Source organism: Buteo buteo, chromosome 3, assembly GCF_964188355.1.
Source record: "Buteo buteo chromosome 3, bButBut1.hap1.1, whole genome shotgun sequence".
NCBI lineage: Eukaryota > Metazoa > Chordata > Aves > Accipitriformes > Accipitridae > Buteo > Buteo buteo.
Window position 1 is genome coordinate 46,853,118 of NC_134173.1, and position 72,089 is coordinate 46,925,206.

General features: G+C 41.0%; 1 protein-coding gene across 1 annotated transcript; it reads left to right on the forward strand.

Annotated features, from left to right (window-relative positions):
* The first annotated feature begins 21,817 nt into the window (after positions 1-21,817).
* Positions 21,818-52,575, forward strand: ZBTB10 (zinc finger and BTB domain containing 10). Its single transcript, XM_075023489.1, has 5 exons — positions 21,818-23,010; positions 30,281-31,178; positions 44,547-44,720; positions 46,848-47,023; positions 49,833-52,575. The coding sequence occupies exons 1-5, from the start codon at positions 22,057-22,059 to the stop codon at positions 50,136-50,138; spliced, it is 2,508 nt and encodes an 835-aa protein (XP_074879590.1). The 5' UTR covers positions 21,818-22,056; the 3' UTR covers positions 50,139-52,575.
* The last annotated feature ends 19,514 nt before the right edge of the window (positions 52,576-72,089 follow it).

The window sequence follows — 72,089 nt, forward strand, 5'->3', positions numbered from 1 at the left end:
CTTTCAGATGGCAGATAGCGAGGAGAAAGGATAGACCCCACACGCAGATGTAGGGAGAGAAGATCCTGACATGACACAGCCTCAAATATACTGCAGTCCTACAAAGACTGAACTTGGGACAAAAACATATACATATATATATATATATAACACTTCTATAACATACATATATATAAACACACAAGAGGCAAACACTTTCAGGTCATTTACAACAGATAAGCTACATCCTGGCTCAGTGGCTTCAGAAGATCTATGTCATCGGTAGCAATAGGAAGGAGAGAATCAAGACAACAAAAAAGCTCCTGACTTAAACTTGGATTTTATTCTTCCCACCACAAAATAGGCATGTGTGTTCTGCACCCTGGCAAAAGACCAACAGCAAATTCTGGAGGACAAAGGAGATAAACAAACGGCAGTTTAAATTAGCAAACCACAGATTGATACACAGCATACACAGCTAGAGCAAAAGTGAAAGCTTAGGGAGAGGCTTCAAAAGGCAAGAAGACTGTTTTGCCAGAAGCAGGATAAAGACTTGCCTGCAGCCTGGAAACAAGCTCAGATCAGGAGCACCCAGCTCCCCACAGCTGCTATATTTGCAAGACTAAAATTATTTTCTGCAAAAACTTCAGACAGGTTGTGATATCTGCAGTTACAGTCCAGACTTTGCAAAGAAAATCTAGGTGCACTGAATATAGACTAGTAATACCTTTCAGAGTGGGGAAAAACCAGTTATTTGGGGAAAAAAATGTTTGTAGTCATTTCAGCTAGTGGGAAGGGTTGAAAAACATGAGTTCAGTAATAGGGACTCAATTCAGTTGCCTACATAAGTCGTTTACTGCCCTAGAGATTCCTGTCTGACCCCATCTCCTGCTCCAGTAGGGCATGGGTGTCCTGTAGGCCCCATGCTTTACCCATCAGTGTACGTGGATGTCTCACATGCCAGTCAGGACACTCTGGGGTACCAGCTACCAGTGTCCACCACAATGACCCTGATCCCTCGGTGTCATTAGCAGAGCACTCATGATAGTCAGACAGGCCCATGACGATGAAAGAAAACAACACTAAATACAAGTATAGAAATTACACGGGAAAAAACCCCAAATTTACAAAAAAGTAGATGAATAGCAAATGGATAAAATTTTGCTACTACTAAGTATAACTTGAAAAAGTTTGCGCAAAGACCAGAATCCAATGTTGTGTACGCTAATGTACTACAAAAAGTATTTGCACTGATGGATGCAGATTTGTCCCTTGGTCACAACCTGGGCTCAGAGGGCTGTGATGGGAGGCACAAATCCCAGCTGGAGTCCGCTCGCTGGGGTGTACCCCAGGAGTCCTGGGCAACCTGCTTTAGCTGACCCCGCTTTGGGCAGGGGCTCGGACCACACAATTTGCAGAGGGGCCTTCTGTTCTGTGATTGCATGTGGAAAAAAGTTACATGCTGTCTCTAAGTTATGATTTCTTCTATCCAGAAATATATGACACAGCTGATGAGCATATAATCGATGTCATAGTCAAGGTCTTTGCCAGAAATAGCATACTGATAACGGCAGTGGTAGACAGTGGACCACAGCTTGATTCTTACAAGTTTAAAAATCAAAGCCTTTGCAAATCATGCAAACATTTTACTTCAAGTGCAGGATATTCACAATATAAATGTATTGTGGATAGTGGTGCTACAACAGCTAATCATCTAAGGACATTATAGCATGCAGATTTTAGAGAAGCCAGATGTTTTGTGAAAAGTAACTAAAAAGATGTAGAACTCATATGAATGATAGAAAAGAAAGGAATACTCAAGTGCCAGCAGCTTATAAAATAGCCTAAGGAAAATCTGGAGTGAGTTATACCAGAGGAATGTCTGTAAAGGGAGGAAAAGAGAGGGAACATAACCACACAGAGAAAACTTTGCCAGTGCAGGCCATTCAGAAGGACTAGTCAGAAATGTAAGATGGGATCTATGAAAAAAAGATATTATCCAGCTAAGGAAAAGGTGGACATAAGCAGCGCATGACAGATAGTAGCAGCTGAAAGATTGAGAAGGATATGAATAAATGGGAAAGTTAAGGAAGAACTAAGGAAGAAGCAATCACATCTTCAGCAAAATGTTTTGAAGAAGTCTTGCTCAAGGGGATCTCCAAGAGGAAATGGCACAGAAGAAAGATTGAAAACTGAAGCCTCTAACCTGAAAAGGAAGGAAGGAAGATTAGGCAATGCTTGTTCAGCCTATGATAGATTCTTGGAGAATGAAGAGCTCAGTATCCCACTGTGTGAATGTATTGACTTTGTGTGGCAAGGTTTTGGTAGCAGGGGGGGTTACAGGGGTGGCTTCTGTGAGAAGCTGCTGGAGGCTTCCCCTGTGTCCGACAGTGCCCATACCAGCGGCTCTAAGATGGACCTGCCGCCGGCCAAGATCGAGCCCATCAGCGATAGTGGTAGTGCCTCTGGGAGAACAGATTTAAGAAGGGAAAAAAGTTGCTGGGAGAGACAAAAACAGCAGCTGGAGAGAGGAGTGAGAACAAGTGAGAGAAACAGCCCTGCAGACCCCCAGGTCAGTGAAGAAGGAGGGGGAGGAGATGCTCCAGGCGCCGGAGCAGAGATTCCCCTGCAGCCCATGGTCAAGACCATGGTGAGGCAGGCTGTCCCCCTGCAGCCCGTGGAGGTCCACGGTGGAGCAGATCTCCACCTGCAGCCCGGGGAGGACCCCACACCGGAGCAGGTGGATGCCCAAAGGAGGCTGTGACCCCATGGGAAGCCCATGCTGGAGCAGGCTCCTGGCAGGACCTGCGGATCTGTGGAGAGAGGAGCCCACGGAGCAGGTTTTCTGGCAGGACTTGTGACCCCGTGGGGGACCCACGCTGGAGCAGTCTGTGCCTGAAGGACTGCACCCCATGGAAGGGACCCACACTGGAGCAGTTGTGAAGAACTGCAGCCCATGGGAAGGACCCACCTTGGAGAAGTTTGTGAAGGACTGTCTCCCGTGGGAGGGACCCCACGCTGGAGCAGGGCAAGAGTGTGAGGAGTCCTCCCCCTGAGGAGGATGAAGCAGCAGAAATAACGTGCGATGAACTGACTGTAAAGCCCATTCCCTGTCCCCCTATGCTGCTGGTGGGGTTAGGTAGAGAATCCGGGAGTGAAGTTGTGCCTGGGGAGAATGGAGGGGTGGAGGGAAGGTGTTTTAAGATCTGGGTTTTTTTCTCATTACCCTACTCTGGTTGATTGGTAATAAATCAGTTAATTTTCCCCAAGCTGAGTCTGTTTTGCCTGTGACAGTAATTGGTGAGTGATCTCTCCTGTCCTTATCTCGACCCACGAGCCCTTTGTTATATTTTTTTCTCTCCCCTGTCCAGCTGAGGAGAGGGGAGTGATAGAACAGCTTTGGTGGGCACCTGGCATTCAGCCAGGGTCAAGCCACCACAGTGAGGAAGATAAAGACAAGGCAGAAAATATTCAGATGCACATACAAAATAAAGTTTAAATTTTGTAAAGGGCAAGAGTCCAAAAAAAGGAAAGGTGTAAAAGCATTTGTTGTCCATGAAGTAGAAAAACTGCCACAGGACACATGGCCAGGTTCATCTTTGCATTTGAACTGAGCTGGCCACAAAAACGAGAAGGTGTCTGGGGAGGCTCTCAACTGTTCAAGCAGCTGGGGATGCAGGAACACTTCCTGACAAAGGTCTTTGTGCCAGGATCCCTTGCAAGGGACAGACTGTTAGTGAGACCATTACACTGATTCTGCCTGCTGAAGGTTTAGAAGAATTTCTCAGGCAACTGTAGGTGGTTTATGATTACTTTATTCACACAGTAACACTGGATATGGGACCAGGACAACCCAGTAAAATACGAAGGACAAATTCTGTGGCATAGGCCATAAACAGGACAAGAGATCAGGCAGTGAAGGATGAATAACAGTTAAAAATGCAGCAAAATTGGTGGACCCACACCCTACCACCCCTGAGGCAGAGGCAGCAGATGGGGGCTCCACAAGAAGTGGAGGTTCCCCTGCCCTCTTGCCACCAGGCAGGAGGCGACCTAAGAGATGGAGGGGAATGGATACAAGTCCCTGCTCAGGGAGGCAGGAAAATCCCCTCCCAGCCTCCCTCACCTTCCCAGTTGCCCCTACACAACAGGTATGGGGCTCTGGAACTTGAGGACCAGGTCAATGAAGATCAGGGTGTAGATGAAGCTCTATCTAGGGAGGTGCCTAGGCTGAGTCAGTCAGCCCCGCGCATTCTCACATCCTCTGAAAAAAGAAAAAGGAGAGTAATTGTCGTAGGCGACTCCCTTCTGAGGGGGACAGAGGGCCCAATATGCAGACCTGACCCATCCCACAGGGAAGTCTGCTGCCTCCCTGGGGCCTGGGTAAAAGACATTACCAGGGAACTCCCTGGTCTGGTTTGGACCTCTGATTATTACCCATTGCTGGTTGTGCAGGCTGGCAGTGATGAGATTGGGGAGAGAAATCCAAAGGCAATCAAAAGGTACTTCAGGGCACTGGGGCGATTAGTGGAAGGATCGGAAGCATAGGTAGTGTTTTCCTCAATCCCTTCAGTGGCAGGGAAATATACTGAAAGGAACAGGAAAACACACCTGGTTAATACGTGGCTCAGAGGCTGGTGCCATCGGTGGAATTTTGGGGGTTTTGATCACAGGGAGGTTTACACGGCACTGGGCTTGCTAGCAACAGATGGAGTCCAGCTATCTCAAAGGGGTAAAAGAATCCTCACTCGTGAGATGGCGGGGCTCATAGAGAGGGCTTTAAACTAGGTTTGAAGGGGGTAAGGGATAAAATGAGGTGCACCAGAGTTGAGCCTGGGGGCAGCGTGCCAATGTTAGGGGTGGATTTGATAGCCCAGCTCAAGTGTATCTATGCCAATGCATGCAGCATGGGCAATTAGCAGGAGGAGCTGGAAGCCATTGTGCAGCAGGATAGCTATGACTTGGTCGCTATCACAGTAACATGGTGGGACGACTCCCATGACTGGAGTGCTGCAATGGATGGCTATAAGCTCTTCAGAAGGGATAGGCAAGGAAGGAGAGGTGGTGGGGTGGCTCTCTATGTTAGGGAGTGTTTTGACTGTACAGAGCTACATGATAGTGATGACAAGGTGGAGTGCTTATGGGTGAGGATGAGAGGGAAAGACAATAAGGCAGATGTTGTGCTGGGAGTCTGTTATAGACCACCCGACCAGGTTGAAGAGATAGAATCATAGAATCATTTAGGTTGGAAAAGACCTTCAAGATCATCGAGTCCAACCATTAACCATGCCCACTAAACCAGGTCCTGAAGTGCCCTGTCCACTCTCTTTTTGAATATCTCCAGGGATGGTGACTCAACCACTTCCCTGGGCAGCCCATTCCAATGTTTGACAACCCTCTCAGTAAAAAAATGGATGAATCATTCTAGAAGCGGCTGGCAGTAGTCTCAGAATCGTGTGCCCTTGTTCTTGTGGGGGACTTTAACTTTCCAGACGTCTGCTGGAAATACAACACAGCAGTGAGTAAACAGTCTAGGAAGTTCCTGGAGTGTGTGGAAGATAACTTCTTGACACAGCTGGTGGGGGAGCCAACCAGGGGAGGAGCCTTGCTAGATCTGTTGTTTACGAACAGGGAAGGACTGGTGGGAGGTGTGATGGTCGGAGGCCGTCTTGGGTTTAGCGACCATGAAATGATACAATTCTCAATTCTCAGTGAGGCAAGGAAGGTGGTCAGCAAAACCACCGCTATGGACTTCCGGAGGGCTCACTTTGGCCTCTTTGAGGCACTGGTTGAGAGAGTCCCTTGGGAGACGGTCCTGAAGGGCAAAGGGGTCTAGGAGGGATGGACATTCTTTAAGAAGGAAATCTTAATGGCTCAGGACCAGGCTATTCCCATGTGCCGCAAGTTGAACCGCCAAGGAAAATGACCAGCCTGGCTGAATGGGGAGCTTTTGCTAGGAGTCAAGAAAAAACAGGAGAGCTTATCATATCTGGAAGAAAGGGCAGGCAACTTGGGATGAGTACAGGGATCTTGCTAGGTCATGCAGAGAGGAAATTAGAAAGGCAAAATCTCAGCTAGAACTCAATCTGGCCACTGTCATAAGAGACAACAAAAAATGTTTTTACAAATATGTTAACAGTAAAAAGAAACCCAAGGAGAATATCTATCCTTGAGAGCACTCACATGGCAAGTCCAGGACAAGCAGGGGATCTCTGAGACTGACAGAGATCAGTCAGCGTGAGTTTACGAAAGGCAGGTCCTGCTTTGGTTGTCAAGCTTTGGAACAGGCTGCCCAGGGAAGTGGTTGAATCACCATCCCTGGAGGTATTCAAAAAGTGTGTAGACAAGGTACTCCAGAACCTGGTTTAGTGGGCATGGATGATGGTTGGATTTGATGATCTTGAAGGTCTTTTCCAACCTAAATGATTCTATGATTCTATGATTCTAAAATCTATCTGCACGACAGGAGACTTAAAACAAAAGAAAGACCTTGGAAAAGCGTGGAAGAAAGGTAGAAAAAAAAATTGTGAAGATAAAAAGTATCACCGTTATCAATGCTGGTATCACTACCTTCATTAGCCAAAAATAAAAGCCAAAATCAAACCTGCTAAGACAGATTTGATTTGAAGAATTAAGCACTCGAGAGAAGCCTGGACTTTCTCCAGCTCCATTCAACAGCTGAAAGTGTGAGCAAGATGAAAAGCAGAAACCAGTCAATGCAGGAGTGTCACAGATGCCAGAATGTGAAACAAGAAGACTGAAGACAAAGAATTACAGTGGTGAGACACACAAAGTCCACAACCAGCTCAGGGGAAATGCTTCCTATCTGAGGTCACCATGTTATTTGCAGGAAATGCTAGGACAATGGGGTTGATGGAGAATCTCATATGGAAGTTTTTCCAGTCTGTGGTATCACCTAAAAGGAGCTGAACCAAACGTGGTCTGAGTCAGTGGCCAAAACTCTTCTTGAAGAGATGTGGTATTTTGTTTGTGACTCTGCAGGCCACACATCCCCAGTGAAGACCAGAAGCTGAATGCCACAGATAAAACATAATTTGCCAACTTTGCTGAAGACATTTTGCAAAAGCCCACAGTGAAAAAAAGAAAGCTGAGCTCCTGCCTCCTTCCTACACAAAATTACTCCTTTCCATACTTCTCTAAAGAAGATGTGACTGTGGAAACCTCCTCTTCGCAGAGTTTACCAGGTTAGGCTAACAAGCATCTACCCTAACTGAACTGTACAACAGCTACTGTCTGCTGCAAGTCACCGTATCTACTGGGACTTCTGGAGAAAACATCCATGCTCACTCGCACTAAGCTAGTGCATATTAGGCGTTGTGAGAGACCTTGTCTACCCTTGCTGATGCCAGGGCAGAAGGCTCCTAGTCCACCAGTGTTTGCTGACATGCTCTGCAGACTCACCACACCTCTCTCTTCTCCCTGCTGCCCCACATGGATCCAGAAAGGAAGCTGATCTATTCCTGCATTTAGCTACCCTGGTAACTTGCAAGGATTTAGACCAGACATACAGGACATGAAGAGGACATGCCAGCAATGATACGTGATCTCTGAAGGCAAGTTTTGATGATGCAGTCACGTGGGTTTGCTGGTGGTGTGACAGACTGAAGACATCTGATGCAGGTTGTGAGATTTTTGTCCACACTAATTCCCAACTTTTGTGCAGGGTCATAACCTCAGAGAAGAGCAGCTCCACTGTCCTGAAACTTTGAAAGAGTTAACAGCATCTCCAGAACCTACTGGTGAACCATGTAACCCAATCATCCAACATTGGAGGAGGCTATGAGGAACACCCTCCCAACTCAGATGCAGCTTGCTAACCTAAAGGGCCACAGCTCAGTGGCTAGCCAGCCCGTGTTGGCAAGTCAGCTGCGGATACTATGGTGGAACATCATGGTCACTTTTTAAAGACACAGACTTGAAAACTCGATGTAAACAGCACCATGTGTGCTTTATCCTATGATTACAGACTGGGACATTGAGTAAGAACATCACAGTAACTTTGTGAGTCCACACACTAAGTGATGAAGGTGCTTCACATTCACCACAGGGTAAGAACACCCACACAGGGATCAAAGTGCAGCTGAGGCATCCCCCGTTTGTATCTTAGCTTGTTTGCAGTAACATGAACATCTGCCTATACTTCATGCCGTTGAATGTATCATTGGAACAGGACACCCAAATTTGCAATTTTATTTCTCCTGAACATGATGGTAGGTCCATATTAATAACATTATTTAGTATCAACATCATCTTCAACAACAACAACATCCAGGGATATATGTATTTGGAAGGGAAGGGGAGCAGGGAGTAGCTAAAGGGTCAGTAGTCCTCTTCTCCCCATTAGCAGCACTACCTGGTTTAACATGCACTCCAGGCCATGTAATACTAGAATGTTCTTGTGCCTGTGCTTCCAGCTCCGACAGCAGCTGCATTTAGCCACCGTTCAAAGGACTGAGTCTGCATCTGTGTTTGTTGGGTTGCAGACGTTGGCCAAAAGCCTTCTGGTAATAAGTGTGAAACCACCTTTGCTGGTAGGTGAGGGAGCAAGAGTAGGAAACTTTGTATGTTTTTAATTTCCTATACAACTTGACAACATGATTTTTTTTTAAGATGAGGGTAAAACCAAAATTATACTAGATTTGCAGGAACATTCAGCAATGATTCTTTTCAAGAAGTCTGAAGTAAAATTTGCACTCTGTAAAATCCTACTACTATTGAGTGTCATTTACAGATTAGTTATGCCAAATATAATTTTGATTAGATTTTCAGGAGCAGTCATGGATTACTGTAGTTCACAGTAGGTAGTTCTGTCCTGAAAACACTGCAGAAGCTTGAATGAATTAATTCACTTGAAAGAGTAGAAAAATTCATCAAGTGCATTTGTTAATTTAGAAATATAACTGAAGAAGGCTAGTGGTGATGTTTTGGCCAAAAATTTCAGAAAAAAAGACATATTTCTGTAACAGCCATTTGAGCAATATGGTAACTCTCAATAATATTCACTAATTTCTTTAGACACACTTCTAGAAATACTAGAAAGTCATACTTCTAGTCACAAATCTTTCAGTCTACTTGCCATCACACCATATCTTACTTTTTACTTTAACCTTTTACTTTCAAAGTTAACAGTTGTTCAGAAATAAGGTTTAATATATTCAAGATTCAAATAGTTCATACTAACAGAATTAATCCTGCATTTTTGTTTTTCCTACATGAACTTTTTTTTGTGATTTTTATGGCTGTTGTAGATTTAAAATATTGGCTTCAATACAAACATGCATTATTCATGAAAGACTGGACAAGAGGCAAGTTGCCAGTATACTTACTGAGCTATTACACAAAATGTTATGGAAATGTTACTAAAATGCCCTGCTTCATACTCAGATCAGCTTCAGAAGAAGCATTTAATAGCTGAGAAAAGTCAAATGATAGGTTTATGCAAAACCTGTCAAGGAAGATCTTGTTTTACATCAAGCTAAATTCAGAATCCCCTTCCCTCGGGAAAGTAGGAAGTGTCAGTATCCGTTTTCATCCTGTTTTATGATCCCAAAGAAAGCTGACATTTCAACATTTCCTACATGAAACCAGCACTTAGTCATCACCAAGAATCCGACTTCAGCAATAGGCAAGACATGAACTTGTTAAAGCGAGTCCAGAGGAGGGCCATGAAGATGATCGGGGGCTGGAGCACCTCCCCTATGAAGACAGGCTGAGAGAGTTGGGGTTGTTCAGCCTGGAGAAGAGAAGGCTCCAGGGAGACCTTAGAGCAGCCTCCCAGTACCTAAAGGGGGCCTAATAAAGAAGGTGGTGAGAGACTTTTTACCAGGGCCTGTTAGTGACAGGACAAGGGGCAACATTTTTAAACTGAAAGAGTGTAGATTAGGATTGGATATAAGGAAACAATTTTTTACTGTGAGGGTGGTGAGGCACTGGAACAGGTTGCCCAGAGAGGTTGTGGCTGGCCCATCCCTGGAAGTGTTCAAGGCCAGGTTGGATGGGGCTTTGAGCAACCTGGTCTAGTGGAAGGTGTCCCTGCCCATGGTGGGGGGGTTGGAACTAGATGATCTTTGAAGGTCCCTTCAAACCCAAACCGTTCTGTGATCCTCTGAATCTATTAATAGATGCAAATTCTGCTGCAGTTTTATTTATTGTTATATTAGTCAACCAAGTTGTTTGTATTTTTCACCAATGGTTACTCTCCCACACTCAAAGATATCAATAGCTGCATTTGACTGTTCAAAGGTACTATTTCAGGGTACATACTAGAGAAGCACAGAATACAAATTCCAAAGCTTTTGATTAGGATACATCATGGTAGAGAATCATGTTGAAACAAGGCTAAAAATCTTTGCTTCGAGTCATCTCAATGTTAAACTTTAATTTCCCATTGTGGTATAGCTCCATAGCTTGAAAGAGCTTGTTCTTTCAAGTAAAGATGTCCCATTCTTTCCCACAGGCACAGTAAGCTGGTCAGACTACATCTTCCATAACATATCAGTCAGGGCAGTCAGAGGGAAAGCACTGTGCTAGAGAGAGAGATGTGATTTCTCAGGAAATCAGCCAAACAGAGATATCGTGACAACATAAAAAATTGCCTATAAGAATTCCGATTTTTTTCAGAAAGTACATTTTCCAATGTAAAACACAAGTTTCTAGCCAGCCCTAATCACTTCTAAAACCTAGACTGCTTTCTTGTCATAATCAGGAAAGTGGTGAATGAAGTATGAGGTTAGTCTCTTCCCATTCCTACACGCATCTGGAAACTAGATCCTGGGCGAATAACTTCCTGTAAATGAGGTGGGAGTGTGCGGCCTGTCTTTTCTAGTACTTTCCCTTGTGCAAAGGACACAGAGGCAGAGAAAGTCTTGACTCCAGGTTCGTCCCAACTGATGTAATGAGTAGGAGAGTTAGCCAGACACCAAGGATGAAATAAACTTCACCCTTCAGGTGAAACAGTAGTGTACGTCCAGGTAGGTTGGGATTCACTGTCCTGTGTATTAACTGTATTTCTATCGCAGAATACTTCTTTGAACCAATTTTGGAAGAAAGTAATTCAAAGGTTGATCTGTATTTAGAGTTGTGCCAACAAAGCAATCCAGCTTTACTGAAATATGACCCAAGAAAGCCTCTTGAAGTGAGCTCAAGAAATTAGCTTATTTTACAGCCAGACGCAGCTGGAGTCAATGATTTAAAGTAATTTACTCACGGTTCCACAGTCAGGATGCCACTGTGGAAGGAAGAAAAAAATAGAAGAATCCTAAACAAGTAGTATCCAATTAAAAAATGAATATATAATGTCTGTTGACCTGAAATGAACATTTAATTCACACTGGTGCAGATTTTAATTGAGTAGAAACAGTAACAAATACAGTTTTCTATCACACGCTAGTCTATTCACGTTCTCACCCCATTGCAGCAATACCCAATTGCTTTTCAGTAGTGCATTAAGCAACAGGTCGTTTGTTCTCCCTTCCTCTGCCCCGGGGGAGAGGTTTGTAGAATGATTTGCTTTGATAATTTGGGTGCTTTTCTTTAATGTATATGTTGCAATGTATTTATGTCATAAAGGCAGGTTAAAGAAATCTTGTTTACATTTGGATGATGAAGTTTGTGATAGTCTTAGCTCCTGAGGGAATTCATTCCATAGTCTTAGACCAGACTTTGAAAGTCTTTAACCTCCTGCACAGAGTACATTAAGGCCAAAGAGTAAATTTTTTTTTCTTGATTTTTGTCTTGTTTTTTTGCCTTGAGCTTTAGCCCATCTTCTAGATCACTGGTTTTGAAAGTGAGGTGTGCACACCCAAGGGAATTGCAAGACAATCCATTGGGGTGCAGCAAGAAAACGCATTTTGTATCATTAACAATAAATAAATAAAATGTAAAAAGTGTTTATTTTATCTTTATCTTATCCTTTTTTAATTTCTATTTTGTGTATGTTTTATAAGGTACATAATATATTAGGACAGCAGTACATGTATATAATTTGTAAATTAAAAATATATATATATTGGGTGTGCGTGCTCAAAATTTTTTTAGTGATAGGGGTACACTATCAAAAATTTTGGAGACCACTGTTCTAGATAGCAGTTCCCTGATGATGGTGCACCCTAATGACACAGACTGAGATTCTGAGTTTCAATCAGTATTCATAAGTCAATGCAAAAAAAACCCTGAAAATATCTGTCAAGCATACTTAAAAGAACCACTGCTGTTGTGGAGAGTTGTTACAACCTTCCCAGACCGCATGGATTTCCCTGGTGCCAAGATTCTCCTGCAGAAATAGAGTGTAGCTGCTGTCTAACCAAGAGGTGGAAGGAATATGAGAATAGGGCATGACAGATCTGCTGATGCAGAAGTCTCCCAGCCAGAGATGATTAAACATTGCTGGCTTTATGAGCTCCTATTTGGATATCAGCAAGAAACCCAGAATTGCTCCCAAACTGTGGACTGAACGGACTGTGGGTTTGTGCATTTGCACAAAGGAAACTATAGTGGACACGTAAATTCTTCAAAAAAATTTCTGTGAGCACCTCTTCTGTCTTGCTGAGATTCCTGACCCAAGAGCTGATACCATTATGTTGTGTCCTTGAAAACTCAATCGAACTGCTGAAATGAATCCATTGATATAGTTGGGTGACCGGCGCTAAGTGCTTTAGCATTAGCACCTGGTTTTGCAAATGTAGCCTCCCTAGATTAAATCAAAGTATTACAAAGGTGCCAACTGTAATTTTTAAAATCCATGTGCATAGTTGTGTCTGCAGGGCTTTTTTTTGTTTACGCTACTTTAACATAATTAACTCAATTATGATGTATGCCTGATTTCTAGGAGCGCTTACAGAACACACTGACAGAAAGTCAAGTAGCCACTTTGATTTAATGTCAATAGTACTATACCTTCATCCATCCTCTCACACACAAAAACAGTTAAATGTTTTCCAGTTTACTTACAACTTCCAGAAAAGCCTGAGTAGTTACACTGAGGTAAGCCTGAAGTTTTCCTGACTAAATCAGGATTTCACAAAGCATTAAGAGTTCACATTTTAACAATGCTATAAAAACGTGGGGTTTTTTCCTAGTGAAAATAGACATGCCTTTCTGAAACACCCATTTGGCAACAACAATGTTCCCCACAGCAACATAAGGCTGTTAAGATTCAGTAGATTAGGACAACAGCCTGTCCATACCACAAAGAGGAGGAAGAGGAGGAAAATAAAGGACGTTGAGCAAGAATACTTCAGACAGGCACCAGAGGTCCTGATGCTTCTGGGACATGCTCCAGGTCCATGCCATAGCGAAGGCAACAGCCACCAATGTTTAGTTAACACTTTCCCAGGCCCTAAACAGGGTATCCAAGATGATCATGGGTATTACTACTATTATAATAATTTGGACAGCGGAATGCAATAGGCATAAGGCCATTGAAACTGAATGCGGGAATCCATGCAGCACTCTGTGTGGATGAGGAGCATGTTGGCACGGCTGAGGGCTTTGATGGTTTGGGGAAATGTGCATTAGGGAGACGGATGGCACGAGGGCAGTGCAAAGGCAGTCAGCATTGCTGTGGATGCCTTCTCTTGCTTGCACTAGCCTGCTTTGGGAAAAGAAAAAAGGGAGCATTAGGTCAGGGAATAGCTGGTGAAGTGGGCAGGGGACTTCAGTAAGGACAAAATGGAGTGCCAAGGCCCTGAGCCCACTCCCATCCTCCCGGGGGGTTTGGCTGTCTGGGCTCCAGGCCAACTCAGAGATAGTGCAGCTGGTGACCTTGGGGACAGCTCTTCCCAAAAGCAACGAAGGGAGGCTTCAGCCAGGGCTGCCCCTCCTTCCCTTGGGACCTGCTTTGAAGCTGAGTCTCTTCCCCTTGGTCCCTGCCTGAGCTACACTGCAGCTGCACTGCAGCCATGCCTGTGCATTGCCTGCCAAAGACTCCCAGAAGAGAAGATTTGCATGACCATGTCTGGCATTGGCAACAGCATAAACTGCAACATCCTGTAAGGAGTACATCAGTAATAACGTTTGTGAGCGCTAACCCTATTCCTTACTGACCTGGCATTAGCATCTTTGCCAGCAGATTTCACTCAATTTAAGGAATTTTGGTTTAATTTTGATTTTCTGAGTGATTAAAGATATCCTGTAAAAATGTTTTTAGGTATCACTTGAATTCCCTCCAGCAAATATATTTACAATATATAGAATTGCAGGATTAGCAAAGTGTGCCACAATAAATCAGTCTGTATTGTTTCCTTATCTCCTCCCAAGACAGGGATTCACAAACGTTGTCCTACAAGGAGGACATTTTAATAAGCAAAACTTTCAAGTTTCAGTCCTGTTCACCACTGCGTAGTCTAACTCCACTCAGTTGAGATTCTGCAGCCCATGATATCTGTAATAACTGCTTGGTAATTAATATGAGGAAGGTTTAATGTAGATAGATGCTTTCTATGAACTTTGGTAACTTAAGACAAAGAGAATACCACTGGCCCACTGGCAGACTTAGAAGTAAGAAAAATTTATAAGATCATCTAGAAAAACAAGAGATGGAAAGTAGGCTAAAAAGAGAAAGCTAAATTGGATTACCTGAACTCAGCAGTCAGATCGTTAGAAGGAGGCACTGATCAGTCACAGGGAAAGTGCAGTTGTTTAAATACCCAGAAGAAGAGCTTCATTCCCTTCCTGATCAGAGTGTATCTTTCACAGGTTGTTCATTCCCTGATAAGGCACACTTGTCCTAGCTGCAGACTGAAAAATATAGGACTACTATGGAGGACCATCAAAGCAACGAACGACATGAAATACCAAGAATTTGGTATTTCATGCAACTATTTTGTTAGGTAGAAATTGATATCGAGAGGCTTTCAGAGCTGACCTCCATTCAGAATAGACGTGTAAGCCAAAGTCAGACAAAAGGATCAGAAAGACATGAATAAGAAAGACTAACAAATCTTAGGTAGAAACAGGCTATGTTACTTTAAAAGAAGGCTGGAACTAAGAGGAAATGCCTTGTATTTGTAAGGCTAAACTGACCATTTCTGTAGCCATAGGGATACGGAAAAAATTCCCTCCATTGCCTGAGCACTTGGCCCCAAGGAGTGAGCAGATTTCCACCTCCTGTAGCATGCTTCAGATCAGCTCTTCCAGTCCTACTTCAGAAAAAAAATCTCTTTAGCAAAATCCTATGTCCTTTCTTCATGCAAGCACATGAAAACACACTTATCTAGAGGTAATCACATGCTCAAGTACTTTGCTGGAAAAATAAAATATTTTTCATTTAGGCTGCAGGTGACTGACTAAAACAAATAGCAGTGCTGTCCATGTGTAGAATAAAAAAAGGGAAAAAAAAGAAACAACAAAAAACAACCATGCAAAGCTAGATTAAGAAGATCAGACTAAGCAGAACTTTCCAAAAGAAGCAATATAGTTAGTAGTCATAATAGCAACAACAGCAGTGGATAAAGCACAATCTCTTGGTAAGGTTGTCTAGAAGCCCGAACCTGATAATACAAGAAAATACAAGCTAAAGAGATAAGGAAAATACTGAAAAGGAGAAGAAAACAGAAAGCGGAAGATACTCTGCAATGAATCTGCCACACAGCAACAGTTTGCCAAAGACAGCCGGGGCGATCCGTGAAAGGAGGGAAGCCACTACACATCCCATGGGCCTTTCCAGCAAGGCGATGGTGCAGCCAGAGGAGGGAGAAGGCTCTACAACAGGAAGGACACACCTGCAGAGAGGGTGACAAGGACATCTGTCACATCCAGGCAGACAAAACTCTTCTCAGAGGCCTGTGTGCAACCGGACCCCTCTAGGTTTAAGAGTAACGGGAGCCAGGCACATGGCGACCATGAGAAAATGTGCAAACTGGGAATGAAGGCTGGACCCCACTCGGCGATGTGAGCTTCCCGCAGCAGTGTAAAAACCAGTGCAACACAGCCCCGAGTCGGACCGTCCCTCTGCTGAGGGGCAGCAGTGCCACCCCACATCCAGGGCTCCCCGTGCATCTGGCACCCTTTAAAGGAATAGCTCAGGTTCTGGACAAGAAAACTGGAGATTTAATTCTGCACGACTAGTCATTGATATTCACCTGTTAAACATTTTCACACCGTTTTGCCAAATACGAAGGCTTTAACACCTCTGGATGCTTCCAAATTGTTTTGTATTGCCAGAGCGATATAAAAGTACTTGGTATAAAAGAGAATTAAGCCAGGAATGTGTAACAGAAAAGGCACAGACATGTTTGGAAGAGCTGTAATACCCACAGCGCGTGCAGGACTAAGTCATGCGCTGGCACTCAGCTCGCAGACAGGTGTGCCAGTTGGTGACATTATCATTCTTTCAGTTGTTTCTTACCACTCCTCTGCTGAGAGCTTCCACCCCCGCAGCTCTGTTGGCAGAAGGAACTAAGCAAGCGCTCCCTTGTGTGCTTCCAACAAGTCAGATGGATTAGTCGACGAAGAGGGTTTAAACCAACCTGCTCGCTTTGCCTGAAGCAAATGAAAGCGCTCTTAAACAAACCCTTTTACCAGCAGAGCTATGGCAGTAGTTAACTACAGCATTGAAGGGGTAGCGTGTAGGTGCAAACTGGCAAAATCTTCAAATGGCACAGTTAGATCTGGAACACACTGTCTGGCCGTAGCTTTACAAGCACGCACAAGCTATAGCATCTTACATGGACAACACCCATCCACATGTGTATTTTATTCTGCAGCAAATACAAAGTTTAATACAATTACACTGAAAATTCTTCCGCCGTGGGCTAGGTTAAGGCACATTATCTCATACTGACTGTGTGCTAAGAATGTGCAAGGAAACAGTTATCAGACAGTGGATGGTAAGTTTTAATTCATGGTACCTTCCTAACCTGTCTAAGGTCACAAGGTGTGGTTGTGCAAAATTAAGTAGTTGTCCTGAGAAAGGTTGTGATTTACCTTTCCATGTATCACTTACAAAGTATTCCAAGAGGAATAACTGCACAAACTCAATTTGAATTCAGTTTGCTACAGAAACAGCTACGGATTGTAGTGCAAACATTCTCCTGACACTTTGCAAATGTGTGAGTTTCTATTATTGGGAATTACACTTTCAAAAGTCTTCTCTAATTGTAATCTGGAAGCAAGGATTGCAACATGAACAGATGTGCCTGTGCCAGGCTGGGCAGCAATGAAATCTCAGCACACAAGCCTTCCCAAGGCACTCAGGGCTCCCTAGGCAGCTGAACCTGTGCCACCAAAATCTACTTGGGTACGTCTACTTCAGTGGCACCTGAGCACACAGCATAAGCATAACCTCAGACTAGGGATGGCACTGAGGTTTCCGAGTCCTTCCTCATGAGCTTCGATCATTGCATTTTCTTCTTGGTACTTGTTCCATGGAGCAGCACAGTTCATACTACAAAGTGACAGTTTATACTATTCATTTTCTGCTATGATCTGTTTTTCCACTCATGGCTTTATCAGGACAAATGTGCGCTTGTTCCTGTCCCAGTAATAAGGCTCCAATTCCGACACACTCACTTTCCTGTGTGATCCCCACAGCAGATCAGCCTGTTCTGCAGAGTAATGCTTTTGCTTGAGAGACAAAAGAGCCTCCTCTCCTATCAGTGAACTTCTAGCTTCCAAAATCCCTCAATATGCAGGAGTATTTGAACTGAAACTTTCATATGCCCAGGAATATAGATTTCCAATAACATAAAAACCACATTATTGAAACTTGAACTCTCTTTGCAAAAAAAAATCTTGACTCTTCCTTACTGTATGAACGTCCATTGCAGAGATGTGCTCTAGGGATAGGACAACAACCCATTGGTTTCAGAAGCTATCATCTTGGAAGAGTCAGCCTCATTGTGAAAGTGTTTCTTAGGTCACAGGAGGAATTTTGGGACACAAAACTTTCCAGATATAATGTGCTCTTAGTATCAGTAGTATTTTGCTGAAAATGCTATGATTGGTACACACTGGAATTGCACGATGTCTCTCATGGCATGATCTCTCACTCATTTCTGTAAGAGTTTGATCGACTTTCCTTAGCTGCAACAAAAGGTGACACTGGATGTGTGTAACGAGCTCGCTACCCCTATCATAACACACTGTCCTTAATCAACAGGGTACTCTACATCAGGCATCATACAAGTATGAGAATTTAATCTTTGCAGTCTTGCACAAGGGGTTTTATCATCTAAAAGCAAAAGATCCTGTTCTTTGTGTAGGAGCTTGCAGTTTGTTCATTGAAACCCTAATTCAGCAGAATATACCAACACATGTTTAAATGTTTTGGTAGAAAGGGCTTTAAGTAGTATTAAATATGGAATTGATTAGTGATAATATTCAGTCACAAAAGATTTTTATAAACCATTCTCCCCAGATACATATACAGCTGGAGTGATAAACAGGAGTTTATGCAACGTCCACCCCCCTTCACAGCATTCTGCCCATTTAGTTATTTTTAAATATCAGACCTTTAGATCCTGGAAAACAAAAAAAAGTGACAAGTGATGCCTTCCTAGGATGTGTCCCCTGCACAAAGTACTACCAGTGACTGGCAACTGCATGGTTTAGATTCGGATTATTCTCAATTTAGAGCAAAATGCCACACTGCAGCAGCATACATATCATGATGTATTGATTACTAATTCTGCTCTCTCGTGTGAGGCACTAGCTTTTCATTTGCAGGAAGCCCAGTTAGTTTATGATTCTTTCCCAATGAAGAGTGGGAGATTTTTATGTCTTTCTGTAACACAGGAGAAAGAAGCAGAAAGAACCAAAGGACTATCAGAGACGTAAGGAAGCTGCATGTTGTATCTGGAGAATTAGATTTCAGACTGAATAAAACAGCATTTGCTATCTACAGGACTAGGACAGTTAACCACTAAAGATTTCTTTCCTATACTGTCCCATCAAAGAATGGAAAAGGAAAGAGATTCTAGCTGTTGTTCAAAGGTATGAACTTCAGCAGTAAACACTACTGACTCTCAAGAGACTATGGGTGAGAAAGGTATGTTAAAAAAATACCATCAGGTGTACATCAATGATTATTTTTTAATTACGAACCTTAGTAGCATGTGGGTTTGACAGAGGAACTGAAAACCAGTTGATAAAGAAACAGCAAATTATTGTTTCTACAAAATAAATGCATTTTTGCTGCAGCATCTCAGGAAGCTTTTTGAAGTACTTAGTCCCATCATGAATATAACATAAAACGTCATTTGCAACAAAGCAGTCTGAAAACTAGAATTTCTGCAGTGAAGATCAAGTGGTTTGAAAATTTTTGCAAATTACTAGGTGACAAAAAAGTGTTATGTAAAAGTTAAGATCACCTGGGACGACCTGCGTCCATGAAGACACTCACTAAAATGGAATTATCAAATAGACCAATACAACCTCAATTCAGGTGGAACAGAGCCATTACAGACCAATTAAATTAGCCACAATGATTCAGTCAAGCTCCCTTTCTTGCGTGCGCTGCACTGCACAGCAGTGGAATCCCTTGTAGCAAGCTGAGAAAGCAGAAGTGTGATGAGACGATTTGGGAGGAGCTGTTACCAAAGGTCTTCTCAGCAAACAGTCCAGGAGAGCCTGAGACGTTGTCTCTGAGCAACCTGCTGTAACTTCGAGGTTGGCCCTGCTTTGAACTGAGTGAACTCTGGAGGCTTCCTCCAATCTAAATTATTTTATGATTCTGTATCGATTTGTTAGCACTCTAGATTACCTGCTGCAATCAAATAACACTTATTGCACTCCAAAAGAGAGACCCTGTAGTTCCTCCTACGTATCTTATCCCAGCTCATTCCTGGACGTCCGCTGGATAGGCTTTAAACGTAGCAGTCCTGGGTGCAGCTTTTGTTCCCCGAGATCACAAGTAGTCTGCTCCGTAAATGCGAATTCCAGCAGGGATTCTTAATGTAAACTTTCTGTATACACTCAGTGCAATCACATATAGTGAGAAGTAATCCACAACACCAAACATTTCTTTAAAACCAATATAAAATGGGTAAGAAATTCTAATGCCGGTAAGTGCTGAGGCACTAGTCAGCTGACGGGCAAGGATCAAGCGCCACAGGAATGCAAAAACATCTATACATCACAAAGCCTAAAACTTTATGAAATACGGGTCTGTTTTTTATTTTATGGATGCTGTATCACGGGAACCCTTTGCTTCGACGGGCCCAGATCTGAATCGCTATCTCCACCCTGTGCCCCAGTGAGGCACAGCAAATCTCAAAATTCTCTATCTCCCACCACTCCTCTGCTCCCTTGCCTAAATTTAGACCATCTCTGCTCCTCTCCTGTAAATCTGATACTGCCTTTCACAGTTTCTCTGTTTCTCCATGACCAACTCTCCCCTCCTCTCCCCCCCACAGCATTTTAGAAAGATTTTCTTAATCTTTCCAGAATAAAAATTAATTTTCTACCAAAGGTCTCCTTTTCCCAAGTAGCTCTCTGGCAGGAGGAAAGCATTCTGGTTTATGGCAGTATGTACAGCATTTACAGTATTCTTGCAAAGTCTTCTCCAAGGTTTAAGTCCAAGTCAGCTCTCCCAGACCCCTGCATACTCCCGGGCCAAGACGCAGAGGCGTGATCTTTTTTTACTACTGAATGTATATATCTGCATTACATGACAGCGACGACTCCACAGCCCTCCCTCTCCGACATCGTTTGTCATCTGTTGTACTGGGTCTGCCTGGGATGGAGTTAACGTTCTTCATCGCAGGCCGTACGGGGCGGCGGTTTCGCTTTGTGATGGCTGGACAGCGTTTGCGCAGCACCAAGGCCTTTTGTTTCTCATTCTGCCCCCCCCAGCGAATAGACTGGGGCTGCCAAGGAGGCCGGGAGGTGACACCGCCGGGTCGATGACCCGAACCGCTGGGAGGGACCGTGCCTGCCCCCGGCAGCAGAGTGGAGAGGAGGGGGGTCGGAGAAGTCACCCATCTTTTCCTCAGGAACCGGCTGGGCACGGGTCTACCCGTGGGGGGTGGAGAGCGATCGCCTTGCCATCGCTCCTCCCGTTCTCCTTCTTTCTTCTCCCACCTCTTCCCTTTTCAAACCGTTCTTTATCCCGACGCACGGGTTTTTTCGCTTTTCCTCTTTCCGTTCCCCCGGGGTGCCGGGTGTGGGGGAGACGCCAGCGAGCGGCGGTGCGCTGCCCGACGAACCCTCCCCCCCCCTCCCCTCCGCCGGCGGCGGCGGCTTACCCCGACGCTCAGCCGCCGCCCGCACCCGCCCGCCCTCCCCCCCCGCGGCGTTACCGCACCGCGCCTCGAGCCTTCGCCCCGCGGAGGGACCCGCCCAAGCCGGCACGTGCGGGCAGCGCACACGCCGCACGCGCCGCGCGGCAGTCCGCGCCTGCGCCGCGCCGCGCCTAACGGTACCGCCGCGCCCGGCCCCGCCGGCGCAACGCCCCGCCGATCGCCGGGCAGCGCAGACCTCCCGCCGGCGGGAGGCTCGGCCGCGCCGCTACCGCCGCCCCCCCCCTCGGGACCCGCGGGCCCACCCCCCTCACACACACATACACACACCCCCGCGCGTGGGCAGGGGGGCGGAAGGGGGGGGGCTGCGGCCCCTCGGGGAGAGAGAGCGCGGGAGGGAGGGGGTCGCGCGCGCCCCCCCGCCCTGCGGCGGGCGGGGCGGGGCGCGCGGCGCGGCGCGGCGGGGCGGGCGGGAGGCGCAGGGGCGCGTGACGCGCCCCAGCTGTCGCGCCCGCCCCGCCGGCCCCCCGCCTGCCCGCCCCCCGCTCGCGCTCCCCCTCCCCTGCGGTGGCTCTCCCGGTGCATTGTGGGAGCAGTCCGTTGTTCATTTGCCATTCGACCTGATCCGGGGCCTGTTGGGACGGAAGCGCCGCCGAGCGGGATCCATTGTGGGGAGCCTGCGGCGGCGATCTAGGCCGGAGCCGGGGGGGGGGGGAGCGGCCGGACTTCGCTTCTCTCGGCCGCCACCCCCGCCCTTCCCGCGCGGCGGCCGGCGCCTCCTTCCCGCGGGCAGAGCCCTCGGCCGGGCGGGGAGCGGCGGGCCAGGGGCGCGAGGAGGAGGAGGCGGCGGCGGCGGGCGGGGGGCGCGCGCGCGCGCGCCATGTTCGCGGAGATGAACCGGCGGACGCTGGCGTTCCGGGGCGGCGGCCTGGTCACCGCCACGGCGGCGGCAGCGGCGGCGACGGCCGGCGGCGGGGCCGGCGGCGCGGCCGAGGCCTGGGAGCGGCAGGACCCCGAGCCGCTGAACGGGCGCGGGGCGGACGAGGAAGTGGAGCTGGAGGGGCTGGAGGCCGAGGAGCTGGAGGCCGGCGCCGAGGAGAAGGAGCTGCTGCTGCCTCAGGAGGCGGTCTCGCCCCCCGCCGCCGGCCCCACGTTCGCCGAGAGAAACCGCCGGACGCTGGCCTTCCGGGGCGGCGGGGGGCTCCTCGCCGCCCCCTCCGCCGCGAACAATGGCTGCGAGGCCCCGGCCTGGCCGCGGAAGCACTTCAACGGGCGGGGGGCGGACGAGGAGATGGAGCTGGAGGGCGCGGAGGGCCTGGAGCCGGAGGGCCTGCTGGAGGGGAAGGAGCTGGTCCAGGACGGGGGCTCCCTGAGTGACAGCAGCGACGACGAGGAGGACGGCGAAGGGGGCAGCCTGGGCGACGGCAGCGGCGCCGAGGGCGGCAGCTGCAGCAGCAGCAGGCGGTCTGGGGGCGACGGAGGGGACGAGGCGGAGGGCAGCAGCGTGGGCGCGGGGGAGGGGGAGAGCATCAAGCATTTCCCGCTAGCCAGGCCCAAGTCGCTGCTGCAGAAGCTGCACATCTCCTTCCAGGGCTCCTGGCTCAAGGAGTTCCCATGGCTCTACTACTGCCAGGAGACCGGCCTCATGTCCTGCGCCTGGTGCACCGCCGCCGCGGCCGCCGCCGCCCCTCCCGAGCTGATCATGGCCGGCGGGGCCCTGCCCGGGGGGCACGACGAGCTCTGCAAGGGCACCCGCAACTACAAGCGGGCCTTGCTCCTGCGGCACCACCTCTCCGCCGAGCATCGCCTCAACGAGCCCGTCAGCGCCGAGCAGGTAGGGGGGGCGGCCGGGACGGGGCGGGGGGCGTCCCCGGCGGGCTCCGGCGGAGCGGCGCGGGGCAGCGGCCGGCCTCCCCTTCCGCACGGGCGGGGGCTTGTTTTTTTTCTTGTTGTCTTTTTTTATGCCCACGTGTGACAAGTTGTTTAAATGGCTTCCTGTGTTTGTTGTGGCGCGGCGTGCCGCTCTCGCACGCCGTCCCCGGAGCGGGAGCCGTGTCCGCTCTCCGATCGGGGCTGGCGCTCCCGCGGGGTCCGGGCAGGCAGAGCGCTGCCGGCAGAGCGCTGTCAGCCCCGCCGTTGCGCGGCCCGGGAGCGCTTGCACGAACTGCCGTTGTCTGTGGTTGTGCCTGGTCAGCGCTACCTGTTCGGAGGTAGCGAGCGGCGTTTTCGTCGGGTTATCTCTTCATCTCGTGAAGATAAACCGGCGACGTGGGAAGAAGTTGCGTACGAATACCAGTGTTGCGGCACTGATTTAAAAACACTCGTTACAACTTCCTCCTGCGGTACCGGAGGAGGGAGGGTAGTGTCCGGCGAACGACTGCGTGTGAAACTGGTACTTGCCACCGTGAAATTAGAATTACTCTGCTGTTCTTAACGGTATGGTCCCCGTGCGCTAATCGGATAACTGCGTGTAGTCGAGACCTTCGCGTTTAAATCTTTTTTCCCGATTGTGTTGCTTTAGATTGAGTTACTGAGCAAGAAGTCTGCAATTGCTTGGTGTGTGTTTGAGATAAACATGTGGTTTCCTGAAAGGCATGTTAATATGCCAGCTCTCCTCTAACGCTTTAGGACCAGTGAAGCTCTTCGCGTTCCCTGCTGAACTTAAAATTACTGCGTTTCTTGGCTGTTCTTACAAATAAGGCAGGGCTAACTCTAGAACATACGTGGATGAAAAGCCTCTAAAGAATACTCGTGTTGAATCACCAGCCTTCTGCAGCCTTTCCTCCTAAGGATGTCTGCGCTGCAAAAGTTCACTCGGATCGCCTAGCTGGCGTTAAACTTGCCAGCGAGTACAAGCTAACGTGCTTCAGGTTAGGCTAGTACTTGAACTGTTAGGCTGAACTTGAGCTGTTAGCCAGAATTAATCCCCAGTTGCTCTGTTTTTTCACTATTTAGAGCTCAGTTATAATTAAAATACCCACCTTGCTTGTATAGGTGTATCTGGAGTCTGAATTGTAGCACAGTAGTTAAATTGAGCTTATTGCTTGAGCGCTTTAAGGAGCTTGGGGTACCTTGGACAAGAGCTGCTGTTCTAATGTTTGGGTAGGATATCAGGATGACAGATAAAATATTAGGTGAACATAGGTTTTCTTAGAGCTAGTTGGAAAAGGTATGCAAGTTTTATGTGAAACTACTGCAGGACTGCAAGGAAAAACTTATGGTGCATAAATATCAGTTATCCAAAATATTATTTTTGGATTTGCAAATGCAACGTCCACCTTCAAGATGAATAATAGTACCTTTTCAGTAAGTGTGTCTTTAAGGCAGCTGTTGTTACAGACGTTTCATGGCAGTAGGTCATCTTATCAGTTTCCCTCAATCTGGGGTTTGCTATTCACTCTGCAGTATTTTAACCAAACGTGCTTTAAATAACTTGTTTCTAATTTTGAAACTTTCATTCTTAATTTCTTTATATCTTTGAAAATGTTCTTTTTGTTTAATGTTATTGCAGTATATTCTTTACTGTCTTGTTGCCTGGTTTCTAACTTTGAGTTGTGAGTGATTACCCTGTAAAGGTATGTCCTGTCACTGCGTAGCCTCCTGTGTCACTAGATGTTGCTAATTCATGCCACACTTGGAAGTTTCTCTCCCTCCCATTAAGCTATGTGTAAATGAAACATATTCCAAGCAGTTGTTCTTACTAAACTTACTAGTTTTTTCTTTCTGTCTTCCTATCCCCAGTCTGTCGTAAGACTATTAAATACTGGGAGGGTGGAAGGGGGGACAGAATATTGGCTTGCATGTCACAGTAGCCTAAAAGTTAATGTAAGTATTTATTTGAAGATTAACCTCTCATCATCATGGGAATATTTATAAAAATGAGCCTCTGCTTTTATACCACTGACAGTTTAAGAAAAAGTATTTGTAGTAACTGTAATAATAAATGAAGCAGTATGAGATGCGTCAGTGGTTCTTTTGTACTGTATTAAAGATAAGGTTTGGACAAAGTAAGCTTCTGTAAGGTAGCTGTAGAGAGATGGGTGTTTTCAAGTGGAAAAGTGCTGGATGCATTCCTGTGCAATTACATTTCAGTTAAAAACTTCTCACAAGGGAAGGAATTGCAGTTTTTCAAGAGTCAATGTAGTTTTTCTTTGTGGTGCGCTTTCAGGTTACACTTGCTTTATCAAAAATCTGATTAAGAATCTCTGTTTTCTTTCCACTTTTATGTTTAATTTCCATATCCTTTCACACTCTTTTAATAGCACTTGAATTTCTCTTGATACATATGGTTAAATTAATACCAAAACAATAGCCCCATTTTTTCCTTAATGCCATGATACCAGATACTTGGAACAAAAGTAGGTAATTTGTATCCTGACCGTACTTCCAACATACATAATGAGGCAGCAAAGCTGTTTAGATTTAATGAAACTTGGGAAAGATCTTTCAGCCTTTGTCTTAGAGACAACACACATGTATTCTTGACTTGACAAGCTTCAACTGCAGGGCATGTTTAGCAGCTGCTAATAAACATATGGCATAGTGCCACCGCTCAAGTGCGAAAAGGAAATTGTAGGTGTTAAGACAGTAAAGCAGTGGAAATTTCTATAGGTCTGTTGGATATTACACTCATGAAGAAATGAGTGATGATTTCAGTTTATTTTTGGGATACATTTAATTTGGAATGCCAAAATAATCACAAGTGATTGCAGCTGCTGTGATTCAAGAGTATTGAGCTGTCAGTCGGTGCTTCTTTCTAAGACAAAAATCTTGACTTCTCTTTTCTAGTTTTTAAAATAACGTGTCCGTATTAAAGCTTAAGGAAAGATATAACCAGCTTGAAACTACCTTTGTGGTTTTTTTTAATAAATGGACTGTTGTGTTGCAAAAATCTTAAGAAATAGACACTTACTGGGAAATCACTGCAAAAGATTTTAATTCAGTGATTAATTTAGATCCATAAGATGCAGATTTATTGGCTGCTGGGGCTCCTTCCCTCAAAGCGGCTTCTTAAAACATTTTCTCTCTGGACATAATTTGAAGCTGAGCTTTGGAAATACTGCCAGAAAAGCTTTCTCTAGCCTAACAGGCATGTTGGTTTAAAGCAGAAGCTCTCCAAAAGAAGGAAGGCCTTTGATGTGTTATTTTTTCCATGTGAACTCTAATTGTTTGCTTTATGTGAGCAGTGATGAATAGAAGTCGTGCTTCAGATGTAAGAGTTACATTATACAGTGTTCTAAGTTAACTTCTTGAATTACTCTTAGCAGAGCAAAAATGTTTAGGAGGGAGTCAGGCCTTCAGAGTAAGGACTATCATTTACTGTATTTTTATGTAGCGTTTTTACCAGACCTTGAACTACTCAGTTGGATGTTAGGCACTTAATGGAACAGTTTTAAATTGCTGAGTTAGGACTATATTATAGGACTATAATTTGAGATAATTTTCCTATGTAGCTGCACGTGCTTAAGAAGTTCCTGATACCTCACTTTTTTTAGAGGATCCATTTTTCAGGATAAGAATTAATTTGGGAGCATAGGGAACTGCTGTAAAGTGTGGTAGTGGGGAAGGGATTACAAAACTGTGGCATAACTACTTTTCATATACATACAGCTGAGGTGGAATCTATGGTTAGATTGGTTTTGGTTTTGTTTATTTTTTTTTTTCCCCCCTTCCCTTCCCCCTTCCCCTCCCACCTCCCCCTCCCCCATTCTTGCTCCCAGGAGACAGAGTATGCTGATGGCACAGGAGGAGAAAGAAAAGAAAGTTTCTAGTAGCAGGTTTTGATCATCTGTTTTTGCTCCTATAGCTTTTAGGCAAGTTTAATTAGTGAATTACATATATCTGAAATAGTCATTTGTCTTTGGGTGTATTCAGATGAGTCAAGCTAACTGAAACTGAGCACAATATTAGTTTCCTTGAGCAGTCTCTGTTCTGTTAGACCGCTTCTTAATCTCGCCTACAGAGAGAAGCTTTTCAGACTTCCAATGCTGTATATTCCACAAATAAAACTGAAATAGTCCTGATTTTTATTCTAGATTTCTTAGAAGTTTTTCTTAAATGATAAGGTGGTTTTGTGTTGAGATAACTTAGGTGATGGGAATATTTGGGCTGTATTCTGAAAATATAATTGATGTCTAAGCAAATATCATTAGTTTGGGGTTCTCATTAGAAAAACAGTACCCTTATGGTGATGTGCCATGAGCACAACATAAGTAACAAGCTTGAAAATACACTTCTTTTAAATTTTCTGTAATTGTTTTCTGCACCTTACCTCCTATTGAACTGTATTGTACTTTTTCTGTACAAAGTGGAGATGTTTGAAACTCTCCAAGGGATATTTCTCCAAGGTGTGTTTTTTTGTTTGTTTGTGTTTGGTGTGTGGTGGTTTGGGTTTTTTTTGTTGTTGGTTTTTTTGGTTTATTTATTTATTTTTCTCATAGTGAATGTTAACTCTACTTGTCACACTTGGTGTATGTAGGATTGATAACTGTTAAGATGTTGGGACTTTCATTTCATTTGAGGTGTGGCATTAGGGTTAGCTACTTCTGTACCAGCAGTTAAACAGTTGTTTCCAATATTACAGTTAGTTTTAAAAATCTTTATGCACCCATTTCTGTAAAGCTGTAACACTGATCTGTTTCCCCCAACACCTGCCCCTATAGCTTGGACATTAGTTGCATAATGTCTCTTACTTTCACTCAGCCTTCTGGTCCTCTCATAATGAAGACTTCAGTCTTGTGTCTCTGTAGCACGTTTGTGATCTGCAGCTCCTTTTTACCATGCTGGCTTGTTCTTTTCTTAGGAAAACAAAAAAATACATTGTAAATCTCAATTTCTTTTTTTATCGGCTTGCTTGGATATGTACACATGCTCAGTTAAAATGTACTCTTATCTTCATTCTTTAATCAGACATTTGTAAAAAGAAAAGAGCTGCTACAGATTATTTTTAAATTTTCTGTTGCATTTAATGTGTTCTTAGAGAATTAAATTGTCAGCCATCATAGCATCTACGTAATATTTACTCTGTGAGGTGCAAGTCACTGATGATTGACTTTGACTAGAGTGACAACACTTTAGGGTATGATAATTTTTGCCTTAATCTGATCCAAAGTCAGTGTAATTGGTGTTTTGAAACTACACAGTGCTCTGTTGCTGGAGTGACAGGAAGCTAGTCTAGATCCAAAATCCACTGAGAACTTAGAGAATGATAGACTTAGCTGTCACATGTTTGGGACATACTTTCAGAGCTCTGATCTGAGGGAGTGCTTGGGTATGTCAGAGAGTATGCCGAAAAAATTAAGCCAAGGTTGGAAAAAGATCTGTTGTTCGTTTTCACATAAAAGCCTAATTGCATTTATTTCTACCTCTTCTTTTCACTGAAGTGTTTTTCTGAGAAGTGTAGAGATTTAGAAGCAACTTGAATGTGACAGCAAACTGAAATATCTCTGCAGGAAATGCTGAAATAGTAAAGTTTCTATGGTTATGCTGGGCAATTATTTGCTGCTTATAGATGTAAATACCATTTTAGAGGATGTATTTACAGTCTTGGTTGTCATCCCAGTGATCTACACTGGGATTATAACTTGAGGCAAGTACTGATTAATGCACTAATTCCTGTGTGGTGGAAAGTGACTTTTATTTATATAGTTGGCTTCTGCCATAGTCCCAAATTAAGGGTAGTTCTCTTCTGCAACATGTATTTTAGCCCTGGTGTAGATTATGGGCTCATGACAGCATTACCATTACTTTGTTAATGCTGATTTTGACCTGTAATGTTGAGGCAGTCAAGCTTTAATGATACCTCTAGCCCCTAAATATTTGAGTTGTTTTAGAAAATGAGAGGAGAAAATAATGACATAATTTGCAAAATTTAATATTCTCTCATCTTAAACCATATTGGAGCTAGCCTCTTTTGAACTGTCCTTATTTGCTAGGGAAGAAGAGAGATTGTTAGAGATCTGGTATAAAACACTCTGTCATCATCACTGCTCCTGATGGCAGCACCTGTCAATCACTATAAGTATGGTCTCAAATATGCCAGTCTGTGTTGTTTTCTGCTTTCTCCTTTCTAGTTTTGTAGCTACTTTGTAACAGCTCTGAATCATCATTGTCTAAACATCAGTTAGAAGTTTTCTAAATGCTCTAAAATCCAGTTCAGCTCTCCTGTTACTTATCAGCTACTCGCTGTCTGAACTAATCTTTAATAACAACTAATTCCTTGGTGTTCGATTGTCTGATACTACTTCTAGCAAAATTTTCAAGTTGCGTTTGAGGTCACATCTTAGGTTGTAGAGAGACAAATAAGTACGTATTGTCTGCATAATAAGTACGTACCAGTTAGAGGTGTCACTACTGGAAAGTTTCAGTGAAGCTTGATTCAAGAAAGTCTTAGTTAAATAATGTAATGGAAACTTAAGTTTTGTTTGGTCACCTGCAATATTCTGTCCACTCGTCATGTGATACACCTATTTAATCCTAAGCCTGCCAAAATTAGAAAATAAAGAATAAATGCCGAACTTGTAGAACTGTGTAAGAAATATATCTGCTATTATAACTACTTCAGTATTATGTTTTCTTTAAAGCATACAAGACAGATGGGAAGATACAGACCTAATCTTTTATGCATTCATCTCTCAGCATGAGAAAATGCTGAATCAGTTATCAGGGTTCTACTTATCTGTTTTAAGTGGAGATTTCTAGGGAAGAAGGGGGGGGGGGTAATTGGGAACCATCTAGTTAAATCTTTGGAAAGAGACTCCTGAATCTCTAGTGTATGTGGGTTAAGAAAAACCTTCACACTCAACTAAATCTTTCCTTACTTTTGGCCAAAATTTCACTTCCTTTGCCCTCAAGGCAATTCTGTGAGTTCTGTTTTTGTTTCAAATTTGGGGGTGGAGGGTGCAGAATGAGATCGTGATTCTTAGTTTTCAGAATATTTTTTAATTATATATTGCTGTCTGCCTTTATGACCAAGAACATAAAAAAATAATCTTTTTAATAACATTATCCTCTTAAGTTTGTTTTCATATCCTTATTATAGTGTTGGAGGACTAAGGAGAGCATTCATTAAGAGCTAATTATGGTTGTGGTTTTTTTAATTGCAGGAGTCAGAGTTACCATCAGAACTGAATAATGAAGGATACTGTGATTTTAACAGCAGGCCAAATGAGAACTCTTACTGCTATCAGCTCCTGCAAGAGCTCAACGAGCAGAGGAAGAAAGGCATTCTTTGTGACGTTAACATTGTGGTGAGCGGGAGGGTCTTCAGAGCTCACAAGAACATCCTGGTTGCAGGCAGCCGCTTCTTTAAGACTCTCTATTGCTTTACAAACAAAGAAAGCCGTAACCAAACCACTGTTACCTATTTAGACGTTGTTGCTGTTCAAGGTTTTTCTGTCATCTTGGACTTCTTATATTCTGGTAACCTCGTGCTTACGAGCCAAAATGCCATTGAAGTGATGTCGGTGGCCAGCTACCTTCAGATGACGGAGGTTGTCCAGTCCTGCCGCAACTTCATTAAAGATGCCTTAAACATAAGTATAAAATCAGAAGCTCCAGAGACCGTTGTTGTGGATTACAACAGAAGATCTGTTAGTAGGGATGGTTTGTCTCCAAGGGATCAGAAAGTTGCCAGCTTCTGGGCAACACGAAACCTTACCAACTTAGCAAGTAGCATAAAAACTGAGAACGATGGTTACTCTATTGATGAGGGCCAAATGGAAAGCTACCAAATGAATGACTGCAGTTGGGTCCAGGACAGCTCACCTGAAATGGCTGAAAATGAATCTCAAGGTGAGGGAAAAGTTTTCGTATGGAATGACATGGGTGCACAGGGACAATCAGTTCAAGAACCTGGAAAAGCAAGAAGGAAAAACCAAGCTGCAAAGAGATTTATTTATAATATACCACCTAATACTGAAGAGAACTCAGAAGATTGCTCAGTGTTGCAACCATCAGTCCCATATCCAGAAGAAGATTTGTCATTTATTAAAGAAGAAGCAGGTAAATATTGCTTAATGTCAATCATGTCATTTCAAAACTAAATTATTGAATGAAGTACATGACAATGCAACTTTTATAAAGGTATGTTGGATAGGATCTTTTAGTAAAGTCAGCACACCAGTCAGTTTACTAAATCAGGAATCTGATTCTCCACCTTGGGGCACAGCAGTGTATCTTTGGCTAGAGAAAGGAATGACAGTGCTGTGCCATGCAGAATGTAACATGCTGTTTGCATTTGATGCTTGAGTTGGGGATCCTTACCAGCTGGTAGAAGCTAAAATTCTTACATTTACATTTAAACTGTAGCCACTATTCGGCACAAAATCCAGGAGTAATAACTGGTGGCTAATGATGTTAACTGGTAGCACAGAGATAAAGGGCCTTTATAATTTCCTTTCCTACACTAGCAAAAGATTTTTCTGGTAATCTCCCTCACTTGAGTGTCACCCAGAAACAGAAGTCAGCTTTCCACTGCTGTTTATTGTAGGGGTATCTGGGAAGATACAAAATGGAGTAATCCTGGCTAGTATAATAGAAACTCTTAAACCAGACTTGTGAAACAGATTGGAAAGAGATGCCACAATGACACACAGTAGGAGGAATATCTCTTTTTGTTGAAATATTCTTTAAACATATAATGAGAGTGACTGAATTCATAGGATTATTTTCCTTAAGGATCTATGGTTAATGTAAATGCTAGAATAAGATTGAATATCTGTTTGCTAAACAAATATGGTCACACAAAGAATTATAGGCAGACTGTTCACAGTGTAATTGGGATTTGGGGCAATGTAACTAAGTCCAGGGTTTTATTTTTTTTATTAATTATTATACTGTATCAATAGTTGACGTATATATTTGCAGTACTGTCACTTACCTGTATCACTTTTAGATTAATTAGCAGTTCTGAAAACTTACCCCAATTTAGGAGTGAAATTAAAGGTGAATTTGAGGCATAGCTGGAACAAAGTTTTTTAGATGTGTCTGTTTCTAAAGCATTTTAAAATGAATGCTGCCTTCAAGTGTCAAGGGACTGTGGCTATCCTCTGCTTACCAGGTTCAAGGAGTAGAATTAAGACAGAAATTAAAAAAAAATAAAAAAAAAAATCAGCACTCACACCTGTGGGTATAGAATATTTCCGGATATTTTTGTATTCCAGTGACAAAACAGAGATTTGAAAGCAGCCTGAGTTCTGGGAGAGTCTAGGAACCTATATTTATTTTGGTGGAAGGAAGGATAGCCTTAGTTTCTTCCTGTACACCCAGACTTGTTTAAAAACAAGGCTGAAAGAAATCCTTTCAATAGTGGCAGGGACAGGCCATTTTTCCTGGGGCCCTGAAATGCCTCTGCCTGCAGTGCTGTAGATGCCTCTCTGTGTGGCTGGCAGCTGCTGAGGTGCGAGGAGGCAACAGGTGAATGAATAGCGGTCCAGCAGAGGGCTTGTGGTGACTCTGCGCTGTACTATACCGTATCAGTATATATGCATGAGCATCACGATGACATGTGACAGTATAGAGTGATGCAGACTGGAGCTGTGGATGTGTACGTCTGGCACGTGAGCAGGAGCAGCCACTAAAAGATAGGTCCATATAGTTAGCAAGCAGTGTGGCACAACAGGAGCAGCTCTGGAGAAGTGGCTGTGCTGAGGAGCCAACGTTCATTCTGTAAATGCTTCAGGGGGCTTGCTTATCTCTGGTCTTCATCTCTGAACTCAGTGGGTAGGTCTGCTTTAGCTTTGCAGTTCAGCTTGGAAGTGTGCACTTGTGAAGTTAATTTCCTGATCTTCTCTTACTGTCTAAGCTTTCTTAGACTGCACAGGGTTTCTTCTGGCTGAAATGAAAATAGAAGCTGTGTTTCAGAAACATGCCTCTTGCATGCCAACTGCTAACAGGCCTTGGGTCCACAGCACCAGGTTAGATCTAGCCTTCAGTAAAGCACCTTTAGATGTTTACGGTGGGGATGTTGAGTCCTCAGCACCCACGCAACAAATCTGCCTGTGCTGGGCTACGCTGCTTGCTAATACATACTTGGTTGCAGCGGCATCAAAAAGGGCAGCAGAGGGTCTGGAGCAGGAGCTGAGGACCTGTTTATTAATTGCACAAACATCAATTTCTGACACAATTTAGCATGTGATTTCTATTTCTGATTTATAGGGGGTAGATATACAATCTGTTTTACTGTTGGAAATACCACAGGTAATATGTCTACTCAATGATGTCCTCAGCCACAGAAATAAATACTTATTTGCATTCTGCAGAACTTGAATATGTGGTGTGGAGCTTTCTTGAAAAAGTAATGGATATGGGCAGTGCAGTAATGATTAAGCAAGTTTAGACCTTACTCAGTTTTTTTGGGGCAGAAGCGCCAAGGTTTCCTGTAACTCATTGTACTAAAGAATTAAATTACAAAATACAACCATGCAACATCTTGATGAAAAGAGGTGTATTAGAGGCTAGGGGCACACTGAATTTGTGCTGTGGTGTCTGTCCAAAACCATTGAAAGTTCTGTGATTGCAGGAGGGAGTTTATTTTATTGAACTGTAAAATAGTGTCAACTAATGATCTCCTTGGTATTTTCAGAGCACAACATAAGTGGTCCGAAGTAAATAATTACGTTTTCTGTCAGTGTTAGAACCATTTTGGAATCCATATCTACTATTCTTATAATGAGACCTTTACTTTTACAGAGTTTTTCTGTGCATGCACATTGTTTGAAACAAGAAGAGATGTTGGAAGTAAGGCTTGGTATAGTCTGTGCTTCAGCATTTGGTGTTCTTTCTCCTCTACTGCTGGCTAGCTTTTTCTTTGCTCTTCAGGTAGATTCCACTCTTAAACATTCTTCTTTCAATTGCTCCCTTTATGTCCAAGACAAGGTGGAAGAGGGAGGAGTGGAGAATTGGAAGAATGACAGGAATGAGTTGTAGAGTAACCTGCAGGTTATACGGTAACTTTTCAGTTGTGGATTAAATTTCTTGTGGAGATGAAAAACTACCAAAACAATAGGCACTGGGAGTTCAAAATGCTAAGAAAATGTCTTCTGGAGTAGATATAAGAATGCTGTGAGGAGAAGAAAAAGGAGGAATAGTAAATTCTTATGATGAAAGCTAAGGAGCGTGCTGTCCCTTTGGTTGCTAAAAGGGAAAGAATGAACTTCTATTATGCTTTGTCGGGTGCTGATGGGAATAACCAGCACCAGCTGTGGTTATGAGATGTCCAGTTACATGCAAAGGGAGTTGCTGTGTCCTTGATCATGATTTCGGGTTGTCTAGTGTTTTTGTGAGGGGAAAGAAATACCATAGATATGGTGGAAAGGAAGCCTGTTTTAAGAACACTCCTTTCACTACAAAAGTTTACCCCAAAAGCCACTACCTTGAATTCTGTAGTAAATGGACTTTCCAGTTGGGTACTGCTAGGTAAGTATTAGATAATCAACAATAAAAGCTTTCTGAACTACCTGCTACCCCTCTTGTCCCAGTAAAGCAAACTTGTTAAACTGTCCTTGCCAAATGTAAGTTTTCCTACAGGTATCCATAGGGATATGTCAGCTTCTCCTTCCTCTCACCCTCCATTGCCAGTGAGTTTATATTTAACACCTTCCCTGTAAAAGTAGCACTTTGGTGAGCTTCAAAAAACTTCATGAAGTTGAGACGGATTTTAAACCGCATGTACTGTCTTACTTCATTTACCTACTGTTACTGAAGCTTTCAAGCCTTCTCCAGTTTTAGCTCAATTAATAAAAATAGTTGTGTTTCTTCACACTGAATGTTACTGCCTATCTCACTATTTTCTCTTCTAGTTGGTAATCTGCTAAAAAATCTCTTTACTGTTTTACAGCTGTGGTGCATCCTCCAATTAACTATTTACCATGGTGAAAATAACAATGCAGTCAGCATCTCTTATTCAGTTTCCAGTTCATAAAAGCTCAGTGATTCTAATGCATCATATTTTTAATGTCTGTTCATAGGTTTTTTGTAAGTTTTTATCACTTCTTGATTTTGCTTTTCATTTGGGCCTGTTTTTTGGAGTACAAGTGTCCTATCCTCAGGCTTCAGATCTCAGCTGTTAAGTATCGCTTATGCTTTCCAGAGCTGACCATGTTGATTCTTAAGGAAACTTGTATGTAATATCCCAATAGCTTTGTGAAGCTACCACCAGATCGTTACTATGACTTTCAGGCTAGATAATGCTGCGTCATATATTGGGATGGGGACAAGGGAAAGGATAACAAGGGCAGGATGAAAACAGCCTTTTTGTTGAACAAGAGGGTTCCTGAATGATTTTGTAGGGGTTCTTAAGGAATTTAATTCAGCTTGCTGTAGAAACAGCTACTTTTCAGGAGGATACAAGCAGCAGCTAAACCTGCTTACAAAAAATGTAGTGCTGGTCACAGTTTTTATCATGACGTGAGGGAGCAGCATAACACAACTCAATCAGGACTTTACAATAAAGACAGGTAACTTTTGTATTTGAAGAAATCCAGATTGATGGACTTAACCGGACATGTATATATTTCTTGTAGGGATAAACCCCACTTGACTGAGTTTAAAAAAAAAAAAAAAAAAAAAAAAGGCTTTTTTCCTACTCTTCTGTGGTACTATGAATCTCAGTCAGATCTCCAGCTGATACACTGATTGAAAGATTTAAAGTGCTTAATGGACCTGTAACCTCTTTATTTGCCCTGTTCCCTATGTAATCTGGTATTGAAGGCCCTGTAGATTTTTAGGAATCATCTAAAGAGTACAACACCCAGGGGTCAACCTCTTCACCATTCATTAAATTTACCTCTCCCAGGGATGATCCCAAAGACAAGTAGATCTCACATTCTCATAGCATGGTTAACCACTGACCTTGCAACTTTAAACAATGTTCTGTGTATTACTGTTGTGTTGGTTTGGGTGGGGGGGAGGGGTTCACAAAAAGAAGCAAGCAAGGTGTATGGGCTGGGGAAGAATGTTATGTGGTATCTACAGATCTTTTCTGCCTGAAAAGCTGCGCTTTTTTTTTGTCTCAGTTCAAGCGAAGTGCAGGCAATACATTCACTTTAAAAAAATTATCAATCTGGACTGCTGATCTGATTTTTCTGCTACCTCGTTTATGAAATAGCAATGATAATGGCAGCAGCTCCATAAATAAAGAAAACTAGGGGCTGTATTTCTTCTTGATTCATTTGGGGGCGTAACTCCAGCCACAGAAGTTAGCTGTGCTATTTCTTCAGCTAGCTTCCTTCCTGCATCTCGAAGATGTAGCTCAGTAAGTCAAATCTAATCAGTTTTATTACATGCTGAGTAGTGAAAGTGGTTTTACTCCAGATGTTTCAGATCCTTTTGGATTGTAGCTAATTTTCAGAGTAGTGTGGAGCTTTTTTAAACTATCAAGAAGATTACAGTACAACTTCCTTTAAAAAGCTTTTTTTCCAGATAGTAATTACTCTGGAAAATAAAGTCTTGATTTTATCCACAGCCCTCTTATCTCCTACATGCTTGTCTTCACATGCCTGTCCATTCCTGTATGATATTTATGAAGCTAAAAGACTGCTAAAGGAGTTCTTAAAATATCCTTTATGCCTTCACTGACACATATGGTACAGAAAAATGATCTTAGGTTTCTTATTTAAGCTGTAGGTTTTCTGTGTTGGTAGGCCTATTCAATTCAGTTACACCACCATAATTCCCTGTGAGAGCACTCTTATGGTAGAGTGACTTTGTCATGTAAGAGTTTATAGAAGTATGAGTTGATCAATTGCTGTTCCGTTACTCTGGGCTTAGCAGTCTTAGTGTGTTGTGTGATTTTGGGGGGTTTTGTGGTTTTGCTTGGGTTTTTTTGTTTTTGTTTTTTTGGTGGTGGTGGTTTTGGTATTTTGGGTTTTTTTAAATTTCATGGAAGGGATAGATCATCCTCAGTGTTGGTAGCTGAGTAGAATAGGTTTTAAGTGGCATGTAATTTGACTAAAAGATGATTCCTTCAGCTTCTCCTTTTCAGGTTCTCTTTCCTTGCTGAGTTGTTTTGCTTGCTGCCCAACCAGTTATTCTCTGTGTATGTTCTGGAATTCTTGTGTACAGAACTTGGAGTCATTTTTTGGAGTGGAGGAGAGAGGCAGGCAGCATTTCTTACTTGTACCAATTTCTGACAGGTATCAGTAAATATATTCAACCAGAAATGTGTTCATAGTGTAGAAAGTTTATACAAAATGTAGAATATTATAGCATAGCAAGCTTATACTATGTGTTTACCCTAAAGCACACTGTAGTACTTGCAGTACATATGTGTTTGTGGGAGTACAGCTTTAGCAGACAATTTCACTTTAACCACTAGACTTCATTGGTGTGGTTAGTTACAAGCTTCATCCTGTCATACTGGAAACAATGGAGAGGGGAGTTAGCAAGATCAGAGTTGCCATTTTTACTGTAAAAATGTAGCCACAATTGCAGAACTTTAGTCACTTCTGGTATTCTCGGGGTGGGGTGGCAGGAGGGGTTGAGGGGATATAATCTTTAAGACTGGGGAAAAAAAAAACCCCTTTGTTTAGGCAGCAGTTGTCTTTCATGGTCAGGCTGTGTGCATGAGAAGTATGAACTGTGTAAAAGTTCCAATCTTTTATGCATTTGCTTGCTTGTGACTTGAGTTGATCCTCTATCTTTAGGGTGTAATGTTGCATGTTACTTTGTAGGGAGAGCATGACACCCATCTGGCAAGCTTAGTTTGTCATGTACTCCCAGATCTTACTATGCAGAGTTCCCAAGGAAGTATCTGATTTGGGGTTTTGGTGTTTGGGGGGGGGTTGGGTTGCTTTTTGTTGTTGTTGGAAGGGTTGGTTGTTCTCCTTTATGTTTTGGTATTTTTACAGATTTGCACCTCTGTCTTGTACCTTAATTTTCTTCAAAGCCCAGTGTAAAGACAAAATCCCTTTGTACTCCTGGACAAAGTTAGGCTTTGGCAAATTAAGTCTGGAATGAATGATACTGAGATGCCAGTTCAACACAAGGGTTTTGTTCAATTATGCTACTGCTTCTAAGACTGCCTGTGATTAGAGAAGCTAACATGAAGTGAAGATCTCCTTAGCATTTCCTTTCAACTGTTTTAGCATAAAAAGTTGTTTGGACCAAAAGAGCGTCTGTGCAGCAATGGTATCTGTGCTTATGTCTTTACATAAGAATCAATACAAATGAAGACCCGTATCAGTTCTTGGTGTGTTTATCTCACCTACAATGACATCAGTGGTCTTTGATAATAATGCACAGTGATTCTTCTATTTTTTGTCCCTCAAGCTGACATTTAATTCTTCTTCTAAGAAAATACATTTACAAGCTACAATGTGTAGCTGATAAAATGATAGCAATAGCAGTTATCTAATGCCGATGCAGAAAGAAACTAATGGCTTTACTGTGTGGAGAACCCTTATATTAGGGCTAAGATGGGAATAAACTTAATCTTCCTTTTTTTTTTTTTTTATTGGATGCTTTTTTACCCCTTCATTAGGGAGAAACTGGATTTGTTCTGTAGTCACTTTTTCAGAGTTAGCAAGAAAATAGGAGCAGAACGTGCCATGACGTTTAATTTGGTTACCAGAGCATCTAGAATGGTGGGTGTGTTTTACTGTATTGAAGGATCTTAATCCTAAATGCCAGTCAGTCATTAGGAGTTCAGTGCAGCCTTTTAGGTGTATATCTGCTTGAAAGTCATGCTTAGATTAACACTTTAAAAGTAAGACTTGATGAAAAGGGGATGTGAAATGTTTATATTAGAAAGTCTTTGAGTTATCTCTTGAATACTTTACTTGAGAAAGCTCTTGAGGTACATCCTTAAACTGACCTGTTTGCAGTGTTCATGATCTGGCCCTTGAGCTCACAACATAGTCCAGAAGTTTATGGATTAAGGTATTTTCTTGACAGTGAAGTCAAGAAGAGCTATTTTCCTGAAAATAGCTTACTGAGTCTCATACTGTTTAACACCTTCATCAGTGATCAGGATAGTAGGACAGAAGACACTCTCATCAAGTTTGCAGATTACATCAAATTGGTGGGAGTGGTTGATATACTAAAAGGCAAGGCTGGGCTATTGTTCAGATGTACCTCAACAGTCCGTAGGAACTGGCCAAGAGGAACCTCTAAGATGCTGTGCAAAGACAAATATCAAGTCTTGCATCTGGAAGTAACAGCCCTGTGCATCAGTACAAACTGAGCACTGAGTGGCTGTGTAGTAACTCCATGGAAAAGAATCAGAGATCCTTGTGGACAGCCAGCTGAACCACCAGTTGGTGGTGCCTAGTTTAGACGAGATGAAGAGAAAGATGTTGGCAAGCTGAAGGGAGTGCAAGTGGAGGGGCACTGTAAGGTGGTTAGGGGGATGGAGAACATGTTGTTCAAGGAGAGGCTGAGGAACTGAATTTATTTAGTATGGAGAAGGCTGAGGGATCTACCTGCCATCTTATAGTGCCTTAAAGGGATTACAGAGAAAACGAACCCAGGTGCTTTTCAGAGGTGCACAGTGAAAGGGCAAGAGTCAGTTGTCACAAGTTGCAGCTAAGGAAATTCCAGTTGTATATTAAGAACACTGTTGACCATGAGAGCGGTTGTGTTGGAACAGATTGCTTGGAGGGTTTATGGAATCTCCCATCCTTGTAGATATTTAAAACTTGGCAAGGTCCAAAGCAACATACAGTCTAGCTTTGAAGTTAGTCCTGCTGTGAGCAGGAGGTTGAACTAGGTGACCTTCAGCAGCCCCTTAAGACCGAAGTTTTTGTTTGAGTCTGTGATAGTCCCTGAGAACAATAACTCCCCAGAAATAAATGATCTGGATCAGAAAAGCTCTCACTATTTTGTGTTGCACTGATTTAACCTTTGTGAAGAGAGATCAGCAAAATAGCTTTCCAATGTGAGTGTCAGCCCTTCTCAGGGAGTTTTTCAGGGAGTATATGATAAGCAAGTTGAAAAAGCAAGTGGGTGATATATTTGGCGTCAATTGATAGTCGTCTGGCAGGGTTAGTTGATAATAGATCTGCCTCCATAGTCAAGGCAATAAACTTTTTTTTTTTTGTCATGAATGAGAAACAGTAAAAATGAAGAGCAATTGGGAGCAGTACATAGAGTATGAGTAAGATTGCATTGGCAAAATGTCTTAGGTTTGTCTGAGCCTTCTGTTACAAGAGGCAGTTGAAGTAATGTGCTTTGACCCTTCTCAGAAGCAAGGTTAAAGATGTGAGTAATACTCTGGGAACAAATGGAGTACAATATATTTTCTTTCCCCTCCTTCTCAGTATGTCAGTCTTGATAGTGCTGGTTTTTCTGTCATGTTACCTAACATAAGCAACAAATCTAGCTCTCTAATAGCAATCCAGATTGTATCAGTAGATTACTGCTGCTTTCTTTACAATCCTTGAAAGTTACGGCCTAATCGCTTATCCTGTCTACTTTCTGTCTTTTTTAATTGATCTAAATGAGCAGTCAGTGTCAGAAAATCTGGTGGGGAACAATAGTATTCCTTTTTCTCTTCTTTTGGCACTGTTTTTAGTGTTAATATGTATAAAGAAAACAGAAGTTGAGTTCATTAGACAACTGTATCTAATGCGAAGTTTTGCATTTTCTCCCTCAGTGCACTCTGCATCCATATCCCTTTGTATAATTACCTGCTCAATGGCTTCTGTTGTTGATCTTCTCATTAATTTCCTTGATCATCCCCTACTCAGTAACGTCTCTTTTTCTTCCCAAAAAATCAGCATATTTCTGGTTACAGAAAAAGAGCAAAGCTTGTCAGACTAAGGATGCTTCTGCTCAGATGCATTTTCTTTCTGGTGATAGTCCCCTACCTCTTGCCTTCAAAACTGAAAACCAGTGTGTCTGACTTCTGGTTATCTTTTTTTCCTGAGAACACACACAGTAGAACACAAAAGCCTTCCATAAAGTTTTTGTTAGTTGTGTAAAAGCCTACGCAACCACTTCATTGTATTTTGGATTGTCTTTATCTCTTCTCAGATTGACATCTTGAGAATTTTAGTGCTGACAGTTAATCAACTTGCTTGTATTCTGTTTTATTTTTATTATTTTGGGTTTGCTAAGATCAGGTTACTGATAGAAACCTTCTCCATGCAGGGTAGAATAATGGGTAGATGTTGGAGATTAATTGACATTTGAATTATTAACTTACACCTCTTTTAGGAATCAACTAAACTGTAAAAAGTTATCCTTAGATCAGAGGAAAGCTGTGGTCTTATGACCTGGTTTGGAGATACAGAATACTATTGCTTCTAATTACCCTCTTTCTTCTTAAAAAAAAAAAAAAAATCCACCTTTTTCACTGCTGTCTGTATTTCCCCCTTTGTACCCACCCCCAGCCTACCAGTACAACTGCATATGTAGTTGCTTTCAGTCTATCAAAATCATCTGTAATTAAGTTGACAGGAACAGGCTGATGATGACTGTACCTGTAGTTTTGCAAGCAGGCTTCAGGGGGCAGTAGCCTGGGTGGGAGGAGGAATGGGAAAAGATGTTATGAGCCACAGGGGTCTGTAATATCATATACTTGGCCCAGCTACAGTAAGAAGCTTATCTGACTGTAGGCTATATGTCCACCTGGGGAAACTAGTAGAGGCTAGGTATGGCACTTCCAGTTCCCAGTCTATATATAATTCATGGTTTTCCTGTTTGGATTAGCCATTAGACATTAAAAATGCCTTTTTTGTTTTGTTTTGAACACATTATATGTGTGCTTAATCTAGAAAGCAGGTTTTCTAGGTCAACGAATTATTCTAAGAATAAGCATTAGGTTTAATTATGATCTGCTTAGTCCTGTACTGTGCAGAGACTGAAGTGTCCGTAGCAGCCTCTTATCTCTTGTGGTATCTGTGCTGGTGTTCTTTCATGTTATAACAGGTTTTCTCTTCAAATTGGAGGTAGAAGAATTTAATAGCTATTATCCCTAGTAGACTACAGCTTTTAAGTCTATTTGGCTCTATGCCAAGTCTTATGCCAAGATCTAGACCTATGCAGGGATTTGAGTTCCTAACTTCCCTCAAACTTCAATACCAGCTGTGAGCATAAATGTTCCTAATGAAATTCAATTTGTGTTCTCTTAGATCCCGAAAAACTGTCAAAGTGACCGTGTTATAAATGTGTTCAGCTTGGTACAACTCTTGCTTATGGTCAGTCTTTGATGTATGCTTATTTTGAAGGAAGCCATGCATTATTGCCTGTACACAGCATATACATTACATCTGTGAGCAGTAAAGGCTTGGTCTGTTATCTTACAGATATTCTTCCCATAAGAGGGGGAAAATGTGATTAAATATTTTGATCCACTGATCTTCCACTGGTCAAGTAGAGACAGGACAGCTCTATTAGAGGGGAAAAGCCTATAAAGAAAAAGTCTAATATTTTAAACAGATTATAGAAGTCGTTTTATTTTTTTTCCTCTGCTAGAGCCTGAAGCCTGCTTTAATTTGGAGGCTTTTAGCCTTGAGGTCAAGTCATCTTTGCTCTTGCCCAGAACTGCTTCCTCACTAATCCTTTCTTGTATATTACAGAAGGAAGTTCTACTGCTCACCTCAAAGGAATGTGTAGTTGGCATGTCTATAGGGTATCTGCGTTCTATTCCTTGAGCTGTTGTGAGATGCCATTGCTGGAGTCCATAGCTCCAAATTAGTGTAAGGAGTTCTTGCCTCTTTTGGACATAACAACAGCTATTGGAGTCAGTAATTAAAACAATATAAAAATATTTTCCTCTCTACTTTGTTGCTTAAAGGAGAGGGAGATTTATTCCCTTCCCTTCCCCCTTCTTTCTTTGTATACCAAAATAGCTAGGTGGATGAGCTAAAATACTGGGATTTCTCTTCCTTCATCCACTCAAGCTCTGCTTTTTAAAAGCTCCAGTGGAATACCTAGTTTGGCAGTTGGGATCCAGCTTTGCTTATTATTTGCCATTGTCTAACAGTTAGGATAGAGTTATAAGCTTCCTATTTGTTAACTGATTTCCTTTTGAACTGTTGTCCTATGTTGCAGATGAAACCACTGCTGCCAACCATAACGCTGCCTGAGCAGTAAATGAAACTACTGTATATGTCTAATGCTGTGAGGATTTGTAATTGGTACTTTTTTTTCCCCAGTAAAACTGTAAGTTGTGAGTGTTTCGGTATGCGGCTTACCACTAGCTGCATGAAATTCTAATTTACACTAAGACAACTTCCTTTCCCGGAAAAATCCTTAGAATGAGCATTATAGGGACAAAGGAAAAAGTCTTTGGACTATTAAAATGTAAAGCCTCAGGCTTGAAAGTAAAAATATATCTATTTCCTCTGAAGCCCTTCACAACAGTGACATTGGTAATCCAATGTGAGGACCTGAGCACCATCCAGACAAATAAAAGGAAATCTGCCAGTTTCCACTGCAGTTTGTTTATTTAACAACTGAGTGCCTGTGAGGAAAGTAATGGTTTATAAGTTCATGTTTTCCAACAAACTTCTGTCTTGGGGATTGGGGGAAAGGTTGATTTGCACTCTTGCCAGAAGAGTCTTTGCCCCACAAATATGATTTTGTCAAATGCCTAGTGCAACTTTCTTGTGTACTATTTATAGTTCTTTGTGCTGTGTAATAGTGCTTCCATGTTCAGTCGTGCAATTCATGTTACAAAAGTACAGAATTCAACAAGCAAGAGTCGTCTTAAGGCACTATTTACTTCTGAAAGATTTTGCTCTTTTAAAGAGGAAAAAAAGCTACAAAGACCATGCAAACTGCATGAAGAGCTTGTCTAAAGACCGAATGTAAATATGCAAACTAGTCTTTTAAGATGGTATGTTCCAGGTAATTATGGTGTCTTGAATTGATGTGGTTATAGAGTAATGGAGATGATTATTCAAAAAAGGATTTAGACATAGCTGTAGGATACTTTATGTAAATAAAGGTATTTAAAGCACTTTATATACCACTGAGATATTTTAAGGCAGTAAAGAAAATCAAACCTCCAGTAGAAAATGTTTACTTTTGTACCAGCTAGGCTGCCTGTGGTAGACCAGATGAAGTCACTGCACAAAGCAGTTGTAAAGAGAATCCAGTGGAAAACTTTTTATCCCTGTCATGATGATAGTGAGGGAATAAATATCCTTACAATCAAAGTTCTTGTAGTATGAAAAAGGCTTTGAATTTTTCTCAGGATGGGCAGAAGAAATGGTGCTGTGGAGAGTAGTTGAAAGGTCTAATTTCAGTGAAATTAGGAATGCAGTTATTTCTTCATTTCAGTATTGAAGATTATGTGAAAAAAGATAATTACTATTTTAAGGTTTGAAACTTCTTAATCACAGTTTAAAAAGGAGATATATATTTTTCTGAACAGCATGACCTACTAGAACCTAGGAAGCTAAAGTAAGACTGTGTTTGTAATAGGTACTTCAAGTGACTTCAAGTATGGACTGCTGCCGGGTACTTCAAGTGACTTCAAGTATGGACTGCTGCCGGGTACTTCAAGTGACTTCAAGTATGGACTGCTGCCGGGTACTTCAAGTGACTTCAAGTATGGACTGCTGCCAGAATCTTGGCCAAAAGAAGCTTGGGAAAATGGCAAGTATATCTGATGGAGAGAAGGTTGTTTTTTGACTCTGATAGGTGTTCTTTATGTTCTGTGTCACTGCTGGTAATATTTGATTAATTTGTTTAGAACTTTACAAGATTAAGTGTTCACATAATCTCCTTCCATATAATTTGCCTTTCTGGATAATGTAAATAGGAGTGCTTCCTTGGAGGGAGAAAAAGGAATTCAAATGTATGGAAAAGTAAAAACAGAACATGATTTATATCAGCTCTTGTATTGTGCCTGAATATGAAGATACCTGAGGTCTTTAATGATCTGATGGCTTCCCCCCCCCCCTGCAGTAAGCTAATTACAGATAAATGGGCTTCGAAATTGAACGCTTGGATGATGAAGTTATGAAGTTAAATATAATTGTCAGAGTATCAGAGTAGACATCAGAGCATACTTCTTGCTATTAAAAATAAAAGGTTTTGAATTCAATGGAGCTACAGCTAAAGCCCTCCTCAGTCAAACCTATGTTGTATAACCTACCCTTTCACAGCTTATGTCCCTTTCTTAATAGTTCAAGCAAGCAATTATCCGTAATTATTTTTCTGCCTGAAAACATACCAGAAACCCCACCACATCTAAAATAATTGTTGCTAGATTCTTAAAATACATAAAGTCTTCAGTAAAAAGAGGATCTTAAGGACTGGGTAATAGTAATGCCCACCTCTTCTCTCTGTAGCTTTGAGCTATTACTGGGATGTGGTTTATGGTTTACTGTAAATATTTTGTTTTTTACGGTGGAAGGAATTGGGTCATCAGAAGGTGAAATTCATTAGCAGGCAAGGGATTAGAACTCTGGTCTTAGGAGGTCTGCCTGTTCTTAAACCGTTAAATTCCCATATATCTTGCAGCCCTGATGTCTGCCTTTCTGTCATACCCCTCTTGATGTGTGTAAGACTGCAATTTAAAACATTTTTTGAACTTATTTTTCTTCATGTAAGCCATTATGTGACATTATGTTGACATGCAGCTTGCATGAGTGCTCCAATATACCAAGGCAAACTTTTGAATACAGGCAAAATTTAACTTCCATGTTATGATGGATTTTGAAGCTGGGAGGAGGCATCTTAGGTATAGGCATGCAGTCCCATGCACATAGCACACAATTACTTTTGTTTTCTTCCTGCCAGCATGAACATTAGAAACTTATGTATATAATCAAGTAACCTTAGCCAGTGCTTTTTGGATGCTTCTAGATAGTTATGATCATGTTCATAAATTATGTCACTTGTAGTAAGTTGACTCGGTACCCTATTCTCAAAATAATCCTTCTATTCCTGTGTGGACTTCTTTGTACCTGTCACAGCATCCTATGCTTTTCTATTTCACACAGTAATAGGCAGCTGTAGTAAACCTGTTTTGCACATATTCTTTGAGCAAGCTATGTTAGTTATCCTTGGTCCAAGGATATGTAAATAGCTCTCTTCTTTCATAAGGAAGAAGTGGGATATTGCTGCTTCCAGAAGTTTTTTTTTCTGCTCTCTTTATTTTTTCTACTGTTAGACCAAAATAGACTTTGGTTAGAGAATAGCTAAAATCTGAACCAATAACTTCCCTTTTTAGCTATTTCAGAATTATGCTACCTCTTACTGTTCTATTCCTTTTGTCAATATTAATTCTTGCCTAATTATACTTTCTTTTTTTACTTATTTGTAGAGTCAGATCTTGGCAGGCACTTCCTGCACATAATTCTAAATGGAATATTGGGGGAGAAGATTGTAACTGTCTAAATGCCGCAGAGCTAGAGTGTTTCTAATCCAGAATAAAGTGTTCTGGTATAGGTGACCTCTAGAAAATGGAATACTGCTAATTTGGAGCTAACTTCCTCTGACTCATGAAATAAGACTTCTTTTCAAAGAATTGATCTGTACTTCTGTAGTAAAAATTCTTTGGTTACAAGTAGGTATTTTTCTAGCAAGATCATACATGCAGAACCTACCAGTATTTGTGGTTTCTGCAGGCAGGCATTGTCCTGATTTGGCTGATGAAAAGTCATGTGGGTGCTTTATTGTTTTGGCACCTGTTTATTTTTGTGCACCAGGCAGAACATATTGAAATAGTTTTTTGTGTTTCATCATCTTTTCTCCTGATGACTTATTATCTTGTAGGCGATTCCTCTGCTTTAATCATGAACAAGTTGAAGTGTCCACACTGTAATTATGTAGCCAAATACAGAAGAACACTAAAGAGACACTTGCTCATTCACACAGGCGTGAGATCTTTCAGTTGTGACATCTGTGGGAAGCTGTTTACTCGAAGAGAGCATGTAAAGAGACATTCCTTGGTAGGTAACCTCAAGTGTGTGTGTGTGTGTGTGTATGCGCATGTACGAGTGGGTTTTTATAGTTGTTTCACATGTTTTGGTAGTTGAGAGAAACACTGTTCTCTGATTTGCCATAATGTAACTTGTTTTATCTTAATCTAAAATGTATGAAGATAAACATCTCTTTGTGATAACTATACCTCTTATATTCTTAATGGAAAATGCAGTATCAATTAAGACAGTCGCTGGAATTCTGATGAGATAATTTCAAGATGATTTTCAAAGTGATGTGATAAAGAGATGCAGTATATGTAAGTATTCTGTAGATAACGAAAGGGAATTTTGGCTTAGTGTTACTGCAATAGAATAGCACATCTTCTTGTTCTATAATGCTGCATCACCATTTTCTGTGAGGACACCCTGTTAATCAGCAATTACACAATATCTTGGGGTAGTTCTGAAATACTTATTTCACAACTAGACAAAGCTATAGTATCCTATCTGCTTTAAGATTTAGGAAGGAATACAAAAATACTTGAGATGCAGAAAGTAAATGTCCTTCTGACTTGCATTCTACCAATACCATAATCAGCAGGTGAGCTTACCCTGTCCTGTGCATGTTGCATTACTCAGGATTTGACTTGAGTACTGTTTATCTGAGGAACCAGAGAAAGTATTATCTGTCTTGGGTATTTTGCAGGTACTTTGTATCTAGTCTGTAAGGAAATAAGACTTCATTATAATATTTACTGTATAAAATCCAAAGTATGTTTTCAGGGCATAATAAAAGCAAGATCGTGTTGGTGGTGAGAAGGTAATAACATTTTTCCAAGCTGTGATTTTAAAAAACTCATTTTGCAACATGTTTTGCAGATACTCAAAATAGGTTATACATGGAACAGGGTAAATTGCACTTTACTTCTCCATTTTGGTAGCTTTCCTCAGTCCTTTGAGAATCAATGGACCACCTTGCTCCCTCATGAAGGTGTTCCATAAGTCTCCATACCCTCCTTGCAGCTGGCTTTTTGTTCCTCAGTGAGTAGAAGAAGTGGTTGTGAGCTTCCAAGTTTTAATGCAGATGCAGAAAAGAGCTTTTGGTGTAAGGCTTCCTAACTTTCCTTTCTAGCTTGTGCTATCATGAAATGGACTTTCTGTTAGCCAGTAATAATATTAAAAGTAAATAATAACCTGAGTCATATCAGGATATAATTCTAGAAGATATACATTTAAGACCGCTCTAGTAATTTTAAGTATTCCTTAAATTGCTCTACAGGTAGGAAAGACATATGTTAGTAGCTCCTACATTTTAGAACCAGCATCTTTCTTATGTTCCACTGGACTTCTCTCATCTTGGATACACATCTTTCCACTCTGCTACTGCTGCCTTTCTTCCTCTTCCCATACCACCTGGTGAAGGCTTAGATGCCTGAAGGGACGGGAGTACCTATGATGTTACCGAGTCTGAAGGACATTTTGTTCTGTAGTGTCTGTAGGTGACTGCAGTGATGGAGGTGGTGGTGGTACGGGGCAGCTCTGTGGCTGGGCGGAGGAGGTTAGGTCATTATCACCTTATTGGTGGTGATACTGTGCAACACATCCCAGCAGCTACTCTGCTTCTTCCTTTGTGGCTCACCAGGGAAGATAGCAACTGTGGGTGGTAGTCAGTCTACCAGGTAGAGTAGAGTGGGACTTCAGGTTTCTGTCCTGCAGTATCTGATGAGGTCTTGTAGCTGAAGATTTTTTTTCCTTCAGGAAAGGAGATGAAGTCAGACAGGTTGAAAATAGCTATAGAGTGAGTTCAGCCCAGCCCGGTGTTTTAACTTTTAACTGAAGTGTGCTCTCCCTGATGGAATCAGAACACCTTCCCCCCTTGCCGCCATTCAACAGAAACCTCAAACATTCTGCTTTATGTGAAACACTATCATAACAAGTCTAGAGGCTGAGGAAAACACACGTAGTATCAGCTGTGCAGAGTATACAGTGGGACGAAGGTAACTATTTGTATCTTGACCTTGTTTGGTTTTGGGTTTTTTCCCTCATCTGGGTGGTAATTTCTGTTTTATCTAAAATGGCAGCTTTTTCAATGTGACCTCAAATGAGATATTTAAGCACATAGTTGTAATCTGTTATGGGGACCCCCAATAGAATAAGGAAGCCTTCAACTTCATTTTTTCCAAGATGATAACCATTATACATGGTTGCTGAATTCAGTTACTTGTACAAATAACATACCCCCAAGTTAAAAATTAAAATTTATGTTTAGTCAAGTTAGTCAACAGCAGCCTCCTAATTTTACACGCAAGCTCACTCTTACATAAAAGACAAAAAATTCTTCAAAGGAACCTGGAAAGATAATGTTGGGTTTGGCTGTGTTGGGAGGGAGGTGTCGTGGAAGAAAGATCTTGCTCTTTGAATTTACAACTCCAGCTTGTTCTTAATTTTTCTAGGACTTAAAATTGTAAAGGTGATTTTCTAAATGAGTTATGATCCTGTGTGCAATATAAGTGCTTATACTGTTCCCATGGCCTTTCAGAGTCTTGTTCTGTACAGTGAGTAGTCATAAAATTAACACTTACCTGTTTATGGAACAGGCAGCTATTCAGCTATCTGCTGAACAGTAAGCAGCTAGTTTGGTTGTAGGCAATAGATCGTAGTCAGAATGGACCTCTAGTAGTACTTCTCTTTCTCTGAACAGTGTTGGGGCATCCTTCAGAAGAGGTCAAAAAATGAATTTTTGCATTAGTAATTATTATTAGTAGTAGTTCTCTAGTACTATTGCAAATGCAACCTGATACACGCGTTTTCAGCTGTTAATATTTCTCTTCCATAGGTGCATAAAAAGGATAAAAAGTATAAATGTATGGTGTGTAAGAAGATTTTCATGCTAGCAGCCAGCGTTGGAATAAGACATGGATCACGACGTTACGGAGTTTGTGTAGACTGTGCAGATAAATCTCAACCTGGAGGGCAAGAGGGAGCAGACCAGGTGCAGGACACAGATTTCCCTAGGGATGAAGAATATGAGGAAAATGAAGTGGGAGAAGGTGATGAGGAGCTTGGTGATGATGTAGAAGAACAGAATGACCAGTCTCGATGGGATGAATCTGGGGAAGTTTGTATGCCTTTAGATGACTGACAGAGCATATGACTTCAGGGTGCCGCAAATGGACACTATATGGATTGACTATTTGAATTTTTGGACTGAAGGCTTGCAAAGTATGGTACAGGCTGGGTGGTAGTTATGTTGCTGTGAAAAATGTAGGGTCAAAGCCTTATAGCAAAAAAGGATTATTAATTTTTTTATGATATTTGCACAGGACTGTACAGCATACAACCATTTGGTTGAATTATACAGAGTCCTCACATCTACAGTCAGTTATCAAAAGAAAAATGTATTTTTTATTATTTATAGGATATAGCTACTTGGGTCCTATTCAGACATAGTAGTAACTGTACTTATGTTACACATTCATGTATCTGTTAACATGAATGAAGAAAATTGCAACTTCTTATGGAAATACAAAGACAGGTTTCCCAAATCCACTCGTACTTTGTCAGTGAACCAGTTAAGCTAATTTGGGCTATTGGCTCTTGTTTCCACAAGCATGTCTTTGCCATACAAACCTTACCTCTCCCGTACTCTGATAGGTGAAAGCCAATAATTTAAATATGCATCAAAGATAATGCCAACACTGTATTGAAATTTGGTTTTAAAACTTTTGGCTCTATGCTGGCAGGTGGTATAGGTGATAAGCACTGGAGAAGTTAATAATGGCATTAATTTAGTGTCTCTTCACAGTTTTGAATTTTCAAGAAGGCTGTTATTGATTCATCAGTTCCAAAATGATCTTGCAGAAGGAATGACCAATAATGAAAATAATAGAATGATGAGAGCATGGGTAACTCTTCTGCCACTTAGTCAGAAGAGATAGTCATGCTAAAAGGTATCTGATGTAATAATGTTTCCTCCCTCCTCTAAGGCCCCCCCCTCCTCTCAAACTTTTGATTTCCCTGGTGTATACCTCAGTCCCACACAATAAAAATACAAGGAATGGAGAAAGTGTCATATTAAACAACTTTTTGGTTGATAATTTCTTACTTGTCCGGTTTTTGGCTAGTTTATGTGATGTGAATTGGACACTAGGCTATTGTGCCCATCGTTCGTCATTAAAATGAACACAAACTATTTTTTATTCTTTTGTACTTAATGGGTTGTTGCTAGTGTTTAATATAAACCAACTACATTTAACTTGTTGACTTAATTTGCTGGTATTTTTTTTTTAAAGAAAAACAAAAAGTCCAAAGCAAAATAATGCTCTTTGAGTTGTCTACTTTTCAGGATGATATGCTCCCTACACTCTTTATTTCAAATTTTCTAGGAGGTGTTGAAACTTGAATATTTGTAGCCATGTGGGTTTTTTTCCTAAGCTTGTAATATTGTGCCAATGACTTCAGGCCTCTTTCATAGGGAGGGGAGGGCATTACACCTTCCATCTTGAACTCCTTTGTGTTGTCTAGCCTAAAGGCAAATGAATTCAGGCAATCATTGGAACAATAAATCTGATGTACTATTATGTCACGAGTAAATATGCAGAGCATTTATCATGACACATAGCTAGGCCAGTGTGACAGTACTGTATAAAAACCAATTGAGGGTCACCATATTTTTCAGCTTTGTTTAATTTTAAAATGAGTATATTTTTTCCTATTTTATATCAGGTAACTAAATTATGCTAGTTGTGTGGATAACTTTGAACTTAATGCTTTGACAGACAGAATCTTAATGGTGCTCCATCTGATCAAAGTTGGTATGTATTTAAAGAGACGAGCTTTACTGTTGTTCTTTACATCAGTAGAACAGTAACATAATGTTAAGACATTGTTTTTGTTGACTGAAGCTGAGATAAGTTTGAATTACAGTCATATGGGAATTAAAATGCTTTTTTTATCATCCACTTGTTTCATTGGTAGTTTCCACAACATTGTAAACCTGACAGATGATTAGTTTTGTGGGGGAGGGGGGGGAGGGGGGGGCCTTTTTTTACACTGAAGAATACATCTTATTCTCATTGTTCTAGACTGAAATGAGTAATGTGTAATTCTGGTGGGGTCCAAAGTAGAAATTAGTTGGGCAAAGATGATATGAATGAAAAAATATTTTAAACGTTAAAGTAATGTTCTGCTTTGTGAATATGTAAGTATAGCATAAAGATTTTTTCCATCCCATTTATCCCCTTTAAAACCATAGTTTACAATTGGTAGATCTGTCTATATATATAAATATATATATATATATATCTGAAATTCACCTAAATCTGCTTTATTAGGATACTGCTCACTTAATGCTTAGAAACTGGACCTGGCTCTACATTTTTAATGTATTTTCTTTTTTTTTGTTGTTTTGTTTTCGTTTTGGGTTTGTTTTTTTTTTTCCTCTAGGTATGAACTTATTCTCTTGGAACTGAATCTTCTTTTACTACTTAAATCATTTATGTATATCTGGTAAATTATGACCAAATTTGTTGTTAGACTGCATACAGTAAATTGAAATATACACTTGGTACACTACAGAATTGTTGTGCTTTTGTTCTGGTTATATTTGGAAAAGCAGGCTTTAATAGAAATTAGTGTTATTTATAAATAATCAGTTATTATTCACTAACCTTAATATTCTGTTGCATTGTGACAATCATCAATTCCTTGGTATTACTTAACTGCTTGCTTTTAAAGTTGCATGTAATTGCCCTTGGTAGGACTGGAGGGAGAGGGACGACTATTGAAATGTGGTAATAGCTCTTTAGCAAATGGTGTGAAATAGTTTAATGGAGATCCACTGTTCTTGTATTGGGGAACCAAAAGAATTTGTTTGGAAGCTATCTGCAGTCTGGATTTTCTGAGCTGTTTATTCAGAAGTTATTTTAAATACATTATTTGATTGGGGAGCTCTAAATTAATAAAAGTAAATTTCCTAAGAGTTACCATAAAAGGGACAGCTCCAGTTTCTTTACTATTACAAAAAGTAGGAAGAGATTTCTGTTTGCCCTAGAAATCATCTTCCCCTTAAGAAATGCTGGAGCTATGCTGTAGTAACATGGCAGTGAATTTTAGTTTGTCTGGTTTTGGGGGCTTTGTGGGGGGAGGGAGGGGATGATTCTTTTAAAAAGAAAACAGACTAAACTGTCTTCCTTATCAAATTAAAAGATACCCAGTGTTTCATTTTGTCTTCTGATGAAATAGTTCCCAAACCAAATGTCTGATACTTGCTTATTTGGGGCAATGATACACAAGAGTAGTGTTATGAAAAGAATCGTATGTTTCCCCCCATTCTGTGGGGGTTTGTTTGTTTCCTGGTCTCTTCAAGCAGTGGCAGTTATCTTTTAGAAATAAACATACAGAGCAGGGCAGGGAACCATGATGCAGGGTAAAATCAAATCAGTAGGTAAATTCACTTTGATTAGAAGTCCTTGTCAAAGTAGGTGTGATGTAAGGAAGATGGACAATGTAAAATGTGTTTGTCATATGCCAATGTTACTACAATGCAATAGCAAGCATTTTTCAATTGTAATGTCAGATGCATCTTGCAGGAAAAATGGCTTTTTTTCAATTGTGTAGAAAACTTTGATAGTTCAGTTTGCTAACAGATCTTCTAGTAACATCATTTTCTGAAGTGAAACCGGTTTTGAAAGCCAGAAATGATACTTGGTTGTCAACACAATGATGCACCCCAAGAAGTAAGAGTTGAAATTACTGGTCCTCACAGTATACACTGTTACTTGCTGAGACACATATACTTCTGCAAATGCAGAGTTTTCAGGTACTACTACATGCCCCTTTCTTCTGAAAAGAATAAGAATTATCAGGTGAAGAAAAGTTTGGGACCAGTACACTGGCATGCGGTAGGCTTCTAGTTGTGGGTCACTGCAGTAATGCTGTTAGCAGAAGATGCCGCCTTTGCCTAGCTTTAAGTTGGTAAGACTTTTAATAGGATTTTCTTTAACGAGGCCAGTCTCTGTGGTTTGCTTGCTTAAAGTTTTGTTTCACTTGACTTTTCCTGTTCTTGCTACTCAGTAACACAAGTCTCCCACCTGATCTAAAATATTGCTGTAGTCTACTGACTCCATACAGATCCACAATTCACTTTGCAAGAACTGTACCTTATTGGCTGTTCCTTTGTACTTAGTTGTATTTAAATGGCCTTGGAAACTAATATGAGAAATGAAAGCAAGATAATTTACACCACCAGCAGCCTGAAAAACTTGTTGTGCCAAAAGAAAGTGACGAAGGAGAAAAATGTTGAATGCAATGTGATAAGAAAAAGGCTTTTGGATTTGAGTTGTTACAGTTCCTCTTGTTTGCTGCTTGAATGTTTCGGACAATTCACTGTATTTCTCTCTAGCACAATTTGGTGACAACCTTCTGATGAAGAAGCTATGCAAGGAGCCCAGTTCTGAATTTATTTGGTGTCTCAAGAATGTGGTTCAGGCTCTGCAGAGGTAGTACCACTGAGTAGTTTGCTGTAGATATTTTACCATATACCCTTCTGTTAGCATCCCTCTTCACTATGTAATTGTTATCCATTTTTTATTTGATAAATGTTTGCTCCTTAGAACTGAGATTTGCCTTTTATATGTTTTAATAGCACACTACTGTGTTTCACTAAACAATATGGTAAAGGCTAAATATTAACACAATGGATAAAAAGAAATAAGTTGGTTTTCATATAGTTTCTTTTAACAAACCTGTAATAAAATAAGTCTTTTGTAATAAAGAAAATACAGGTTTGAAATCCAGGGGCAGGGACATTGCTGAGCTGAACCATTTGAGATGTTGAAGATCCCACATATAATTCACTATGGCTTTTTAAAATACTTTTATGTGAAAAAAGGTAAAAATATACTAGAAGGATCCTATGACTTTAAACTGGAAAATAAAATTGGCTTAAGTATTTTGTATGTAACATTGTTGCAATCTGAAGCAAATGTTTAAAATAAGCTATATATAATGTTTTGCTTACCTGAATTGATTTGAATTAGCCACTTCAGAATACAGACATAAGTAATTTCTCACTAACATACTGATATGTAAACATAATTTCAAGACTTCTAATACTATGTGCACCAGTCTCTAAGTTAACATGCTGCAAATAAATTTAAAAAATAACTATTTCATTCTATCTACTTTTATCTGTGCCCTGCATCCTCACCCTCCACAAGTAGATGGAGAGATTTCTTTGGATGGATAAGTGTTAACATACAATCATTTGCTGCAAAGGACTTAACTTCTGCTTCTGACATAGACTAGAACTTACAGAAAATAGAATTTAATTTAAGGTTGTATATTAAACTTTGCTCATAAGAAGACAGATCACTTTAAGATAACTAGTTTCCAAAAACCAGCAGCCCAGACAAGGTGTGTATACCTAAAACTGGATTTTAGACAAACTTCAGCACAATGTTGAGCAGATTACTTAAGGGATACTTTAGACACAGTCTAGTGCATACCAGAAGAAGGCTTGGATCCCCTCAGAAATGTAGTTGTACTGTGTGCGCCCAAAACCTTTGCCTTGATGTTTTGTTCCCTCTCTTCAGCCCCACCAACCTGAGATGTTTGGAAGAAGTGCTTTCACCTGGGTTTCTCAAAAGCTTCTTGACTGAATAATGCTGGATGTGTGTTTGAGCTGATCCTTTGGCTTCTGTTATCTTCCTAAATGAGAGTTATTTTTGGTAGGTTATGCACAAGTGGGTTCCTTCAGTTAAAAAATGATCAGCCCTTTGTCAGCTCTTTCAAGGATTTGGAAACTTCAAAATTTTCTGTTTGCCTCATAGAGAAAATTTTAGGTTTTGTATCCTGGATAGGCAAGTCTGCTTGTACGTCTTGACTTGGATACTAGGGCTTTGTGAAGACTAAGGCCTTTTCCTGCTGACTATCTCTGCACAGCTTTCTGATACGTAGGTAAAGCACATAAGCAAATTGTCTTGTGGGGGACAATAGCTCTGGTTTTGGGAGAGCCTGGAAAGTAGCTTGTAAGCCGTTGAATGAACTTCTGCATTACTTTTAAAATCATCTGAATGGTGTTTCTCAGAATTATTTCAAGACTTGAATATATTTTCAGCTTGTTAATTAAGTGCTATATAGTAATGTGATGTTTTCTTGTTAAATTTATGTAAACTAGTCTGTTTTGTCTAAGTACATTATGAAAAGAGCTTCAGATTCTGCAGAATAGTGTTAACTTTGTAGCTAGAAAGGAGCAGCAGGAAAAGAAATAAGTTTCTTAAAATTCAGCAAATTCAATGTAATTAGATAAGAATTAACATTGGGACAGGAAGCAGTTGTAGCTGAACTACAGAGTTTGTAGGAGGGTCATGAAAAAAAGCTAATGCTGAATGAAATAGTCTAGCAGCATTCTTCATGGACCTGAAGTCTAGCTGCATTCATCAAGGACAGGAAAAGATGCTTATCTTTGCAGCATGGTTGAGTTGATATTGCTGTAGAACCCTTAACTCTTGAAACGCTGACCTTTAGAGGATAGACCCAACATGAAACTTTTAAGCTCTCAACCTCTTTCTAGCCCTTTAACTTGAAAATGCTTACAAGATTAACTCTTAAGAGATACCAGACTTATGCTGAGAAAGAGCCCAGATTGTTTTCAAATCAAATGAAGAGGGGTTTTTTGAGCATATTAAGTGATTATACCACTTCAGTGCATTTATTTCTCAAATTCATAGAGCAGAGGCACAGTACTTGTTCAGTTCATTCAAAGATTGTATTGATACTGAATGCCAAACTGTCAGCTTGATAGGAGATGGTAACTGCATCCCACTCCCATTAACTCTTAAAATGCCTTTAGCTTGGAAGGGTTGCTTTTATCAGTCAGTGTGTGCTGCATTCTTCTGTGATACTGTCTCCCTAGGCGACATCTTGTTCAAACAATCCTTAATTTCTGCCTTCTGGGTGTAGACTGCAAAATGTTATCAGTGAAGAAGTGTCACAAAATAAATCCTACCTGGGAATATTTTTCTTGTGTTTCTCATGGCTGAAATGTAGGAAGTACATTTCTGAAGCGCTGTTTTAATTGAAAGATCCTTTTACTTTAAGTAACTATTTTTCTTAAGGAATGCTGATTTGGTGAGTGACCTGCATGTGCTCTTTGAACGTTGTCATACTATCTTTCTGCAAATTATTTGCTGCATCCACTTGAAAAATCAGACTACTGAGGTCATAGGATATAATATTAATATATCGATGCATTTTTGTCATCTTTCTCAAAAATTGAGGTAATTGGAAAAGAGGGGGGAGTGAGAAGGTTTATCTTTAACCTCTGAGTAATTGGAATTTAGGAAGATGCTTGCTTTTAAACCTTACTGAGACATGATGTGCCAAGATGTTTATAAACTGCATGGGATATATAACATTACTCTTGCTAAGTTTGCAAAAATTACTATTGCCCTATTTAATTATATTTTTTCAAAACTATTGGAGTTGTAATCTCAGTCATCTTTACTGTCATACCTCTAACATAATTTACAACTTCAGAGGATCTACTCACTTTCTGGAAACAGCAAGATATGAATACTGTTCACAAAGAAGTTGTCAATAACTTTCTCTTGAAAGGTATTATTCTGCCCTGGATTCCTCCTTGAATAATGTTTTTTATTGTCTGGAAGATGTGGAAAGGGGCATGGTGCCCAGTGTACACTCGCAGGGAAAAAAATGTTAATCTGCAAAAAAGGCACAGATATATATATATATTCTGGAAGCAGACTTTTCCCTTGGAATTTCTTGTACTTTCCTTTGAAGCACCAGTCTGAACTGGTGTGGTAATTTGGTGGTATACACCATTTACGTTAATAAAACTACGATCTCATAGTAGTGCTGCACAGGTCTTAACTGCAGTTGTTACTATTTGCACTGCTTTAATAACAGTAGCTATCGAAGTGGTGTAGTTCGATTACAGCCTTTGACAGGGCTTTTTAAAACCCCTTTTGTTGTCCATTTGTGCCGTGTCCTGCTGGGTAATCTCAGGGAGGTTTTGTCCTGTATATGTCTCTCCCCAGTTATATCTTTTTCCTTTTTGCTAGATACTTCATAAAGCTCTCCTGAAGTAGTGAGAAAAGTGCTATTCAAGAGCCTAAGTATTGAAGTACCTGTGTAAATCTGTAGTGTTTAATGAGAATTATTGGAAGTTCCTCCTCTTTGATGTAGGTTTAGAAAAGAATCTAAAACTGAATGTGGTTTTAAGTTACCACATCAAATGATTTAACTTTAGACTATATTCATTGTGATGGATGATGACTCATTTCTTTATCATCACAGGCTAAAATCTCAAACAACTGTTCTCTAAGAAACACTTTTACCTGTTTATCTTGCACCAGATACTCTTTTGTTCTCTTCACAGGCTGGAATGCTTCAACTGAGCTCATAATTATCTTTTTTCTACTTCTGTTAGCTGGCTCTGAAGTGATTGTCCCTCTAGATCCACGGACTTCCTTCCTTGCTGGAGACATAAAAACTCTGGAAAGGAGTTCTGTAGGAAGAACCCCAGTGGAGTTAGGGAGACCTGGGTCTGCTCAACGTGAGCTGATAGTTGCAAAACACACTTGATTTTTCTCAATGCGATCATAATAATTAAGAATTAAACAATGGAAAAAGAATTATGATATTATTTAACATAAGTATCTTCTGCTGGGCTGGAGGGGTGGGGTTTGTGGTGCTGCCTTGCTTTTACCGATGTTAATGAAGATGATTGGCTTTCCCCGCGCCTACTGAAGGTAGAACAGTTACAGTAAATATTTAAAGTGAATGCATCATGGATATCAGCCAAACAACTCTGTAAGTTGCTTGCAAATTTGGTGTATCCTGAAGATTGCTAGCATGCTAGAATACTTAAATTATTTGTAAGCAAAAAACCAATAGCTTTTAATTTTGGATATGATGCCACTCATTTTAAAACACCTTAGGTGAAGTATCTTACAGGGTTTTTTATGTAACCAGTGTTTGGAACTATATTGCACTTACTAAATTACTGCAAGTCATTTGTATTTCTGTAACTTGATAGCAGGCTCTCAAAGCAACTTGTTTAATATCAGCAAGTAACCACCTGATTGCTGACCCCTGACTGCCAGTCAGTTCTCTCATGAAGAATGGCAGGCAACAACTGAAAATATCATAGGAGAGGGAATCCTTAGGTTTGGCACAGCAGGGAGAAGGACCCCTGCTTTTAAGAATTCCTTTCACAGTAAAACTGCATGGAATTAGATTTATGTACCTTGGAAGGCGGAAGGACTGAGTCAACCCTGTTGGAATTTGAACTTTTGTGCTAGGGCACTTAGATATTTCAAGTCTGAGCTTACACCACATCCCTTTTAACAGTGTATAGGAGCTTTGTTAGTATATTGTAGCGTTAAGTGTGCAACCTGTTGTTGCCATATGAAGGTCAGATTTTGTTTCAAAAACTGACTTAAATTCCTAACTCAACATTCAATTTTATTTTTTTTTAAAACTGCTTCCACCTGAGCATTTGAGAATCCACTATTTGACACCCTGTGTGTAGTCAGTATTTAATGCAGGCTTTGTGTTTTGTGTGCAGTTGTTACTTCAGATAAGCTAGCTTGAGCTCAGGTTGCCTTCCTTTGTTCCTGTAGGGAGGCTAGCTCAGAATTCCACTTTGAAATGCAGCTGCTCCTTACCTCCCTCAGCTGCTTTTTCCTGTACCAAATCAAACATCAAACTCATACCGTATTTAGCGTATTTGGTAAGTGCATAGTTTGAAAGTCGGTATTTTTTACAGTCTGTATAACTTCTTAAAAAAAAAAAAAGCTGTGCAGTGTTTTTCAGGTGCTTAAAATAAAGGTTGTTCCTGAACATTTGGCATCATCTATGTTCAGGATGGCCAAAGCAATATCTTATTAATGTATTTAATATTAATGTAATATCAACTTTGCCTCTAAAGCAATCTCTGGTGGTTCTGTGCCAAAGTGTGTGCCTTCAGGCACAACTGTAATTATGAATAAAACATGGTACAGAATGCAGTTGTACTAAAGAAGTGCAGCAGATCTATTCGGCAAGTAAAGTGGAAGAAATGAAGGTATCACTAAAGCTCGAGCTACCAGGGCACAAACATTGCCAGCCAGCCTTGTGGCATGGAAACCTTTTCTGAAAGCTTGATCATGTCCTTCTTGTTTGCTCTCTGCCAAGAAGCGATGTTTTTCCTTTTTAGTGCATGGTTTTCTCCTTAGCATCGTCTCTGAGGGTCAAAATTCAAGTATATCAGGTGTACCAATTTCTCTCCAGGGAGAGGGTTATTCTTCAGAGCTTGCTGTTATTTAATATGCACCCTTCTTTAAATAGTGTGGGGAAGAGTATGACAGTTGTTGAGGCTTCAGATATTTAGTAAACTCTGTCATGAGAGGTGGTGTTTGTTCAGCTTTTCAAGTTTGATATTGAGCTCTCTGTTACCTTTTAATAGTGATCACACGATATGGAGGTGATAGGGATGACGAGGTCAATATTGACTGATTTTTTTGTGAAGTTTGTACTACTATTCCTTCTTGTCAGTTTTAGCAGAGTTGATGACTGATGCAATTGATTCATTGGTATCCTGTATCCTCTGCTGTTATCAGCTAAAAAGCAAGGGGTGGGGCTTCAATTTCTGATTAAATCCTTTTTTGTGATGTTTTCCAGCTAAGGTGCCAGTGCTAATAAGCTACTTTACTCTTAAGCTTTATCAGTTGGCTACTAGTGTTGTTAAATCTAAGTAAAGTACAAATCAGCCTTGTCAGATCATTACGATTTAAAAGAAATAATGAGGGAATTGGCATGGATGCTGTAAAAGGACAACTCTGCTGTTACTCAGGTCTAGCTTGTTTAGAATTTACTGTACTCAGACATCTCTTTTTCAGAATAATAAAAATTATTTTCTGAGAAACTTATCCATGCCCAGTTTCTCACATACTTACAACTGATCATTTTGTTTTCCAGCAAACTATAAAACAATTACAACCACTTTTTCTATTCCTTCTCTCCCACCCCTTTATTCCCCCTGCCACTTAAGCTGAATGAACTTCCTTTAAAAGAGGACTCTTGTCGAGTTGCCTTCTGGCTTGCAGTACTTGAGACTGTAAAAGACGGGTTTCTTTTGTTTGGTGTCCGCAATCTTTTGCCATTTTGTTCTGTAGACATTTTTCATCAGTGTGAAGTTCTTTTTCTTTGAGCTGTTTTCTGAGGATTTTTGGCTCCCTTGCTAAATATATAAACTTAATTATAAACTTGAATAATGTATTGTTCTGAAATACTGCATGAATCACACTCTCATTAAACTTTAAAACTTTCACATTTGGTTCCAATTTTTTCACCTTGCAGAAGGGAAGTGCAATTTATTACTCTGCTCAGTTTAAAAAAAAAAAAAACAAAAAAAAAAAAAACAAAAACAAACCACCCTACCAAAAAAACCACCATAGGGTTGGGCATTTTTGCTAGTATTCTTAAATATCTTGGGCCATATCTGCACATCAATAAAACCCAAACCCAAAGGGAAGACGAAGCAAAGGTGATTTAGTTTTCCAGGTGTCTTTTTTGTCACTGAATAAAAGGTGAGACTGGTGCTGGGAAAAACAATGAAGATCCTTCATACACCTCTTATTAGGAGTTCATACTGCACACAGCGCTCATCTTTGCATTGCTACGTGCTGTTTCTGGGCTGATGAGAGACCAAAAGATGTGAACTACCCTGTATCTCTTGCAGAGTCAAGGTGCAGACATTTCAACTTAAGTCCATGTTTGGATAAAGAAAAGGCATCACTTTCCAGTACAATCAGTCAAAAACGGAAGTAAATGCATCCAAGTCAGTGAGTTAGGTTGGATCAGAAAGTCACTTTTGAAGCAGAACTCTCAATCATCCCCCACTTACCCAGCTTCAGTTTATATTGCAGAGGGTTCTGAACACTTCATTGAATTCCTTTTGGATGAAACTAAACTTGAAGACACACTTCAGGAGCGCTCCTGATACGCTTCAACCATGAATACCTCACTGTCCGTGGGACCAAATTAGAGCTGATTCAAAGAAAAATGTGCTTGAAATGTGTATAGTCTGGACAACTGTTTACAGATCTGCTTTTATGGAGTCACAGAACTTAGCCACATGGGCCCAAATCAGTGTAACCCTAGAGCTGTGCTGCTTTTGCTTGCATCAACTCTACCAAAGATGAAAATGATGACACAGAATTTAACTTCCAAAGTAGTTGCTGAAAAAAGTGATTTGCAAACTGTGGTAATTACTGGCAGTTTTTCCTACCTAAGTTCTTTAGCAGTGTGATGTGGCACAGCCTGGGAGCTAGAGGAGTATTCCTCTTCCTGCTGATGAAGCAGTACTTGCAGTCTTGCACGTTCTTATTTATTTTCTTTGTATTGCTTCAGTATCCTGCTGTTGCTTAATTTTTTTGATGAAGCTGAAACCAACACAATTTCTTGACATTTTAAAATCTTTAAGTTCCTTTTTAGAACTGTTCTTCTGGTGCAGTATAGTGTCTTTACTGGAAGCAGTGACAGTAACTAAAGTGGGGGGAAAAGTGACAGTGCTGACAGCAGGATTAGTTCTCTAAGTTGTGGATGTGATTATTGCAACCTTTTTCTAACATGGTAGAGGGGAAAAACTGACAACCACTGTCCTAGAGCTTTCCAGGTGCAGGAAAGGCTGTTGTTGCAGGGGTGTTGTGGTGCTTCTGCTCTCACAGGGACTCCCAATAGTCCTCTGAAAAACATTAGGGATAAAAGTATTTGCTTATGAAATCTGTTTGCTGAGCATCTTGCTGAAGAAGGCAAAGCTGTCTAGGCAATGGCTATCACCACAGTGGAAATACTTAACCATCTTCCATTGCTGTATGTTCAATACTTCTTGAAATTGTGCTGACTGAACATGGGACCAAATCATGATACTTTCTTATGCCCTGCTTGCTATTCATAATTTTGGTAGAGAGCACAGCTTTGTTTTTTCTGTCTGCCAGCGGTGCAAGCAGTGTCCAGGTGAGATGTGCACACATAAGGAGCTGTCTGGTGTGACTCAAGTGCCTGCTTTGCTGATTATCACAGACCGGTTTGTGGACAGTGGACAGAAACAATTGTAAAGTAAGTTGAGGGCACAGAGCTGAAGTTGACTAGACTCAGTGGCTTTTTAGGCCCCTACATTTGATTGAACCTGCCTAGAATCCAATTTTTTTTAATTTTTTTTTTTAATCTCTTGAAGAAAAGCTAAGTAACCATTGGCTTTTATATCCTTTCCCTTGGGAGAAGTACCATTTCTCAAGCCAAGCCATTTTCCTTCCTATTCAGAGAGTTGCAAGGTTGGGCCCTAGAAAGGGTAACAAACTACTTAAGGTATTTTGATAAATCGTCACCTAACACAAGGGATTGTATTTATATACTGCAAAACTTGGCCAGAAACCTTCTACTGTCCATCTTTCTATCACATTAAGTGCTCACAATAACACTGATTGTAATCTTCAGTCTGATTAAATCTTCGTCACATTTGTAAAAGTTACATTTTGACATGCAATTATTAATGTTTATGAAGCATGTTGAGAGTGAAAAATACAGATGACTGGTAATATGAGAAAATAAGCTATACTTGATTTTCCTTGTGCCCAGTTGCTTAAAATGCAATTGTGTGTGCTCAAAACAAGGTTTAGCTTGGAAACCAGCCTTTTAATTATTCTAGAGTTCACAAAAATCACTAATCAAACTTTGATCATGCAAAGTGGGAAACTTCATCAACCAGGTTTTATAAACATACTTCAAACGTGTGGCAACAAATTAGGCATCTCCCAGAGATCATGCTGATTGTACTGTGATAATGCAAAGCAGGCAGCAGTCATACTGACCTTACAGAGGGTGGAACAGAGGTGTAGGAAGCAAGTTGGTACCTTTGTCAGGCCAGTGGAGTGGGTTTGGGTGGGAGGAGGAAGGAGGAGGGGGAAAGGGACACCTTTGGGGCTCAGGATTCAAAACAGATGAAGTCTGAGTTTGCTCCTACCTGCACAGTATCAGTGGGTGTAATTTAAAAATAACCTCTGCCTACAGCTGTCTCTTTTTAACAGCTGTTTGTGATACATCACAAAGTGCTTCAGTCAGGGTACTGATGAGGTATCTCCCCCCTCACCCCCAGCTGATGTGGCCCATCTGTTAGTTTTGACTGAATGTGGCAAACAGATGTTGAATTAATTGTGGAAGAGTGTCTCTTACGCACCAGGGTCACAAGTCTTTGCCCTCCAAAAGATGCTGGACTAAGGTTGAACTCAGATTAAACAGGGCAACCAATATTTTTGTTTCTTGGCAATGGACCTGCTGTGTATCCAGGAGATGAATTTCAGTCCTGTATTTGATGGGCGCAGTTGGTGAGGGTCCTGCTGCCAATAGGTTTTTAGTTCAGGGAAGAGAGGTCTGGGGTTTTTTTAGGAACCCAGAACCTGTGTCATAGCCCCTGCACCCCAGCCTACTCCAGCAAGGCATGCCCAGTTACGCCTCGGTGGCTTGGTGTAGTTATGCGTCTCTGGATGTGACAGAGGTGGGGGTTTGTGCCTGCACGGAAAAGCATTTTAGCTGTCATCATCTTTTTGAACCTATAGAACTTAATCTGTGATTCCCATGTAAACCAGTGAGAGGTGGCCATCACTGTGAGGCACTGATAGCCAGGAGCAGCGCGTACAAAGAGATGTTCTGAAAACAACCACCTTGATCTTTACCTGTTTCCCTTCATAATGGAATTGTTACACTTAAACCTAAGTGGGTTTTAATATTCCCATGAGATTTTGCAACAGCTCTGTCCAAATTATATTAATTAGATATGCCTTGTCCACTCATCCCTTAATTATATGCTACTTCTAGTTTATCTGGTCATGTACAATCTTATACAGATTTACTACTCTTATCAGTTACTCCTGACAATTGACAAATCCAAAGCAAATATTTAATTCTGGATCATTCATTTCAACTTCTTAAAATGCTGGTTCTTTGATTCGAAGAAGCTTAATCAAATATTTCCTGAAGTTTTGGCTTCAGTTTATAGGCCCTGATTCTTCAAAGCACTTGAGTGTAGGTTTTATCTTAAGTGTCTTCAAAAATCCAAGTCTTAAGTTATGTAAGTGTCTAGGGACCTGATCCAGTGATACTGATCACTGAGTACGCAAAGATATTGTTCAGAAGAAATTTAGTGCATAGACTTGAATGCTGAACTCCTGTTGAAATATTTACTACCTCAAGTAATCCAGAGTTTTGGAGATTGCTTGACAGTCTTGAGAGTTTGCAAAGGCTTTAATACGATAAAAAAAAAAAAAATTCTAGGCAAAAACATAGTTACAGGAATCAGTCAAAGGATGCAGTGAAAACCTTTGCTCTCCAAATGCTTTCTAAGTAGGCTGGCTGATAGACCTCAGATTAAGGATCCTATTTCCAATTCATAAAAATCCATGAAAATTAATTTAGGAGAGATGGTAAAGAGACTATATTACTTCATGTTTTTAAAAGATGGGTGCTGTGTTCTTTTTTTTTTCTTTGATAGTCACTAGTTTTGTGTAGTTCTTGCTGATACTCTCTTTGTGAAATATCTTGAGTGGAAATATCAACCACCTTCAGCTGTGTAACGTCTTCCATTAATAACAGCTTTCCTGTCATTTGCATTTGTGTGAAATAGTCATCCAGATAGCTGTTGCATAGATTTTAATCTGTGTTCTTAAGATTGGCACAAAGAATTCTCAAATTTAATTTTTATTAAATTGCTATATTGAATAGTGCTTTGGAAAATGAGAGGGAGGGGAAGAAAAACACACAGTGGTTTCAGTTAAATTAGAATGTGTCAAAGAATGTTAGAGAGCCTTCTTTTTAAGTCACTTTTAAGAGTGAATTTTAATTGAACAATTAGTTCTTTTTCAGGGATAAATATCTTCCTGAAATCCCACTCTATTCCCTTTCAAGCATCTCCTCAGAACCCATTTGTTTTAGATCCTTGTCAAGAAGTGAAGTAGGCACATTAGATTTAATTTGCAGGAATCTGCATGGACCCAGTTCTATGTGTTGAAATGCAGTAGCAGCAAGACTCAGTTCTTTGTCCTTCACCCTGTTGAATAAATGACCTTGGTGAAATTACAAAAAAGTCCATTTATCTTTTGTCTACTTTCCCACCAAATGCTGCTATTGATTTTAAAGCTACCTATGTTGTTGAATCACACTGTTGTGGTCCTCTATTCAGTGTTGTCCTGTACTCTGCAGTCCCTGAGCTGCTATTGCTTTCAGGGAAGTACGGTGTATGCCGTGTTGCTCTTGCGTTCGTATCTATGCCGCTGCCTTTGGTCGCTGTTGGAGTGCGTGACACTAGGGAAGATCCATATCTTCAATCTGAGCCAGTATGGCAGGCCTTTCCCTTACAGTGCCCAGCGTGATTTTGAACTTTTCATCTTGTGCTAGACTGTTTTAAAATAGTTTCATCTCCCTGTACCTAATTATCTTACTTAATATGCACATTCATATTAATAAAAATGATCCTCTGATAAATAAAATGCCTTTGGGACAGGCCCAGGTAAGTGCTGTCTGCAGAATGTGGTTTAAATCCTTGACAGACTTTGCAGACACTTTCACATAGTTTGATTTTTCTCTCCCTAAATCTTATCATGGTTGTCATTCTTTCCAAGTTTTAGCTGGACATTATTTATTTCTGACTGCTGCCGCTAAGGTCGAAATGAAGAATAAAAATTCCGTGTGTTTCTCCAAGTTGTGCCGCCAGGAGAGGCATCAAAGCTTCCTTGTGGAAAGAGGCCAGGCTTCTTAACAAACAGTAAACTGAAGTAAAATGAACAAAGAGAAAGCATGCCAGCAACATTTTTAATTAAAGGAAAAAGAACCTAATTGCATGTTGTAGGAAGACTGAAACAGTCAAATTTCATTAGAATAGGGGAATATAGCTGCTAGTCTTAATTTACAATGATGTATATGAAACATGTGCAATCTCTACCCTTAACGCAGGCATGCTTTTCCACCCAAAGGCATATGCAGGATTTATGTCGGCACTAGATTGCATCTCACCTTGACTGTTGCCTATGTTCACCTCATCCATTTCACACATCTGCTTTAGAACAAGATGAACTTAACCCAGGAGGTGCTTATGCTTCCTAATGATTATAAAAGAAACCCCTTTCACATGAAGGGAGCTAGGGCTCAATCCAGCTGCCCAATTTCAAATGGTTTAGGGTATCTCACTTGGCCTTCAGCTGCTGGTCAGAAAGCATGTGGGTGACTTACAGATCCTGCACAGTATCTGTCAGACCCATATGGATGTTTTGAAGAACTGAAGTACTGAACTGATTCCATAGGATGGTGTTTGGTTTGATGCCAAGAAACCAATGCAGGCATCTACACATGAGGTACGTGTCCATTAGAGTCAGTGGAGAGCTAGTCACTACACTGGCTGCATTGGAAGCTCAGCTCAGATGTAGACTAGAAAGCCACTTAGCAGACAAGCTATTGACAGTCTGTTTTAGGGTAAACAATCACCCTAGAGACCCCGTTGTGCCTATTTAGACAGGTAGACAACTGAATTTAGGTGTCTTGATCTGGAGCTAAAGCTCGCCCTGTGTTTGGTTAGAAAACAATTTCACTTGATGCATCTGTTGCTTTCTGAAAGTTCATGAGGCAAAAAAGCAGAGGAGCTTAAAGCTAAAAGAGTGCCTTAGCCAAGACTCTCAGCAATGTCAGGTGTGCAACCTTGAGAAAAAAGGCCTGCAAAAGGTTTGTTGCCAGCTAAATGCTGGTATGTACAGCGATGCTCCCTCCTGTTCTCTCTTTGAGGGAAACAGCATTTGTTAAGTATGCAGAGATGCATGGAAGAACCAATTGACAGTTGTCTTCCTCAACCCAGAGGACTCCAGGTTTTTGTTAGTTACTTGGGCCAAAAAGTAAGACTTATCTATCCTTTATTCGTCATTTCACAAAACACTGTGGTATAGCAACTTTCACGTGTGTATGAGTCAGCCATGGCAAAGAGCACCACAGAAAGTCACGCAGCGCCGCGCCTGCCAAGGAAATCCTCAGATTGGAATCCAATTCTTTAGATTGGAATTTCTTTAGAAGTGGCTGCTGCTTATGACTAGATTCTTAACACCATAATGTGCAGAAAATATCAGAATATCTGTTGTGGGAGAAGCTGTATTATTCACCTTTGATAGATTCATAGAGTATAATAATTAAAGGGAGTCATGAGTTAAGGAAAAGCTCAGCAAAGCAAACTGGTGCTGACATACACAGATAATGTCAGCTGATAGCTGGTTGGCATTATGAATCGGTTTATAATTAGGTAATTAAAGCAAGTCCGTACAAACTTTAACTTTCAGGAAACTATAAAAGTACATGTAGCTGTAAAATTATATTTAGCCATTAATTTCTTGTAAAGTCTGTCATACCTGCTCATAAAATGCTGAATAGAGAAGCTTACGCATGCACAGTCTCATGCATTTCTTCTAGAAAGTGTGCTTGTAGCAGCACAGTCCTAGAATACCGAATTACAACTGTAAAAACATATATAATTTTTTGCTCTTCATTCCTTTTCAAGCTGAAGTTGTTATTACAGCTTCCGTCTTTTAAAGGCAGGAAGGCATTCAAGGCCCACCAGAAGGTAGTCCTGCTGACTTAGCCAAGACCGTGCAAATATGTCTGGGGTTTTTTTATACAGGATCTCTAGACTGAGAACTAAAACTGTTGGTTACTGGGACTTGGATTTCCTCCTGAGTTTCATTTCTGTCCCATTGCCAGAAAACAAATCCTAGGACTTCACAGGGAAAACAGATGTTAGTAGGTATTGAGGCCTAAACTATTACATGGTCTTTCTTTTGGATCTTGTAGATCCAAGTAAGTATTGTACACAATACACAGATATCTCATGACAGAGAGGGAGGAGCTGATGATGAATGAAGGCACACCAGCAGATTCACAGTAAGAAAAAAAATCAGAATACAAGCCTATAGAACAGATTTAATTCTAGGGTATTTAGTTTAACTCTCTGTTGCACTTGGAAGTCAACGAGATTTCGTACCTGTAGCCTGAGTATGGATTTTGGTACTGTATATGTGAATGTCCAATTACCCGTCCAGAGGATCCAGGGTCTTTATGCAAACTAACTTGCTAAAAACACACTGCATTTTTTCCAGGGACTAATAATGGAGGATTCTTTGCACACTTTTAGTTTCATTTGACTAATATTTTTTCAGAATCAGGCCCTGCAAGGTATATACAACAGACAATAGGCTGCTACAAACATCTTTTGCCTTGGGTATTTTCTCCTTATGTTGAATAAACTACATAGAGGAATTTATGTAAAACTAAAATGGATTAAAACCAATAGATATATCATAGATGCAGAATTGGCTGATATGAAAGTTCCTCAGTTTTGAGTTGGGGTTTTTTTTGGGGGGAACGCTGTTGTTAAACAGTTCATACTGCAACAGTAAGTCCCTTTCACAAAAACGTAGGTTACCCTAACTTCAAACTCAAGGTATCTTATGCAACATGTTTTTGTTTTGGTTTGGGTTTTTTTTTGTAGAAGTGCTTAGCTATCCGATACATCTTTGATCATAATGCATTTGACTCCCCACAACGGTAAAAATTGTAGAATTTCTAAGGACATGTTCATAACTAACATAAATTGAACTTATCCAGTATGCAGCTGCTAACATTATAAAAAATTGTGATACAGTAGAATAAACCAAAATAGATAGGATACACAGGCAAACTGAATGCTGCCAATATCAATTGCTTTGCATCTTACTTTACACAAGCAATTTCCCTTCACTTGGAAAATCCTTCTGACAATTAAATGAACCTTAAGGTGCTTCGGGGGCTGGCACAATTTTACTTCCTTTGTTTTTCTCATACTTTATTTATGACCTGCCAAGTGCTTGTAAAAGAAAAGCAAGGGCTCTCTCTCTCGGCATTTCACAATGCTTTGATTATTGGAGCAAAGCTTGAAACTCGCTAACGCACTTTTCTAAGTTTTAGCTAGAGTACCGTAAAAGGCAATATAAACTGAAATATTGGTATCTGAAATGCTGGTGTCTTCTTTTCCTAATTGTGTTGTTATAAAGATGTATCGACAGTGATAAAGGGCTGCAGCGGTCTCCCAATCTGGATGAAGGGCTCGACTTTCCTAGTGCGTGTGTTAACCATGCGCATGAAAGTACACGTATTTATTGGAGCTTCCTGTGTAAAATTTTTTAAAAAGCGCTGGTCACATTAGTTCCACCACAAACTCCATCAGAGCTTCAGTTTCAATTTTATAATTTATTTTCTAAATTAGACAGTACAACAGTGAGTTTAAAATAGTCTGCCACTTGTGTGCACCGCTATTGTCTGCTAATGGTCTTGTCCCCATCCCAAAGAACATGTATTCTGCAGATGAGCTAAAAATCTGCTTTTGAAGAAGGCTTAAAGGCTTAAACTTTATAAAAGGTAATTGTCTTTTGTCAAAATGAGATGTGAACAGATTTAGAAAGCAGTGGTATTATAGGCAAGAGAAATCAGAAATTAGCCTGAACACTGATATCTTGACACTTCAGCTTTTAGATAGCCAGAACTGGAATCGTTGGCTTATCAGCTTCTGTTTTCCAACTGTAGAGTAGATGTGCTATAACTACTGGAAGGGAAAAACTTGAGGTTTGTGATGTACGTTGACATTGGTACTAGTAGTATGTTCTACAGAAAAAATACCAAACTCTTACAGCAAGGGATTAAAAAGTGTTTCTGGAGACCTAAGTCCTTACCTGTGTCGCAGTGAAACAACTGGTAATCTTTTGAGCTTTCCCATCTAGAGCCACAATGCAGTTCAGCACAATAGACCCAGTCCAGGCATAAGCAAGGTCAGGTTAGCAATCCAGAGCCTCCCAGCTCTAATCCTAGCTCTGACACAAACTGCCCAACCTATGCTAAGGGACTTTGAGATGGCAGATGAGTTCTCTTGAATCACATGAAGGTGGTGGTGGACATAGCTAAGGTCAGCAGAGAGCTCGTGTTGCCCAAGCAAGCAAAGAGAACATCAGGCTACAACAGATTCATGGCTGTGCTGTAGCCTCCTCCTCCTCAGTAGCATCAACTCACCCTTCTCAATAGGTTAAGCTGATGTAAAGAGCTGGGAACAGGAGCAGCTCAGGCAGGAATATATAGTTCGTTCTGTTCTGGGGAGAGGTGGCCAATGTTTTGCAGACATGAGGGTAAAGGAACCTCTTCTACTGTGCCCTCTTAGGATACTACAGAACCAGTTTGTGGGTGCCTTAATTCTCCACTGGAGTGTATGCTTAACTGTCAAAGAAAGGAGCGTTCAGCAGCACCAGTAGGCGTGCCTGTGCTAACTAAAACTGTGCTGCACATACAGACCTCAGTAACTGTGGTTCATACTCTGGATTCTTTGGTGAACACGCGTGTGTAGAAGTCGTTGCTTCCAATATTCACTGCTGTCATTACCCATGCAGTAGGCAAAATGCATTGCAAGGAGACTTGCTCAGTCCAGTCACCAGGCAGAGGTTAATACAATTTATTCACAAATATCACAGGATTTTTAAGAAGGTTAATCAGGGGATGCTAAGTTACATCCAGTGATGCCTAGTCTCACTCGATCTTATTTCAATGGCTTAGAGGCAGGCACAGGTATCATGACTCGGCTAACAAGATGGTAACTTCTTAAACATGCAGTCACTGTAAACATGTCACCGTACACGTCTGTGTGTATGTGTCTGTGCAGGTAAGGCCTTTCAGCACTAGAAAGAGGAGACTACAAGGCAGGAAGCAGATTTGCATGCAGCAGCTTTTTCTGCTTTCCACCTTGTGTTATCATAGAGATCTAGATTTATTGCTTCTGTTTCTAAGGAAATAAAAACCCTGTTGTTTTTGTATCTAGTCCTTATTACATTTACAGACATTTAAATTACTTAATGTGCAGTGTTGCTGTATTTTAGAATATTGATAATTTCTCCTTTCTCATTCTTCACTCATCTGCAAAACCCTCTACTTTCACTATTTATTCAGACGTCTCATATATTTTCAGTACTTCAGCATCACAATGTGC

What these genes read in the sequence shown, in the direction of transcription:
- ZBTB10 (XM_075023489.1), top strand. Translation starts at nt 22,057, where the DNA reads ATGTTCGCGGAGATGAACCGGCGGACGCTGGCGTTCCGGGGCGGCGGC. An exon ending in ATTTATTAAAGAAGAAGCAG is followed by an intron (nt 31,179 to 44,546) that starts GTAAATATTGCT and finishes TGTTTGTAATAG; the next exon opens with GTACTTCAAGTGACTTCAAG. An exon ending in AAAAGAAGCTTGGGAAAATG is followed by an intron (nt 44,721 to 46,847) that starts GCAAGTATATCT and finishes ATTATCTTGTAG; the next exon opens with GCGATTCCTCTGCTTTAATC.